General features: G+C 37.1%; 5 protein-coding genes across 9 annotated transcripts; all 5 read right to left on the bottom strand.

Annotated features, from left to right (window-relative positions):
• Positions 1–5,741: 5,741 nt before the first annotated feature.
• Positions 5,742–6,768, bottom strand: LOC148842612 (21 kDa seed protein-like). Its single transcript, XM_088959635.1, has one exon. The coding sequence runs from the start codon at positions 6,687–6,689 to the stop codon at positions 5,952–5,954; it is 738 nt and encodes a 245-aa protein (XP_088815761.1). The 5' UTR covers positions 6,690–6,768; the 3' UTR covers positions 5,742–5,951.
• A 2,513-nt stretch (positions 6,769–9,281) lies between these two features.
• Positions 9,282–20,548, bottom strand: LOC148842611 (putative E3 ubiquitin-protein ligase LIN). The gene is made up of 15 exons (XM_088958751.1): positions 17,946–20,548; positions 16,931–17,140; positions 16,718–16,803; positions 15,481–16,638; positions 15,214–15,358; positions 14,397–14,654; positions 13,885–14,191; positions 13,454–13,578; positions 13,260–13,376; positions 12,641–12,772; positions 12,440–12,562; positions 11,369–11,479; positions 11,122–11,268; positions 10,113–10,355; positions 9,282–9,528 (listed from the first exon to the last, which is right to left on the bottom strand). Exons 1-15 carry the CDS (start codon positions 18,759–18,761, stop codon positions 9,511–9,513), a joined length of 3,996 nt encoding a protein of 1,331 aa, XP_088814877.1. The 5' UTR covers positions 18,762–20,548; the 3' UTR covers positions 9,282–9,510.
• Positions 20,549–20,597: 49 nt separating this feature from the next.
• On the bottom strand, positions 20,598–24,690 carry LOC148842610 (Isochorismatase family protein). Of its 3 annotated transcripts, none has more exons than XM_088958752.1 (5): positions 24,551–24,690; positions 24,208–24,321; positions 23,674–23,908; positions 23,427–23,543; positions 20,598–21,153 (listed from the first exon to the last, which is right to left on the bottom strand). In XM_088958752.1, exons 1-5 carry the CDS (start codon positions 24,596–24,598, stop codon positions 21,080–21,082), a joined length of 588 nt encoding a protein of 195 aa, XP_088814878.1. In that variant the 5' UTR covers positions 24,599–24,690; the 3' UTR covers positions 20,598–21,079. The 3 variants fall into 3 exon arrangements, with proteins under 3 accessions (XP_088814878.1, XP_088814881.1, XP_088814880.1); XM_088958754.1 differs by lacking the exon at positions 20,598–21,153 and adding an exon at positions 21,224–21,583 and having other exon boundaries at positions 24,551–24,687; XM_088958755.1 differs by lacking the exon at positions 23,427–23,543 and having other exon boundaries at positions 24,551–24,687.
• A 3,450-nt stretch (positions 24,691–28,140) lies between these two features.
• On the bottom strand, positions 28,141–44,117 carry LOC148842609 (uncharacterized). 2 transcript variants are annotated; one of them, XM_088958044.1, is made up of 6 exons: positions 43,979–44,117; positions 41,784–41,878; positions 31,044–31,305; positions 30,759–30,958; positions 30,259–30,446; positions 28,141–28,769 (listed from the first exon to the last, which is right to left on the bottom strand). In XM_088958044.1, exons 1-6 carry the CDS (start codon positions 43,988–43,990, stop codon positions 28,483–28,485), a joined length of 1,044 nt encoding a protein of 347 aa, XP_088814170.1. In that variant the 5' UTR covers positions 43,991–44,117; the 3' UTR covers positions 28,141–28,482. The 2 variants fall into 2 exon arrangements, with proteins under 2 accessions (XP_088814170.1, XP_088814172.1); XM_088958046.1 differs by having other exon boundaries at positions 43,596–43,995.
• Positions 44,118–53,019: 8,902 nt separating this feature from the next.
• On the bottom strand, positions 53,020–56,528 carry LOC148842608 (transcription factor bHLH68-like). 2 transcript variants are annotated; one of them, XM_088957947.1, is made up of 9 exons: positions 56,011–56,528; positions 55,345–55,663; positions 54,970–55,044; positions 54,663–54,728; positions 54,372–54,437; positions 54,140–54,196; positions 53,887–53,931; positions 53,575–53,619; positions 53,020–53,433 (listed from the first exon to the last, which is right to left on the bottom strand). In XM_088957947.1, exons 1-9 carry the CDS (start codon positions 56,232–56,234, stop codon positions 53,299–53,301), a joined length of 1,032 nt encoding a protein of 343 aa, XP_088814073.1. In that variant the 5' UTR covers positions 56,235–56,528; the 3' UTR covers positions 53,020–53,298. The 2 variants fall into 2 exon arrangements, with proteins under 2 accessions (XP_088814073.1, XP_088814072.1); XM_088957946.1 differs by having other exon boundaries at positions 55,345–55,717; positions 56,011–56,449.
• Positions 56,529–71,458: the final 14,930 nt, after the last annotated feature.

Genomic DNA, 71,458 nt, shown 5'->3' with positions numbered 1-71,458 from the left:
TTAAATAGACCATGTGACGCCTTTAACATTATTTAGTTGATATTTAGATTTAATAAGAAACAAATATCAAATTTTACCGTAGTTGGGTTGTAAAACTAATTCTTATCTATCGTACTGTTTTTTTTGGTAATATGAATGGTAATATTACATTAGATATGTGCCTAACTCTTCTACAAATTTTTTTGTATTTTTATTTTTTTAAACTTAATTATTTAACTATGGCATCACAGATTGACCCATTTGAGTTGGATGATTGAACACTGACAAACTGTTTGAATGAAAAAATAGTTTTGTTTTTAAGTAAATTTAAAATCTTGCATTATATTACCCTCATTAATAAAACCATTTACACCTATTCTGAATAATATGATGTATAAATATTAGAGATGTGCTTAAACTATTATTACAAAATTTCCATATTTTTGTGTTTCTATTTTTTTGAATTTCATTATTTAATTATGACATCATGGCTTGACCCATTTGACTTGGATAGTTGAAATACTAAACTGCCATCCAAACAGAAATTAATTTCAGTTTTGATCAAATTTAAATTTTGTATTCTATTTTCATCATTGATAAAAGTAGTTCTTCTCCATCACACTTATTTTTGTTTAGTATTACAAATATATGATAGTAGCCCAAATTATATATCTATAATTTTTTGTATTTCTATCTTTTTTAAAAACTTAATTATTTAACTATGGCACTATGGATTGATCCCCTTTAGACCCAAATAGTTGATCCATTGATTCACCACCCAAACAAGAAAACAATTTCTTTCATGGTTAATTTTAGATAGTGCTCAATATATATGTATGTATATGTATTAATACTCCCAAGAGTTTTGAAAATATGATAAGATAAAGTGAGAGATAATAGGAATTGGGGGCAACGGGCCATATTCATTACATTTTTAGACCCCCATTCACACTTTTAATAATAGTATATATAAGTATATTTATTAAAAAAATAGTGTAAGTATAGATATAGATAATGCCAATATTTTCTTTGGCTTTAAATCATGACCACAATGCAAAAAAAAAAAAAAAAAAGTCCCTATCTCTTTCTCTTTCCCCTCCAGTTTATTCATCTCCCTTCTTTTGCACATATAATTAGAAACTAGAAATTAGTAAGTAGCTAGGAAACTCTTAGGTACTTTCCCATTCCTTGGATGTGTGAAACCATTTGTTGGCCAAAAGTAACTGTGAAACCATAAAAAAGACACATCATCAAGGGAAAATTTAACACCTAAGTCACACTTTGTAAACATTAGGATAGTTTTCAGAATGGTGAGACAGAATTATTGGCGTAACAGAAATCGGAATGAAAAAATAGACAATAAAAAAATAAAAATAAAAGCTAACCAGTTAGTATCACGGAAATGGTTGTGCTTCCTTTCTTGTTCTATGCAATGGTGAGACAAAGGAGATATTGGCGTAACAGAAACCAGTTCGTATTACGAAAATTGTGCTTTTCATGTGCTCTGCAATGGTGATTGGGAGGAGTAAGGTCGGTCTCACTCTTCTCTTTGCTTGAAAATAGTTGGAATTGTTCAAATTAAATCTGAGTCGTTATAGTTTCTCATTTAAACGTTGGGACAAGCAATTGTGACGTGGATTAATAGATCCAACCGGCCCAATAAAAATCTAGTAACAGCAAAAAAATGAAAAAAACATAAAAACAAAAAAAGACAAAAGGTTTTTCAGATCACACCTTTTTCCATTTCTAATGAGTGGTCTTAGAAAATATTTTTCAGAAAAATGCATAAAGCAAATATCAAACATTGTCCGAAAGAACAGATTTTAGACATGACATATCATTGTTTTTCGGAGTTCAAATCAGTCCCCACAGCACATCCCCTTCGTATATTAGAAACATTTCCTGATGATAACATCATCATTTCGGGTATTATCATGGAAGATGTTGTTGGGGGCTGATTTGGTCTCTGTGTATTGGTAAGAAACACATTGGTTCCAAATACTTACACTGTAAATTATATAAGAATATTGCTACAAGAAAGACCCATGTTAAGGGAACACGTCAATTGTAAAGAAAGCACATAATTTATGAAGAGACAACAAAATATGTTCTTAGTCTATCTGATGCCCAACTTGTATTGACTTGAGAATAATATTCTTGATCATTTTCAGAAATTAGAATACGGAGAAGATAGAGAGAGAAAGAATTAACTGCCATGAAATATGACAAAGGATGCTACAAATAATCTTATTACTAACTAAGACAAAAATGAATCAAAAGCACCAAGTTCCCTTCCCTTGACCTGTGGCAGAAACAAAAAAATAAAGTTAAAAAAAAAAAAAAAAAAAAAAGCAACAAGTTCCTCACAGCCAGCCATGCGCCTAATTGATTTGATTTGATTATTTTTCCGTAACCATTCTTAGCTTTCTATTGATCATTGGAGTGTCTTGCCCTTACAAATACGAACGGGAACTCTTCATGCTGTGACACAGAAAGCCACCTCTTTCCGTTATCTTTTGTAATCCCAACATTTCCACTTGGCCGGTTTTGTTTTTCCCCAAAACCATTGATTTTGATCAGCAAACCACTGAAATGGTAGGTTAACTGTTCGAACGGTTTTAATCATTTTTTTAATTTTTTTATTTATTTTGTCAAAATGAACTGGCCATTTGGATCAAACAGTCAGACCGTTCAAAACGGTAACCAAACCCCTGACCCGGTTGGATCATCGGGGTCATTGGTTCGGTTTTAAAAACCATGCTCCACCTTTGAATTCATAACTAGGACCACCATACCGAGGCCCATAATCTGATCAGCCACCACGGCCATACAGGCATTCATAACAAGGCACACCAAGTTTAAAATTCTGTCCGTTTCTTTCAATTTGGGCATATTCGTTGGAGAACAACCCATATACGAAATTGGGATCTGGGTCGTCTCTGAATTTTTTAACCATTGTAATGTATGTTTTTGAAAATTTGAAGAATAATCAAGGGCATTTTAATCCTTTAACCTGTTCTGTCAGTCTTTTAAGGGTGAAATTATTTTGGCAGGTATATATACATAAGTGATTGCAGAAACCACAAGGTCACTAAACTAAATTAAGCGTTTAATACAAATTAGACCTCAGAAGTAATTTAGGCTTTCTTAAAAATGTTCAAATGGCTTTGCTATCTACATTATCTATCATTATACTCCGTGGAATAAGGATATCCTGTCACACAACAGATCAACCAATGATTTGACAATAATATTTAAATAGGGAAAATATGATATGAAAAGGGTTTTTACCGATCAAAACCCACCCATAATATAATATGAAAATCCAACAATTCAACAAATGAGTCCAATGGTCTATCATTCTGGTTTCGGTCAAATTTCATCATGCATGAAATTAATGGCATTGAGAGGACCTCTTTCATAGTATAGATCGAATAATGTGGCTGCCAACCTAACAGCCATGTATATATGGCTACACTCTTCAGACGCCTAGTGGTTTTCAAATCCACCGTCGGCGTAGCTTAGTGATCACTAAGTTCATGTTAGTGGTGCTATTCGTAGTTTAATTAGGGGCAGGATAGTGATTTTGTGGTTTGCGGGAATAGGGGTTTGGAATTGAAATTAGAACGGGATATTTTGATTCCAATTGTTTGGTTGGATAGAATGGGAATCCCCATTCCTGTTGGAATGGCATTCCCCCATTTGAGGGAATGGCCATTCCCTATTCCTCTTTTGGGAATGAATTCCATTCCTGTTGACTTTCATTTCTATTCCCATTTCTGCCTGAAATGGGGATGAACAATTCCAATTCTAATTTCAAAAGATTCCAATTTCATTCAGTTCTGACTTTAAACCAAACAGACCCTTTGTTTTATTCACTAGTTTTGTGTTTTCTTTGTATCTGTACCATGGTTTTCAAAACCGGACCGGACCAGAAAAATCGGGAACCAATCAGGTGATTGGTTCCATTTTCCCCAAAAATCGGATTCCCCCCCCCCCCAAAACCGTTGATTTTGGTCAACGAACCTCTGAACCAAGCGGTTAACCATTTTGACCGTTTTTCTTTTTTTTGAATTTTTTTATTTTTTTTGTCAAAATGGGTCGAGCATTCGGTTCGAAAGTTGGACTATTCGACCCGGTAACCAGACCCTTGACCGGTTCGATCACTGGTTCGGTTTTAAAAACCATGATCTATATTGTTGCTTGTTGTTTGAATGGATTCATTTGGTGTTCAATAACATGGTTTTGTTGTTGGAAACAAAAACAATTGCCACATCAATAAAACTATATTATTTTACCAATGTGGCAGTTTTTAAGGCTCCGTTTGGTTTTTAAGACTCCTTTAATGAACGACAAATAGACCGAGCCTATCCACGTTTATTGTAGCCACACATGGAGAATATCTCGGTCTTTGCATAGTATTATCATGAGGGGGAGAGGTTTTCAATTCACAATTCACGGGGTAGTGTGTTGTGAATAGCCATGGGCAGAGATCTCGTGGGCAGAAGATCAGGAGTCGAATGGACCAGCGATGTCACATTAGTAATAGTACACAACATAAAATAAACGGCGGACAAGAACGGTTATCTTACCTCTTTGTCTTCCCCATATTCTCTTCCAAAACAAAACCCTAAAACTCTCTCCGGTATTCATTATCTTCAAATCTCTGTAAATTAATGATGGTCTTGCTCGTTGTTTTCATGTGACAGTTTTCATTAACCCTATTCATTGTTTTAATCTCTCATATGGCCAGGGGGCTGTTTGATACAAAGATTTTGACCTGACCAACCTCTCTTTGTAATAAAGAAATACAGGGAAAAAAAATTCTTCAAATCTCTGTAATGGATTCCAAGGGAACATGAGATGGAAGAAAAAAAACATCACATACAACAACGTAAGTATGTTGTTATTTGGGAAAAACGAGCAAGGTCTTATAATCAAGTAGAGAATTGGTTCAGAATCTGGTTTAATCCTGGAAAAGAAAATAAAGTAAAAAAATGATGAACAATGAAGCCTCTATCGCAATGATGGAAGAAGTAGATTGTTCAACTTATTTGCTCTCTCCTTACATACATTGTAGTGTAGTATGAGTTGTATATATATATATATATATTTTGTGTGTGCAAAAAGTATGTATTCTTCTTAACAATATACTGAAGAACACATGAAATTCTGAAGTTTAAAACAGTTATAGCAGGGATGATAAATAGTACCTACATCACATGGAAAACTTTTAGGATCCTTCATGGGTAGAAGAGTGAGGATTGAGCAACCGACCATCCCCTTCTATCTTATCTTTGGAGATTAGAAATAAGGAAGCCAGAGCTGAAGCTCATCAGTTTGCTTACTCAGCATCCTCTCTTCTCCATCTATAAATCTATAGATATTGAAGTTGTTGATAGGAGGAGACATAATGCAGCATGTGGCTCCTTCAAAAAGTAAATAAGAGGAAAGAGAGACATCGTAATGGATTTTTGGATGAGAGATTGTTGGGGTTTCTATTAAGAAACATCGCTGGTCGATCTGTTCCGATTTCATAGTTAAATTTTTCTGTTGTTCCAAATTTTTAATTCTTAATCCTAGGGCTTTGGTTTGGATAAAATATGGGGATCGAAGAAGAGATAAAAGATAACGGTTCTTATCCTTCCTTTGTGTTTTATGGAATAAACAATTAATAAGAAGGTCGTAAATTCCCTAATAACTAAATCCCGTTGTTGGATTGATTATTATTATTATTTTTATACCCGTCAATATTTCCCTGGTAGACAAAAATGAATGCTACATATATTAATACTAGATAGACAAAAATGAACCAAAAGCACAAATTTCATCGCTCCGTGATCATGATAGGAAAAAAATAAAATTAAATTAATTAATGAAAGAAATTTAAATAGAAAGCAATTAAGCTGATCAAGCTCCTAACTGATTTGATTTGATTTGATTATTATTCTCTAGCCATTTTGAGCTTTTACTCATTCTTGGAGTGCCTTGCCCGCCCTTATAAATACGAATGGAAATTCTCCATGTTGCGATACTGAAAGCCACCTCCTTTCGTTTTCTTCCGTAATCCCAACATTTCCACATTCAACATGGCAAGACTCGCATACGCTGGGACAGTAGGCGATTCGGTACTCGGGGTTTGACTTGCTAACCCTTTCTATCCTGAACCAGTTCCTCACTGTGGAGGCTCCTGGATGACCTGGTTGGCCTCTGAGGGTCACATATCTTGTTGTCTGGCTAGATGGTGACGATGATCTGCCATTATTAGCCTCCTCCACTTGCCACACTCTCTTTGATCCTGAGAACCCGATATTCAAATCAGTATGTTCCTCAATCCTATTTTCTTCTGATGATATCTCTCTGAGTCTGAGGTACTGAACTCCATCAAGTTCTTCCCAAATAAGCATCTCTTGAGAGGAATTAGATACTGGAGTGAAAGTAACAGGGCTACCCAAATTCATGTCGTAGGAGTGTTGTCTCACGGTGGGAGAGTGTGAACTTGAACCTTCTCTTCTACCAATAGTTACTCCGCCTCCACCACCTCCTCGAATGGCTGAAACGATGTAATATTCCCTTCCAGCCTGGAGCTGATTACCATCTGTGTCAAGTACTGTTTGTGCTTGGTGATGAGAACTGGACCCAACAATGGCCTCTGTATGGAAAACCGAGGCCAAAATCAATAATCCAAATATTATAGATCTACACCACATGGTTATAGAAATTGAGAGGTTGGTATTAGTGTATATTTTGTGTGGAGGCTCTACAGGTTTTGAGGGATTTAGCTTTACATGGTGTAGTAAAGTGCAGCCTGTAGCTCTCCATTTATAGAGTAAACAATTTGAAGCGATAACTGAAAACGGTTATACTTCTCCTGAAGGGATGGATATATGGTATTTGTGTTGAAGGCCACATTAAATGTCTAATAATCGGTTTTGACTATTACGAACAATCATGATCATCCATGTCTATGTAAGCCCATGAAAATTTCAGGTCAGAGATGACAAGTGGCAAATTTCGGTTTGATTGATTAGTGAATGCATGTTTGTGAAAACAGACACGTAAAAGTAAAACTGGTAGATGGACGTTATTAGGAGTCAAGTTCCGCTCGCATTTCCAGCTCAATTCGATTTTAGTCACCAATGACCAGTGTGGATTGGATGATCGATTAAATCAACTTCATATTTGAAATTTGTTTTTCATGACTCCAGCGCAGTTACTACTAATATGTAGGCATTATTAAGTTCGTGTCAATGTTTTAAAAATCGACCAAGAACCGGAAATCACTTTTCACCAAAGCACAAATGACTTAAAATTTTCTATGACACAGTTATACAACACCACGTGTACAACAGAATTCATTGTGTGAATGGATGGCCATGCTGTATCTCCATGTGTTGCCCTGCCCAAAATTAAAATCGATCTGTATGAAGTGTGAAATGTTCAAATGACTTCTCTGTTCTCCCTCTGTTAGGTAATAATATTGTCTACAATCTCTGCCATTACACACTCCCTCATTACCATTAACAACCATTCTTAACAATTTTCAATTTGCCATTAACCCGGATGGATGGACTTACGGTGTCAATGGAACGGTTTGGGTTGGACCCGTTCTAATCAAAATCAATTTGAATGGATTGGAGGGACCAAGACATATTGAATTGGACTGGGTTGGATTGAACCAATATTCCATTGGATCGACATAAGATGAGAGTATAGATGTTAATTGACCAAGTTTGGGTTGAATCTGTTCAAATCAAATCAATTTGAATGGATTGGACAGATTAATAATATATATTGAATTCCACTTGGTCCATTTGTAATGGATTTATATTGGCCAGTTCAGATTAAACCAATATCCAGTCCATTGTCATAGGATAAGAGTATAGATGTCAATTGACTAAATTTGGGTTGCACCCAACCTAAATTAAAACCAACTTGAACAGTTTGGATGGTCCAGACATTGAATTGGACTAATGGAGAATGGCTCAAAGTATTTATTGGATTGGATTGGATCTGATCCATCTATAATGGACTCATACTAGACCCAATCAGATTAGACCAATATCCAGTCCATTGACAGCCCTAGTTGGACAACTAATGTGGTCATGATTCTGGTTTTGGTCAATTTATGATCTGATATTTTACATGAAAAAAAAAAAAAGATGTTTACTAGGTCAATGAAATGATTGATCATGACCATACAATTCATTTAAAATTGTTTATATTATATTGCTGTGGCATGACCTATTAACTAAACAGTTGGCCAATGACTTTAATGCAAACACCACAATGCTAGAGAATTGTCATAGTTGTTTAGGCTCAGTTTGGAAAGAGTATAAATACATACAAAATAATATAAAGTACAAGGCTTTAAGTCTACATATTTGTATTTGCACTCCTTCCAAAACCGAACCTTTAGTGTCTATTATGTTGTTTAGTGGTGTGTGTTGGGTCTTTAGTTGCTAGTGTTGATCGATGAATTTGTTTGGCCTTGTAGTTTGTTGTCTCTTTTCTGCTAATCATCATCTAAACTTTGTCTTCATCGGTAATTTTCCATCTAATACTTCAGCCCCATTTTGAGATTTTGCATTGATGCTGCTTTTTTTTTATTAATTGAGCTTGGGTTAAGGTTTGAGAATCTTTCCATTATAATAAAAGGAAATTTCTCTGATACGTGCATGAATTATGTGGCAGTGGCAACATGAGACTTGATCAAGTTTGTTTCTTTAGTCTGTTAGTATCTTTGAATATCTTTTAGCCAGGGGTGAGCAAAAATCATCAGCATTTTCGCCGTAGAATTCTTTCTTTCTCCCTCTCTCTGGCCCTCTTCTCCTTTACTTAAATTCAGTCATATCATTTTCTCTCTCTCTCTCTCTCTCTCTCTCTCTCTCTCTCTCTCTATATATATATATATATATATATATATATATATATTTCTCTGCTTCTCTCCAAAAGGAAAATGAAAACAAAAGGAAGACCCTTTTCGATGTATAATTGCAACAATAAAATATACCAAAAAAGTAAGTCTCAATATACATTTGTTAATGGATAACCAGTCGTAGTAATCATAGTGACTTGTAGCTTTGACTTTTAGGGAAGTAGCTTGTGAACTCCTTAAATATATAAATTCCACGTTGGGTTGATTATTATACCCTTAGATATTTTAATATATGACTAGTTTGTCTATCAAAAAACAAAATAATTAAGTCATTCAGTTCAGTCACTTCAGCTGTTATCAAACAGTTCCTTTGGTCTAGACAGAGAAAAGTTACTTTTTGGCTTCACCTAACAATACAGTTCAATTCATGTCTGCATTCTGCAAATTAAATTGGCATTTCATTTCAGAAAAATCAAACATTGTTCCTGTACAAATGAATTTTAACAATATTACAGTTCAATTTCAACTATACAATTATCATCAACGGAAAGCACAAAAAGCTTCAGAAAGTGTAAAAAGAATACATGATTGAAAGAATCAACTATTCTATTTGTCATTCTAAACTACAATGTCCAAGATTTAAAGGATTCTCTTTAACAAAGCCCCCATGCCTGCATGTCCACAAAAAGAGACTATTATGAATGAGGAAAATAATCAAAACAAGAAGATAAAAAGATTCCTTTTGCTTTTTATCTTTTGGAAAGATCCTAGAGATTCCACCCTTGATTTTGGAAAACATTACTGGTATAAGATTGGTGAAAATGTTTTTTGAAATAATAACTAAAGACATGGTACTCTTTGTTATATATAAAATAGAATCAAGGGTTCTCTTTGTTATGTCAAAGCACATGGCTGAGACAAGTATGCAATATATGGTCTATGCCATAACCTTTCAAAAGTAACAAGGGCTCCCCTCTAAGATAATTCCTGAAACAAGTATCAAATATATGCTTCATGCTATAACCGTTTGAAAGTCTGGAGTCTCATGCCATGTCCTTTCGGCTCAGTTTGGAAGAAGTACAAAACCTTGTATTTTGTATTATTTTATATGTATTTGTGCTGTACATATTTGTATTTGTACTCTTTCCAAACTGAGCCTTCCGTACAAATCTTTTTGAGAATAAGGAAATTAAGTAACCTTTTTTTATTCAGTTTTATATATTTTTCTTAATTTTGAGATGAGAAAGCTATTTACCCGTATCCAGCCACCAGATGTTCCAAAAACCAAAACATCTTCCCCGTTTACAGACATGCAAAGCACCTTACCATTGCTTCCTGTCTGTAGTATTTGTACTCTACTATATTTCTCCTTGCACCAAATCTCCACAATCCCCATCTTGCATCCCAAATAAATCAGCTCTGAAGTTACAGCCATGGTCCTCACTTCCATGGTAGATTGAAGCGATCCAACCAAGCTGAAATTTGAAGTGCTCCATATCTATGACAGATCAGGACAAAACATTGTTATCTTTGATGATTTTAAACACTAAACCAAATGAAAATGAAGCACAGAAAATCATAAAATCACAAGTACATGTTACAGGTACCAAGACAAAAAGATAAACACAATTAAAAAGGATGTAACAAATATCATGATTTAGCATAGAAAAAAAGTGATATGAAGTTAAAATTTGAAAGGAGATGGGGGATTAACCAGGGCATGTTCTGATTCTCTTTTCTTTTCTTTCCTTTTATTTATTTATTTATTTATTATTATTATTTTTTTTTTGCATGGCAGAGCAGCAAATGGCAGCTTAGGTGGCAAACGAGAGGATGTGCACATGTTTGCCTCATCATCATCATCTAATCCATGCCCCAACTATATGGGTTGGCTACATAAATCCTGTTTCGCCATTCCATTCTGTTTAGATCATCATCTTGATTAACCCTATTCCTACAACAGAAACAAACTAGCCAATAACTTCCAACCTACATTACCAGTCTCATTGCCACTGATATAGAAAAGTACAGAAACGTTATATCTTCCATATTTTCTTTCCCTTTTTTTCTATACTTTGAAATATTGTCCTCTATCAGGTTGAGTCTGTTACCCTTTTTTCTAGGTTTTAGTTTAGGAATTGCAGTAGTTTACCAATTACTTCAAGTCTATCAAACATGACTACATAGTAAAACAAAGAATAAAAACAAAAATAAAAATAAAGTACTACAACAAAGTCATTTAAATTTTAAAAATTACAGGGTACCTTTACAGATGATCCATCTAAAGAGCTGCCAGCTGAGTATATAAGACCATCATGAACTTGAATTGCATAGATAGGATTTGCTTTTCCTAGTAGTTTTTTACAGCCAGTTTGGATTGTACAGAGTGTTCCAGAAGCCAAATCAATTTCCTAAAAGTTCAAGTTCAGTCAGAATCTTTAAACTTTAAGCAATAAACAATCAGCAATTACAGAAAACAAGTACAAAACCATCCCAATACAAACTCAGCACCTGAATACTATTATCGCTGCAACCACAGTATAACTTCCCATGTACAAGAGCTAAGCACTTCACATATTTGTTAGGGTTAAGCAACTTAGATCCACCATTCCACGAATGGACCTAGTGAAAGAATAAAGTCACATGTCAGTCCCATTTCAACAGAACTTCATTTTCCAATGCTATATGGTGTCAAATCTTTGAGAAACAAGAAATATGATTATCTAAAAATAGTGAACCTATTCAATGGTAAAATCCATGGAAACTTATTAACTCAAAAATAGCCCTCTTGCCTAATTGGAAGAAATTGATACTCTGCTGGGGTTCTTTCCCTTTTTTTTTTTCTTCAGGGGGAGGGGCCTAAAATAAATGAAATTTTCTTGGGCATGAACAAACATCCTTTTAAGTATTATAAAACTGAAAGAGATCTACCCGTTGACAAGGATAACCTTTTAGATGGTCCAAGTAATTGATCTAGTCTTTCAAATGACAGTCAGACAAGAGCCTCCTCTAGGGGTATAAGCAAGTCAAGCCTACTCACAAGCTACTCGGGCTTGGCTCGCTAAATACTCAAACTCGACTCGAGTCAAGAACTTGGTCAACCCGAGTTCGAGTTTTGCAATACCCGGCTCAAGTGGCTCGCAAACCTAATCGAGCCCCTAATATAATACTATTTTTTAATATATTTGTATTTATAATATAAATAAACATTAATTTTTTGACATTAACTTATCTATAATATGAGTAAATACATTTATAATTGATTTTCATAATATATTTTTATGGCATTTATAATGTTAATTTATTTATCATTTTTAATATTAATCTATGTATAATCAGATTGAGTCGAGCCAAGCTCGAGTAGCTCACAGCTATCAAGTCGAGACAAGTTTGAGTCAAATACATGAAACTCAATCAAGCTCGAGTTGAGCTTTGAGCTCTGTATTTTTGAGCCAAGCTTGAGCTCAAGCAGCCTGATACTCAGCTCAACTCGACTCAATTACACCTCTAGCCCCCTCATACCTTATAAAGTTTCATATCTGAAAATGAAGAAACTCTGAGATACACGATGCCATATAATACCTTGATACCAGCTCCCTGTGGAATGAAGCATGAAACAGTGTTGGCTACAATTAAATTATAAACTTGATCTTTCATATCGTAAACTTGTGTGCAGTGGATTGCTTCATCCTCAATAGCCCAGACCTGATCACCACAGTTAAGCAACTTCAAAAAGTGGAAAGTATGCATTACCAGTCTTATAACAATTTTACTATAGCATACCCTTGCAGTTTTATCAAGTGAACCACTGTATAGCCTATCAGCAGATTGTAATACTGTTAAACTAGTGACCGCTTTTGTATGTACTCGAGTTTCTTGGATAAGATGAAGAAGGCTACCTCGACCACTCCATACCTTCAAAATTTAGAAAAAAAAAAATCAAAACCAGAGGCAGTAAAGTAACTTATTGAACTGCAACATGGTAAACACCAGCCCACCCCTCCCCTAATAAAAGAAAAAAAAAAAAAAAAACATAAAGGTAACACAAATTTTTCAGTAAAAATGATTGATAATATTATTCCTGACTATCACTCAAATGGACAACATTTTTTGAGTAACCTCCCTAGTTCAAGGTAACACATACACATATGAATGTGTCTGTGTGTATTGGTAGATAGACAGATAGATACACTTCATTAATCTAAAATAGGTTGAACACTTGTATTAGTGTATGAATGAGAATAATTACTTATTTTTTCTCAACAAATATTTGCATCTATACTACCTGCCTAGTTGGTCACTAGGCAATCTCTGAAATGCCTACTCTGTTGCCCGGTGGACTCTTTAGATGCAATGCTTGGAACTGAGTATGTGCAATAAAAAATGATGGAATTTCATTTACCTTTATTGTTCCGTCTGAATGGCCAGAAAATATTTTGCCCTTGAAGCAAATTATAGACAGCACATCCCCATTCACACTGCAATCAACTTGAATCAACTCTTTATGCTTCCATAGATCCTGCCAAACAAGGATGAAAAATTAATTTGAGATGCTCCCTCCAGCAGAAAAATGAAGTATAGATATTAGAAACCTACAGGACCAAGGTCGTGCCATTCTGAGAAAACCCTCAGCATCTTGGATGCCAATGCAGAGGATTTCTTCAGCTCTCTCAAGCCTTTCAACATATCCTTCATGTGGAAAGTAAGATCCTGCAGTCCTTCTGGATGTCAAAGCAATACCAAATATCAAAACAATTTCCACCATTAAACCCCAGTAAAATTGAAAATGCAACTTAAAGACAATCAAGATGAAAAAATAATGGAGGGAGTAGCTAATAGAACAGACTATAAAAAGAAGACAAGAGAAATCCAATTAGGAGTCCATTAAAATGATTGACTAAAAGTAAAAGATGAACAAGAAAAAAAAAACACTTAATATCTATGTTAATATGCACTCAATACCAATGTGTAAATGTAGTTAACTGCTAACATAACAGGTATTCATTTTTAAATGGTCCAATACTAACCAGGATCATGGACAAAACTGTTAAGAGCAAGCATGGAGAGAGCTTTGTCCTCGATGTCTTTTCTGGACTTGAATATTGAAACAAACTGCTTCAGCAAGCACACTCTAGCTGCTCCTCTTATTCCTGTGTCTGGAAGAACATTGAACATGTATGTGAGCCACGTGGAAGAGACAAAGCATGCTGTGGTCAATTCTGAATGCTTGCTCTTCAGGCCTTCTGCTAAAGCCTCAAAAAGTAGGCCAAACTCATGACTGACTAGAACAAATGCTATTTTTCTTTCCCATTCATTTGCTGCTCTCTCTTCTTCCTAATGTTGCCAAATCATCAGAACATCAATGAAAAATGATTAATTTGTATGCAAAACAAATAAAATAAACAGAATAAACAAAATTTATGCAATAAGTGGTTATTTATTGCTAATTTAACAAATACACAAGGATCATACAGGTAAATCAGATAGGGAATAAAAATGTGAAATAGTAGAAAGAAAGTTTTTTTCCAAAAATACCAACCAAATTCTCCTCCGACTCTCCAAAGATGTTGCTTAGCTTCTCTGTTCTCATTAGAGTTTTGTAACCTCTGTCAAGTCCTGCACGTTTTAGAAGAGAGGTTCGAGCAAGAGGCTTCCCAGAAGAAGAGAACCTCCCTTGCAGAGCTACAATTGTCTCGGCAGCTGCTATTTGGGTGGTGGGAAATTCAGAATCTCTGAGGCATGAAATGAGGGCATCTATGGCCTCTTCACGATATATACTCATCCTTCTTGGCTCCACCTAGACAAATAAACCAGTTAGACATCAATTTACAATTATCAATTAGTTTATCAGCAGTAGGGGCCATTGCCTGGTGCAAAGGTAAAATCTTAGGCTGGAAAGCATGAGAAAACTGATTTGAGTCTAAGAGCCACTTTGCACAAAAAACGCCAAAGTTTAGGCTTGTATCCAGTCTAGCCTTCCCAAGACCCAGGTAACTGGGAGCAACAGTGGGTAACAAAAAGGGCCATCATCTAATGTTGGTCCCAGCTACATGGAGTATGGGAGGGGTAGAGTGGAGATGGACCTAACCTTTGGCTTCTTTTTTGGCAGTGTCCACTCTCAGACTTGAACCTGTGTTCTCACACTTGTTGGCCTGAGATTTTACCATTACATGGAGCAATGGCCCCAAGGACAACACTGGGTAATTACCCTAATTATTTTATCAACAGTAATTATTTTCTTACTGTCACTACTAAAATTTAGTTTGATTAAATTCATACAACTCTTTTTCAAGCTCTTGGAATATCAAAGGTTTCAGAAATGAATGAGCTATGTCAAAGTGTTTAAGATGTTGAACCAGAATATCAAGTTGGATAAGAAGACTGGCAACCACAGGGCGTTGCTCCTGGAGGGCTGTTTGTAGATAAATAAGGAGGGTATGCATCATACTAAAAGCACCTTCATCCTTCATGATACGAAGAAGCTGCTCATTGAATGTCCTCCTGGGGGAGAAGATAAACCATACAGGTTATTTAATCAAAGATTTTTATTATCTAATGTTGCATTAGTACTAGAAGTGAAAGAAAGTAGAAATCCAATTAACAGATTTCACTCAGAGTGGCACCTGTCTAGCTTAACTAATTCGTAAAGAAATTGAACAATGGTAAACCGTTCCCTATCATTTGCTCCCATCAAGCTCTCCAAAACAAGAGTCAGTTCAGCACTATTAGCAATGCAATTTCTGCATTTCCCATCCTTCTGCATGCATCTCAACAAGATTTCAACTGCTGCAATCCTCTCCGCCGTCCAATCAGCTTTTAAGCTCTCAACAATAGCTTCAATATCTTTTGCAGAAACCAAGGTCTGTGCAATTATAGACACATTACCCTCCCCTGTACTTCCTACTATTTGCCCCAACAAAAGCACTGCAGCCGTCTTTGGTCTCAGGCACATCCCAAACAAATCCTCCTCTTTCTTCTTAATAACCGTTAGGAGCGATTCAACCATGTCCATTTCAACAAGGCTTGCAGTAGAAGGCCTCAATAGATAAATTAGTACAACAGCCTCCAGAAGCCCCTTCTTGAACAGGGCAGCCACATATTGAACATTAGAGTCAACCCTGGCAAGCGTCTCAATCACGCCTTGGTCCCTTGAACCTAGCTCCGAGAGAAGAAATACCATGACCATCAGCATATGAGGATCAATGGAATTGAGAAGGACCTCGATGAACCCATTGACAACTGCAGGTTTCGAGAGCATGTTCTGAATTTCTGGCTCCATGTTGGCTTCTCGCCAGAATCTTTCAATTTGGAGGACGGCCATTTCTGACTCCGTCAGAACTTCCGACATACAAAGGTTAGTGATGGCAAGGCGTAGCTTGGTAACCATATCATCAGTGATTGCTTGGCTCATTATTACACTGGTCGGAGTAGAAGAAGGCCTCGTCGAGTTTAACAATGGGTTAGTCTTGAAATGTGGATCCTCATATTGTCCTTGGACTACCCCAGCATTTATTTCTTTCCAACTTGCAATAAGCCGTTTGAGGACATAATTTGTCTTGGGCAGTTGAGTGTTATGCAGCTTCTGGCGCGTGATGGGGCATGTAGAATTTCCTCTGTCCAGCCATTCTTGAATTGCTTTACGCTCATAGGTCTGACCCGTCTCGAGGGTCACTGGGTCTACAAAGAGGTGGGTGGTAATTGGACAGACAAAGTCCTTGGGAGGTGTATATTTCCAGCCACCATAAGGATTATCAGACTCCACCATAAGAGGATCTGAAGAACTGAAAACAAGTAGAAAATGCAAAAATATGAGGAAAAGAAGGAGACATGAAAGTGGTGGGTGCATTTTAAAATGAATACCAGCTGGAATCTGCAGACATAGGTTGCTTTTCTTTGTGAAATCGATTTTGGTTGGACTGGAACAATGCCATTCCTCTGTTATTTTCCTACAAGACAAAAGGCAACAGTATAGAAAACTGAAAATCAAGGCCTAGAAGAAAAAAGAAACGAGACATAGATTAATCGGTCAAGAAAGAGAAAACAATATTATGTTTATCGTTAGTTTCTGATAACCTCCATTTCGGCTTCCGCTTCTGAAGAAGTATAATCAGTCGACTTGTTGTCCATGGAAGATTCAAGTCGGGAATTCGAGTCTCGATCGCCTGGTTTTTGGTTTGTGATGATATGTCCGGAGTCTCGTTGAGGATATGATGGTGGATATTTGGATTTGCTACTGCTACTGGTGCAGAATTCAACTGAAATATCTCCTTCCGCCCAAATTGGCTGCCACAAATGAAATTCATATTACTGGGTCTAAGGATTAACTAACAGCTTGAAAAACATGAAACCAGATGAGGAAGAGGGAGAACAAACTGCTGATTGACTCTTTACTAACAGCCAACCCTTTCCAAACAGCCCAATTTATTAGTGGACCATTGCACAATAAATGAAACAGTGATGACCTACAACTCGATACTTGTGCTCCGAGGATATGATCGGCCGGTCGTAATCCGTCCAAGAGGTTGCTCCACCAATTGAACAGTCCCGATCAACTCAAGGTGACAAAGACCATATCAATATGCTGACAAAGTCAAATTAAGCCGCCGTAGAAGAGGACAAATTTTTGAAAGAAAAAAACGCGTTTTCTCTTTGACCCATTTTCATCCTGAGCAAGTGGACAAGAGTTTTTAGGGAAAAGAAGAAAGGTCATCGTCAACCAAACACTCAAAATACAGTGATACAAAGATATACAAATCCATCTGACTGCACACATTATGGATTTTTGTGCGGGCGCCGGGTGGGACCTACACCTACTTGTGATCCAACGTGGCCAAAGGTGTGGTTACGTGGCAGATTGAAACAGTTGGCATGAAAGATGACGCATCAAAATATCTCTTCCCCTTCCCCCCACATTTTAGGAAGTTTTGGATGATACGGATAATATATCTCCTACAACTTATTGAGCAAAAAGTTTACAGGTGTTCTGCTTTGCCACGTGGCTATATATTTGCCACGTGTTATCAATCTTATTGAGCAAAACAAGAAAACCAGATGTTTGAAAAGAGATGAATTAACCATTAAGCATTACGTTGTACCGGGCGCTGGTGGTCGATCCAAGTTCTTCCACTTTGATCTTATCCTCTACATCGTGCCGAAAATATCCACCTTGGCAGATCTTCGTCAATATCAACGGCGGTGGAGAAATCGATTCAATTGTATCCTTATACCTTAATACTTGCTTAAAATACCCCGCCAATTCCCTGCAGTTCTCGTCCACAACCCCCTCGTAGTCCCTCTCCAGCTCCCTCAGCTTTGCCGCTTGATCCAAACTCATCCTTGACAGTAATCTCGTGCATGATTTTGCCAATGCCTCGACTGATACAGACCGTTCATCAACACCATAACTGGAATCCGACGACACAGACGACAAAATTCTGGATCTCTGATCTTTGAACCATTGGAGGATCGGGAGGAGGTGAAGGAGAAAGAGCTCTTCGAATAGGGACGGAGCTATTTCTGACCTGGCAGTGGAGGGATCCAAATAGAACAGGTCGAGGAGTCGGAGAGCGGCGTCATCGGGGCGATGGCAGAGACCGTACATAAGGGACAGAAGAAAGGAAGAGAAGGCGTTGTCAGCGTAAGAGGAGAGGAGCTTTTCTACGAGGCGTAGAATGGAAGATCTGGTGGCATGGTTAGCAACTGAAATGGCTTTTTCGAGGGTTTCAACGGCTAGGTTGAGTGGGATAAGGTTCTGGTGGGAGGGAGGAAGTTTACGACGTAAGACGGAGAAGAGGTGGTGGCGGAGGTGGGACTGAGAAAGAGTTGCAATGATGAAGTTGGTAGCGTGGCGGAGAATTTGAGCTGAGGTGGTGGTGGTGGTAGTTGCCAATGCCATGGCGGTCATGGTGAAGAGGGTGGACTAGACTCCAGAGTGTGGAAATTTTGAGAAGATAAAAGAATAGGGTGGTGGGTTTTGTGGTGTCGGTAATGTAAGTAATAACAGAATTACCCGCTCCGCTGGTTCGCAGGTCGCAGCTGCTGTGTCCCGTGCCGCGTTGCCGCTGAGGTCGTCAAACGACTAAAATGCCCTCAACCTTGTCCAACGGCTATCCAACTTGGAACAGTCCACATCCATCAACAAACGAGTGCACTTGCATTATAGTAATTCCTCTGATTGAGACTTGAGAGAATCAGAGAAGAACGAAATCAAAGCTGTCGCGCTCTTGAGAATTGAGAATTGAAGCAATTCGCATATGGTACCACTACCACATACTGATACACAGAGAGGGACACAGAGACAGAGATCATCGAAACCTGATACCAGATCGGCCTCTTTCTCTCTTTATTGGATTGTTGATATTGGCAATACGCCAATACCAATGACAATGAGGGTTAATTCGGTCACTTAAGCGAGATGGAGATAAAGATCCGATGAGGGTATTCTTGTAACTCTATCTGGGCTTTCAAGGTTGCCTCAGCTCAGATGGATGGATGTACAAGAGAAGAGGACAGTGCACAGTGTATGGGACTCTTTGCCGCCTCGACCAGTTTGACCCTTCGCTTGACCGTGAAATCACGGCCTCTCAATTTATTGCTGTGGCCCACATCAATATGGAAGGCTGTGATGCACGGCCCTCGTCGTAGCAAAAGTGAACTCCTTCGTTATTGGGGGGGCCAAACCCAGACGCAGGAACGCGGCTAGAGTAGAATTGTAGAAATTAAAGAAGAGAGTCGACTCAGGAGGCAACATGCCAACATCAAACATAAGTCTGACACCCGGTGGCCTAACAAGGACAGGGGTTGCCTTGGACCTGCCTCTGGTGTGTCGTCTTGTCCTGTCAATGAACAAACCTTACCTAACCTTAACCTACATGCCTTCATCACCAAATCACCCTTCAATACCATCAGATTTGAATGTCTCATGCGTGTACACCAGCATCGGTTTGCCACGTGGAAGTGCTGATTCTTTGGCTGGCTCGTAGGATACTAGGGTAGAGTAGGCCCCTAACCCTTGAATTCTCTTGAGTCTGAGCCTAATCCCTTGAGCTTATGATGTTCTACATTTGTTCCAATGCAGAGGAGAGCTGGTGAATTGTATCAACCTGGGATATTGGAATTGGAATTGGAATTGGATGGCTTTTGAATTTCATCAGATACAACCTCGCTCTGTGGCCGATATTGGCATATTGCGAGCATTAGCATTTCTCAGCCACCCCGGTCACAACACAAAGTCATTAAGTTACTCGGGCCAATAGAGGTGGAGCTTGTGCACATAACACAGGTAATGCTGCAGTTGGAGGCACATTCCCTTCAGCACAAGCCACAAGATCAATGTTGTCTGGCTTCTGTCAAGGCAATGAGAAGAAGAGTAAATGTGATTGCACAAGTCTGAAGCCATCACAATTGGGCATTCATACCCAGACCCAGAGAGGCTATAGGCTATCCAGACCGCAAACCCATCGGCATAGAAGGGTTGTAATGATCAATCTTCAGATGACAGTTTACGTACAGAAGCATTCATGTGAATAGCCTGTAATAGAATGCCAATGACCCAGTAGTCAGAGATGGCCACTTGGCACCCCTCCAACTAGGAAGGGCGGGATCAAACCTGAGGAGCAGCAGGCTTCTCTGTGGTATGGCCAGTGGGCCTCAGCCTCACGTGCACCCTGCTCTGCCCCACCCCTGATTACCCTGTAATACATATAGTATGTAATACCAATAATAAATGAAAAAAAAAAACTACAACATAATAGGTCCTTTCCAGTACAAGACTGGAAAAGTGATTTTATTGCACAGAATTTGTGGGAAGTAAAACCTCCACAAACATAAACAAGTTGCATTAATATATCCTTTTGCTCGGTAGATTTCTTTAGCATATGCCAAACACATAGAGACGCACAGAGAACGAGATCCAAAGCAAACAAGGTTCACAATTTTGAAGGCACGGCCCAGAAATGCTTCATGTCCCACTATTGTACCCTCAAACTTATCGGTCATGGTAGCCTAACGATTGGGAATCATACATATCCTATATGGGATCATGACAAGCTGCTTCACTAATGGTACATCAGAGGCTATATATAACCATGCCAGTGGTAGAAATTTCAGCCCTTATTATCATGCCCGAGTTATTACACCAAGTTTTTACCACAAAAGGTACCCTTGTCATCTCATGGACAACTTACACAAAGCCAATTGCCTTGTTGAAGAAGGGAGGCAAAATCAAGTACTGGACCCTATCCACTCCTGTAATGTTGGTATTGCAACTCCAATATTTTTCATGTCAAAAATGTTAGCTGGATCAGGCATTTCAAATACATGATTGTTAGTTGAGGTAAATTGCCCAACAACCAATAACAGAAGTTCAATAACCATGTAAAATCACAATTCAGGGATCAACAAACTGAAAGAGAAATTAATTCAGTTTTACATGATAAAAAGTCAAATTTCTGGACAATATTTTCAATAAGCATACCAAGTACAATAAGAATTATCTATTCATCTGGTCAAAGTCATTATTGATACTGTGACTGGACTCATAGTTCTAAGTGGCAAAGTCAACCAATGGATTCTTGCAGCTTAAACTTAATTATCTCTAAATTGTACTATAAAATATGAAAAACAAGGTAATGGCTGTGTTCTACCAGAGATAATACTTAAAAGAATTAGTGCATGAAATTTCCATGTCAAGAGGTTTCCTGGTGACCATGAATCAAAATATCAAAGCTGAAATTGACCAGAAATGAGTTCTTGTTATTTCCAGGTTCGTATAAACAATAAAAGAATGAAAGATCAATTAGAGGGAAAAAAATAAATTATGACTGCAAGGCTAATATGAGGCTAGAAATTCCACAGTTACAATATATCCATTAAATCTCAAAGAAATAAAGATACTATCGTGTACAGAGAAGAATAAAATAGCAAATGCACGTTTAAAATCTACAATTACATATTTCTACGCCTACACTACTGAATCAAACCTGTACTATTGGACTTCATTCCTTTATGAATGTTATTAACTTGTATTAATCATGAGAAAAAAAAAAAAAAAAAAACTTATTATAATTAGCTTATAACTATGATGTATATTTTAGCTAACTATTATGTTTCATTTGACCTAACACAAGTTTCAACACCTAAAGAAACTTGTGTTAGTTTCATATCCTTATATGTAAGAGGGGACCTCTTTTTGCTACTTTATCTCCAATTTCCTTAGCTATATCCAATGTTTTTTTTTTTTTTGCCCTACTTGTATTATTTACCTATTGTGACATGAGTGCTTCCATTTACAAGGGGGATCTTTTAAGCACCCAACCCAAACCCCTCCCCCCAAAATTAAATATCTTCACTTAACAACAAATGTAGGTGATATTTTCTCAAAGAAGAATACTTTTAATCCCTCTTCTTATTCAGCACTTCAAATATGGGATCATGAGACTATGGTAAAAATGAAAGAATGAAAAGTCATCAGTTTCTTCTTCAATTCATCAAAGAATCTCCAAAAGGTAATATTTATGTGGATTAATTGATCCACCAGTTCAACCTTTATATGCTGCTTTACCATCTGGCTGAATTAAAACTTCGAAATGGGAAAAGTAAATGCTCAAGACATGTTTCAATATCAGGTAGAACAGAACCTTTTAGTAATTGTGGTTGCCACATAGATGTTGTTAGAAGTTATCTGATGCAAGTTGGTAGTTCTAAAAAGTCTAGGAAAGGCCAAAAAGGACTTCAGTTGATGTTGTGATAAGTGATTTGAGGGCTCAGAATTTGACAGAGGGCTGGCCCCATATAGTTGGAAAAGTAAATTGTTGACTTCAGGTGAATTGAGTTGTATGCTGTCTCCTCATAGGGCTGGTATTCAACATAAGTGCTGGTCTCCTCAGGACCCCATATAGTTGGAACAAGAAAGTGTTGTGATACTCACAAATTTGCCAACAGTTGAGCATTCTTTCCACCTCGTATTCAACAGAAGTGCTAGAAATATGCCTCAAATGTTCAAGGGAAAATGAATAAACAAGAATACCTTAATGACAAGGGATACAAGGAAATACCATCCATATAAAGTAATATCATCATCAAAAAGCCCTACTTCAGAAGATGGGTATACTTTTCATTGCTGGAACACCTATATGGTGTTATTTGATTCTAATATTCCTGGAATTTCAGATTTTTGATATGGGTATATCATGGGCCTTCTATAGGTCCTGCACTACATACAAGAGAATGGCCAACTTAACTGCTGCCAGAACCTACCATTCATTAAAACATTGGATGACAGACCTATAACGCATCATCTGATAGTATGAGATATGAGATAGTCTTCATAGCTCATGTAAAAACAAAGGTGACTAGGATCAAGGAAATCATTTAAATATCATTACTGCAGGGGAAATGAGAAATACATTATTGAAATTAAGGGATTCTTCTTAATTATGTTCTTCAGTTTCACCATTTCTACTAGAGAAGGTTGTTAGATTAATGTAGGCATGTAGGAAAACCAAATACAACAAAGATCTAACAAAATAAGTATGCAAACAACCGTTCCATATGATAGAAAAGAACATACCAAGATGCACTTCAGATGTAGCTGCAGCAGTGGCATCAACAATGACAGTAACAGTTTGGTAATCTAAAGATACTGCGTCAAATACAGTCTGCCTGATACAGTTTGGGGTCTGAACCCCTAAAGACAGATAAAGATTTTAAGTTGCAACTTTGTGCAATTTAAACCAATGTAACACGATAGAATATACATCATAAAAAGAACTAAATATATCAACAGATGTCTCTCCAAATTTAGGATTTTCTCTTACCAGTAATAACCAAGTTATTGACTCCAGCGCCTTGAAGAAATGAATGAAGGTGTGTAGCAAAGAAAGCACTGAATCTCGTCTTCACCAACTTATAATCCCCTTCTTTGATCACAAGACCGTCAACTAGTTCGGAACCCACACTTCCCTTGGTAATAGGTCCGAATTTTCCATCACCATACATGTGACGCCGGAAGAGTTCGACGTCTCTTCCCATTGGGTCATGTTCACGGACGACCTAAATTCAATTCCTCTGGTAAGACTATTATTTGATTAATGTGGAGAGCTTCAAACAACACAAATGTGTAATGATCCAAATAAGCACTATTATCTATCCTCTACTACCATTGAGAACAGCCGATGCTTAATAGAACACAGTTTTTCTTCCTCGATTAGTAAGCTCAACAAAAGTAATAAATATCTTCTACCAATCAAACTGGGGCAACTTTCTCTACAGGAACATAAAGAGAAGCTTATCTTTCACTTCCAGGAAACCAGAAAAAACGCAGAGAGAGAGAGGGGGGGGGGGGGTGTTACCCAAATTACAGGAATGTCACGCTGTCTTGCAACTTCAACGGCCTTTACAACAGAAGGGACTATGGCTTGACCCCCGGCTACTTGCATCAAACCACCTGGAAGAATAAAATCTTTCTGCAAAATAAAGAACGACAAACAGAAACCAAGCAACCAAAGATTGCCCATCAAAAAACGACGCAAAGATTGTAAGTGAACGTGAAATAGTTTACTATGAGGAGAGAATGAACAGTCAGCATACATGCACTATATTTTACTCTTCTTTATTTTTTCTTCCCCCGTTTGCTGGGAATTACCAAAAAAAATTGCAAAAACAGGACGCAAAGCAATAGAAGGGAAATCAGACCTGCATGTCTATGACCAGCAAGGCAGTCGACTTCCATTTCTCCGCCATAGCCAATTAGTCACTCAGCTTTCTCCGCTCACTCTGTTCTTATCACCTGAGTCCTGAAAATCCCTCCTGAAACAGGGGTTAGTCCACAGAATCATACATGCTTTGAGCCAATTATAAGGATTCTGCAACGAGACCGGATCTGCTCCTCACAACTGGCGCACATCATACCATGCATTAGGAACATCTTCCGCAGTTATTAATTATTATTCACGGGAAATGTTCGTAATGCACGGTGGATGTGCATGTGAAGCGCCCATTTGTGAGGAGCATACCATATCCACTCATCAGTGCCAATTTCCGAGATCGGCTTCAGTCAGTACAAAACCATTCGGACAGCCTTGGGAGATATTCCTGAGACCCGATCTGCTCCTCATACAGTGTGCGTCATATACACATCCTACCATGCATTCGGAACTTTTCTCATATTTATAAGCAATTATTCACGGAAGATGTTCCTAATGCACGGTGGATGCGCCTGTGAGAAGTCCATGTGTGTCGAGTAGATCCCGGTCTGATACTCCAAAGGCTATGATGGTTGTTGGAACGGGTTCTGCACTCAACATTCATTTGTGACAAATATCTGCTACACTTTTAAATTCCAACAAAAACCCTTTAATAAGCGTTTTTCACAAGGAAATATTTAAGCAAGTGTTTGGAACTGATGTCATTCTTAAAAAAATGGTGCCACATCAACTTCACATCTATCTGTTTTTTAGATATTGTGATGTTTGGTTATGCATTATCCAAAACCGTTTTCTAAAATTACATTTTAAAAATCATGAAAAGTAGGGTTTAAGTATATGTTTGGTTTTGTGGACATTTATTGAAAAAATAATGCCACATCAATATCACATAGGCATTGTTGTTTATTGTATATGAAACCACTATTTGATTTTACTATTTATCAAATGAATATTAAAAAACTGAAATGCTTTGATTGATGTGCATGGGGCATTTGGAGAAATGTAAAATTCATATTTCACCAAATGCCTCATCATTTCTTGAAATGAAATGCTAATGTGACACATTTTACTTGAGGTGGAAAACAACTTTATGGGGTGTTACTTGAAATGATCATAAAACATCCAATCAAATAAAAAAAGCAAAAAACGTTTAAAGTAGCGTTTTTCAAACAAGTGTATCTAAAAAAGTCTATCAAGAAACTCCCACGAAACCAAACATACGCTAAGGACATGCTAACAATGTGCTAGCATGACATTGAAAAATGCCTATGTGGTAGTGACAACAATGGTACCAAATAGAAAAAAAAAAAAAAAAAAATACTGCATGCCAATGCAGCACTCTTTTCACAAAAAGCACCTCTCATGAAAATGGCATTGGTTCCAAACACCACCTAAACTTTTTTAAATCCCTAATTTTTTTTCTAATGATTTTTAACATTTTTTCAATTTCCATTTGTTATTGATTTAGTTGATATTAATTGCATGTATGCTTGTTGCATTTCCAGGTTTTCATGATTTTTTTTGTTGTAACTTTCATTTCTTCTTGAATGGGTATTTTGGTAAATTAATTTCTTCCATCACTAAACTTATAAGAGAGGGTTCTTTGTGAGAATTTAAAAGCTCATAGAAGTCTTGTTGCAAATAAAAGTTCAAGAGGTAATTGCCACTATCTCTGAAGTATAAATAATAATCTGCAATTTACCCTTTACCAAAGGGGCTACACAAGGAGGGAGTAGCCCTATCCCCATCCCATAAACCCTCCCCAAGGTGGCAGTGGGAATAGATTCTGCATCTCCTAAATCCTAATGCCATAGCCATGGATGTACCAACTGAGCCACCACGCACCAACCAGTTGATCAATCTTAAACTATGGATGCTTATGTATTTATTTATTTATTTATTTTGCCCTTTTGATAAGTGAGAGTGCTTAAATCATTTTTTTTATTACTTATTCCCATGTCCTTTTTGATCCACCCTTAACCCTTCTAGTCCTTCAACTTGTAACAAATCACTTCTAAATAATGATGTTAGTGGTCTTCTGTGCACATGGCCAAACCATCTTAATTTATTTTCCCTCATTTTATCTGTATGGTTTTTTCACCCATCTATCTTATCATTCTTACCACACCCATATTTTGGACATGTTTTTTGATTGTCCAACACTCTTTTCATACAACATAGCTTGCCTTACAATTGTTTTAATAATCTTTCTCATCTTCTTATTCTTTTCTTTAATAAAAATACAAAAATATCAATGTTTTAAGAACTAATAGAGAAGGAGCCTAGGTCTCTTGCAAGTTTCAAGCAAAAGCTTTGTGATTTGCCATTCCATCCATATATTTGAAATATCTCTTATACATGTATGTTAAATTCATAAACAGATGTTGTGTGGCTGAAAACCCATGCCTGTAGAACATTTACACAATTTTTGCTTAGATTTCTTTACATAAAGGAGATGTTTCCAATGTGTGGGGCTGTGTTGTTTGCGAGATAGCAGTGTAGCACTTAGCACATTGTTTAGATGGCAGTAAATCCATTTTTTCCTTTTATTCGTGTATATATATTTACTTTTATGTATGGATCAGGCATTTGGATCTGCTACCCACAATAACACTATTTATGCCTACCCACGAGACACCTATAAGTGTATATCGGGAATATCTCCCATACTTGTATAATGTCATTGAGGGGGGTTGTTTCCAATGTGTATCTGTAGCACTTTATAGGGAGTTTTGATCTCTTACCAATAAAATGCATTCCAACACCCTACCAACATGATCTAATACCACACATCTCATCATGAGACTAGAGTGCATGATACAGTAGGTGAAGTTGGAAGGGTGTTGGATTGTGTTTTGTTAGCAGAATATCCACTCTCTTGTGGGTTGTGAATAGGTGAGTTAGGAGTGTTCATAAAAAAATGAACCTTGCATTTTGAATTATTTTGTATGTACAGAGCAAAACCTTGTATTTTGCATTATTTGGTATATATAATGCAAATACAGGTTTAAAAATACAATATACAAGGCTTTGCACCGTATGTATTTGTATTTGCACACTTTCCATACTGAGCCTAGTCTCTGTTTATTTGCAAAACAAAGTTCATTTGTATCTATTTCTCTGTTTGTTTGCAATGCAATTTTACTTGCGATAGTATAAATGCATAGGAGTACAGATCAGATAAACATAAATTCTGATCTACTTTTGCTTTAGCTTTTACTTTGTTTACGCTGTATTTTATCCAATTTGCATTGCAAATAAACAAAACAAAGTAAATTTTCATTCAATTCATTTGCACTTCCAAATAAACTAAGCCAAACGCATGGGAGTGTTGTTTGTTTGGGAGGAGTAAATTTGGTAGCAAAAGTATACGATCTCCAACATGGCAACATACATGGGAAAATAATAGGAACTAGGAAAGTTGTTTGTTTGCATGGAATAAAATGGGAAGAAAAACGATATATGGTTCCCACTTCCCACTTTGTATGAGAAGAAAAGTAGAGGGATGCAAAATTTGCATTGCCATTAAAGTGCAAATGAGACCAAACAAAGGTATTCAAAACCATCGTTGCAAAGACATACAAATCTGAAACTGGTGAATATTTTGAATACCTTTAGATTTGCACTTACAAACAAAGGGAGTAAAGAAAACTAATTCAACATGCATGATAATGATGTATCAGTATCCCAACACCCAAATCATCGCAATCAAAAACAATAGCCTCAATGTTCCAACTTCCAAAGCACAAAGAAATCCACACTACCAATTAAGTTGTGAGTGGTCGAGTCAACATCAGTATGATGGTATCGATATCTTGCTCTTTTGTTTTCGTTTGGAAAATATACTTTGCTTTACCTTCTTTGGCATTCCCTCTAGAAACAGTTGACCAGCAGAAACCTACAAGGCCATAACAATATTAGTTATCTTACCTTCTTGACAAGGTTCATAGTCCTAAACTTGGCGTCATCCTTGATGAAGCTCCACCACAGATTGGTAAGGGGGATGGTAGTGGCATGCCATAGAGCATGAGCATCCACAAATCCCTTGTATGGAGGAAAATCATAGATCTCCAAAAGCATAGCAAGACCACCTCCTACAACAACCACCCATAATTTCCAACGTGAAGGATGGTGAGTGAGACCAGCCCAAACAGCCCACAGGAGAAGCTGAACTACACCCATAGAAACACACACTTTCATGTTTAATCCTGCAAGATTTACTGAAAGATTAGACCCTTGAATCAAAATAACTGCAAGAGGAAACTAATATTTTCATCAGAAAGAAAAATCCAGTTCTATGTTAATATTAGAAGTTTAAGCCTGAGCATGATTCATATATGATCCCATGCCAGAATCACTTGACTGACAACTCCTATGCATACTCGCTTTGAGATGGTTATAGGCACCAACATATTAACCAACTTTCCGCATCTTCAATTTTTTATGCAATTGTTAAATCATAAAAATCTACTCCTAATTTTATGAACATTCTTCGCTTTTTCCTCAGTTTAATCCATGTTTCATTAAAGAAAATGATATCCCATGAGGTTTAAGTTTCACCTCGAGACTAATGAATTACCTAACTGGAAGTCCTGGTTCTTTGAATCATTCTCTTGGTACTTCAAAGCATTGATACATGTAAGAGAGAGGTCTAAATTTTGATATTATTTAATTAACAAAAACTTTATATGCAAGGACGGGGGATATTATCAATTTATCATCTCTTCAGAGCAAAAGTTTATAAAGAATAAACTTATGCTATTTTAAGAATCCAGGGCAGTTGGATTAGTCAGGTCTGTGTTATGGGAGAACCAGACCTAGACCCTATGTTGCATGGAGCAAAGTGTTGGGCAGTCAAGAAACACCCAGTCCAGAAAATGAGTGGCAAAAATGCATATGCTGAGATGGATGAGCGGAAAAACTAGAAAGAATAGGATCATAATGAAGTCATTTGCAGGGACTCGGGAGTAGATCCAATAGGTGATAAAATGAGAGAAAGTAGACAAAGATGGTTTGGTCATGTGCATAGAAGACCATCAGTAGCACCCATAAGAAAAAGTAATTTGTTACAAGTTGAAGGGGCTTGAAGGACAAGAGGTAGACCAAAAAGGACATGGGTGGTAGTAAGAAATTATTTAAGCGCCAATTATTTAACAACGGACATAGCATTAAATAGAACAGACTGGAAAAACAGGATTCATGTAGCCAACCCATTGTTTTGGGTTGTGTACCTATATGAACAACATTGTCATATTAGTATTACATTAAGGTGTTGCTCAAGTCTTCTTTAAGGATTCAGGTTCGAACCAGACCTAATAAAGAGCTAAGACTAGTATGCTCAATGGAAAATTCTGGGATTTCTGGAAGATTTTGAAATGGTGCAAAAAACATGTTGGTTTTTCTGCCAGAAAAACCATGATTAGTTGTTTTCTAGAGGTAGTTCCTCCACCCCACCCAATCCCCAATTTATAGAACCTCATTTGTGCACTTTGATACTCAATTTTTGCTTTGACCTATAACAATATCTGGAAAGACTGGAACCATCCAATTTTAAATGTAGAAACTAATATCCAAGCACTGGTTCAAGCAATTGGAGTATCATCTTGTGGTTTATGCACGTTTTAATAGATGGAAATCTTAACCAACGACAGAAAGACTAGCACAATAAATTGAAATCCTTGAAAGTAGAGAACCTACCATAGTCAAGCTTGTAGAAATTGAGATATAATATATGGGTTGTCACAAATGCAATCAATGGAGCAGAAACCATGACTCTAGCAGCCTCAGCCCTCACATTGAAAGTCCGTAGTATGGCCAGAATAAGAGTATATCCAAGTAATGCCACAGCAGATGAGTAGTCTAGCTTCTCTGTTAGATCTACATCACTGTAAATTTTATGGAAAAACACCATGCAACCAAAAAAGAGAAAGTTATCTGATGTGGTCCTATTAGACAAGTAAAACAGAAACATATAGTAAAGGGAAAATTATCTTACTGTGGCAATTTCTATGAAAAGAAATATATGGTTTGGCATCTAGAAAAGCTGAAAGGAAGTATTGTCAATCAGAAGGACATTGTCAGACCAAGTTGTACATAGAGAGTTTGCACTAGGACAATCTAGAATCCGGCCCTTCTTTCTCATTTGTCTTAAATAAAACTAAGAAATAACAAATAAAGGTGAAAACCAATCAACTCACCGACTATGAAATACAGCACTCCAAAACCACGAGTTCATTGCCAAGAACCCATAAATATGCCACAAGCCGGTGTACTCATAATAGGTCTTCCTACTTTGAGACCTTAGAGGCAACTTGTAGTACAGAAGGATGAGAAAGGATAGCCAGCCATGAAAATGCATAGCAAGATTGAAGAAAGAGAATACAACTGAAACAGGCTCCTGAAAAATGGGTAAGTTAATGGTTTCTATTTCTTAGGTGAGAAACACAAAATATGAAATAACTCAATGACTTATTAAACCAAACCTGAATCCCAAAAATACGCCTGAAGGGCCACTTTCCATGATATTTAACAGGTCTTGCACCAAGTACTTCTCGTTCTTTCTCTCTCTCAACCATGCAGTGATATCTACAGTCGCTTTGACAATCCCATTGTTTCCAACGCAGGTAAAGTGGTTCTTGCATGCTCCATTGGCCAGTGATGGAGATACCACCAGAAGAGGAATTACAACTTGCAAAACATGCATCTCCAATGCATCCAGACTTCTTGCACTGATCCACACAAGTCCTGGCATCACAAATAAATATAATGATATGGTAGTGCACAAAACATGAAGTTACAAACCCAAAAGTAATATAAAGATCCTAAAGAAATTAGCTGGTATGAGCATCAAAGTGTTCCTTAAGTTTTGAGCCTATGAATCTTCCGTTTTTTCTGATTTCTTTTTCTAATTTAAGTCATAGGGGTAAAAACCAAGTTTTTTCCTTTCCTTTTACAGTTTTACTATATTTATTCTTCAATCTAGGACAAAACAAGGGCTCAGTCCTTATCTTTTCTGAATTTTCTGTTCTTTCTTCTTTTCTTCTTATGAATATGTTAATTTTCTATGTTTTGATATGAGGTTTTCATTTATTTGGTGAAACATATTTCTAATTATTAGTGAAAGATGATTGCTGGTTGATATGAAACTTGGGAAATTACCCTAGGAATCTTTGTTGTTTCAAAAAAACCCATCACCTAGGTGACAAGACACCCCCCTCTTGCCTAGCTGCACCTTGGCACCTTGACAACTATGATTAGGCCAACAGGCTAGAAGTTGAAGTATTTTTCAGTTAATTGGTGTGGAGTGACAATTTCATAATTATGGTGAAACAGTAACCAGAGCCACCCTAATTACCTCTTCTTGACAGTGTAGCCGGCCAGAGATAGGTGGAAGAGGAGAGGAGAGAAGAGAAGAGAAGAGAAGAGAGGAGAGAAGAGAGAAGATTTGCAATGTAACACTACTGGCGGCGCCAGTGTTTATTTTACTATATATAGGGCGACAGAAATAACAAGGGAAAAACCCTTGTGCCCCCAAGTACAATAACAGACATAACAGAAATAAAAAACACTTTAATTAGACAAACAGGCCCTAACAACTGCAACTATGTTATTTAAAAATTATTCCAACACTCCCCCTCAAGTTGGAGCATAGATGTCAATCATGCCCAACTTGTCACACAAATCTTTGTGCCGTACATGATGAAGACCTTTGGTGAAGATATCTGCAAGTTGCTCTTCCGAGTTGACATACGGTGTGCACACTTCTCCACTTTTAAGTTTCTCTCTGATAAAATGCTTGTCCACTTCAATGTGTTTCATCCTATCATGCAGAACTGGATTAGCAGCAATATTGATGGCTGCTTTATTGTCATAGTAGAGTGACGTAGGATTGCTTACTGCGAAACCCAGTTCACCTAACAGATTTCTTATCCACATGATTTCCGCAACCCCATGAGCCATCGCTCTATACTCTGCTTCAGCACTGGATCTAGCCACCACACTTTGTTTTTTGCTTCTCCATGTGACAAGGTTTCCTCCCAGAAAGGCATAATAACCACTGGTAGACTTTCGGTCATTGACTACTGCCCAATCTGCATCAGTATATACTTCCACTTTTAAGTGACTGTGTTTCTGGAACAACAAACCAGCTCCAGGAAACTTCTTGAGATATCTCAAGATCCTCTCTGCAGCCTCAAAGTGAGTTGTCATCGGGTTGTGCATGAATTGACTAAGGACACCCACTACATAGGCAATATCAGGCCTGGTCATAGACAAATACAGAAGTCTCCCCACGAGTCTCTGGAACATCTTTACATCTTTCAAAAACTCTCCCTGACTGTCTCCCAGATGGTGATTAGGTTCAATAGGTGAATCAGATGGTTTTGCCCCCAACATGCCTGTATCTTCTAGTAGATCTAGTACATACTTCCATTGGGAAATAAAGATGCCCTTGTGAGAGCGGGCAACTTCAATTCCAAGAAAGTATCGTAAGGGGCCTAGATCCTTCACCTCAAATTTAGTGGCTAAGAATTTTTTTAGGCTCTAGATTTCAGCCTCCCAATCTCCTGTGATCACTATGTCATCCACATACACAATAAGAGTTGCAATTTTACCTTCACCTCTTTTTACAAACAAGGTATGATCTGACTGGCATTGTTTGAATCCCATTTGTTGGACTGCTACATGGAACTTACTAAACCAAGCCCAAGGTGATTGTTTCAATCCATATAGGGACTTTTTCAACCTACACACCTTTTGTTCACTGCCTTTGGCACAGAACCCTGGGGGTTGGGTCATGTACACCTCCTCTTCCAAGTCACCATTCAAGAAGGCATTCTTGATGTCCAATTGGTGAAGATCCCAGTCAAGATTTGCTGCCAAGGAAGGGAGAATCCGGATGGAGTTCATCTTCGCTACAAGAGCGAAAGTCTCTGCATAGTCCACTCCATATACCTGTGTGAAGCCTCTTGCTACCAGTCTAGCCTTGTACCTTTCAACAGTTCTATCAGCTTTGTGTTTCACTGTGAACACCCACTTGCACCCCACTGGTTCCTTCCCCTCGGGAAGATCTACCAACTCCCATGTACCATTTTTGTGTAAGGCATCAATTTCTTCCTGCATTGCATCTGTCCATTCAGGTTTTGACAAAGCTTCTGCCACGGTCTTAGGGATGGGAACACTATCCACAGAGGAGAGGAAGACATGGTATGAAGGTGCTCATAGGACACAAAGTTAGAGATAGGATGATCAGTGATACAAGATCTAACACCCTTTCTCTTAGAAATAGGAATATTAAGATCATTGGGGACATGTGAATCAACATTTAAAGGAGCAATGGGAGCAAGTGTACCTGGCTGATGAGACGGATCTGCCTCGGGTGAATCCGATGATGTTGGTTGCATAGTGTCCGGCTCCACAGCTCTTGAACTCTACTGGCTCTTATGGCGACGATGGAAAACCCGGAACGGAGGAGGATCGGGTAAAGGAGGTAGTTGAATCTAAATCGTCGCCTGTTTCTCCTCAACCCTACTCTCCCCTTAAGGAGAAACCGAGAAGAACAGTTGACTCTCAAAGAATGAGACATCAATGGAAACATAGTACTTGCGGGCAATGGGATCATAGCATACCCCTTTTGAGATGAGGGGTAACCAAGAAAAACACAAGGAATAGCCCGATGGTCAAGTTTACCACGAGTAGGTGATAGGTTGTGGGCAAAACAACGACACCCAAAAACACGCATCGGAATGGTGGACAACGGGGCTGTAGGGAACAGGAGCTGATGTGGGGCCTTATACTCTAGTAGCCGAGAGAGCATGCGAGTGATGATATATGTCGCACACAGTACTGCATCCATCCAGAACTGTTTTGGCACATTCATATGAATCAGCAAGCCACGAGAAACTTCGAGAAGGTAACGATTTTTTCGTTCAGCCACACCATTTTGTTGGGGTGTCCTGGCACAACAGCTTCGCTGAAGTGACCCACTCGAAGCAAAGAATTTCGTGAGATCACTATGGAAATATTCCTTTGCATTGTCCGACTGGAAAATATGAATTTTCGTTTGGAACTGAGTGAGCACCATGCGTTGAAAATCTTTCACAATTTGTGGCACTTCATCTCGAGATCGCATAGGGTAAACCCAAGTGTATCGAGAATAATCATCAATCAAAGTAACAAAATACTTATAGCCAACCGCAGTAGGTAGAGTAACAGGGCCCCAAACATCAGAATAAACAATATGAAATGGAAATTCAGATCTTTTATTTCATAAAGGTAAAGAACTTCTACAATGCTTACTCAACTGACAAGTTTGACACTGTAACTGACTCACTGACAATGACTCAAACAACTTTGGGAACATAACTTTTAACGACTCAAAAGAAATGTGACCTAAACGACTATGCCATAAATAGGCTTGACTCTCACTTGACGAACTCGTGGACTCTGCCGCCACTACACCAGCATTATTCTCCAACACGTAGAGACCATCCACCATGCTTCCTCTACCAGTTGTCTTCCTCGATGTCAAATCCTGAAACACACATGAAGACGGAAAATATGTGACTGAGCAATTCAAAGAGTGAGTAATACTACTAATGGACAACAAATTAATAGGTAATTTCGGAACATGCAGGACATTAGGAAGAGTAAGGCCAAGTGGGAGAGATATGGTGCCTCGGCCAGCTATGGTAGAAAAAGAACCATCAGCCAGTCTTACCTTATCTCTCCCAGAGAGAAGGTTATATGTTTGGAACAAATTTGACTTATCGGTCATGTGATTTGAGGCTCCGGAGTCAATAATCCAAGGTGAATCAGTAGTATCAGATGACACATGGAAGGTTGTGGCATTACCTAATGTAGACGCAAATGAGGTAGGAGTAGGCCCAGAATCCACCTGGCGGAGAGTCCTACCATACAATTCCAAATGTTCACGGAAGGAGTTGATAATATCTTCCTTAGGGTCAGAACCGGGATGTCTCTCCTGAGTTACGGAAGGACTAGTCTCTGTCGATGCCAAATTAGCTGAGTTATACCTTTTTTGATTCTGCTGGCCTGGTTTCTTGCCCTAATCCGGTGCTGACTTCTTACCCAAATCCTGTGCCCATTTAGGTTTTCCATGGAGATACCAGCATGTATCTTTAGTGTGTCGTGTCTTCTGGCAGTGAGTGCATCAAAGCTTGCTTTTATCTTCTGTTTTTTTTCTGAGTGTCACCCCTTTTAAAGCCACCTCCGACATTTGTATCTGAATTTCCCCGGACCGCTAAGGCAACTGACTCCCCTTCTACACCATTCATCACATTTCTTCTGCTTTCTTCTGACTGCACCAAGGCATACACCTCCTGGACTGATGGCAAGTCTTTACTACCCAAGATTTATACCCTGATGGACTCATGACTGATTCAGCCCTAGGAGAAAAGCGAACACGCGTTGCTGTGATACAAGTGACTTATAAGCCTTTACATCTTCATCACACTTCCAATTCACATTCTGATAGTGATCAAGTTCTTTCCATATTGATGTCAAATCAGAATAGTACATCGAGAGACTCCTCTCCCCCTGCTTGCAAGTAGAAGATTCAGCTTGTAGTTGATATATCTTGGCATAATGTCTCTGTTCTGAATAAGTGGACTTCGCTTGTTCCCATATCTCACAAGCAGTTTTAGCCCACATAAAGGTCTTCCTTACTTGTGGCAGCATTGAAACCAAGAGCCAAGACATCACCATACTGTTCTCTTGGTTCCACCTATCATGCTCAACACTTCCATACTTCGGTTCCTTTACACTCCCATTGATGTATCCTATTCGCCCCCTAGCAGTGATGTAGAGTTTTATCCCCCTAGACCACTCAAGGTAATTCAGACCATCAAAGGAAATGACAGCCATGGGAAAGCTCATATCCATTCCCCCACTCACTCCATTGTGGCTCCCTGAGATCTCTGAAGTAGCAAAATTCTCAATCGACATGGTCAAGCAGTTAATCAGTCCCCCACACCGGACTTAGGACCCCTCCTTACCCACAAAGCAATGCTCCACTCAGTTCACACCCACACACTCGGGTTTACCAACCAGATTGAGCACAAACAGTACCAAATTCTGGACAAAACTGAGGTAATATTCGGCAGTTTCAGACCTGTATAGTTTTATCAGTCCCCACCTACCAGAATTCCAGAATGGCTAACAGCCACTAATCAGCAGGAGAGATCCTTCTTGCTTATAGTCAACTCAAACCATTGAGAAGACAGGTCAGCATTGACCTACAGTTGTCTTAACACATGAACAGGATCACACAATCCAAGAAAACTAGGGTTACATAGGTTCGACAGCATTCAGCCACCCTAGATTCATAGGGTTTTCACTCGGCACATGACCAAGGAAAGTGAAGAAGAGAAAAAATAGGGAGAATTGTACCAGTCGTAGCTATTCTGTAGTCCAGAATCAGATTTCCTTTCTGCTAGTCTGTTCGATCTATTCTTTGGGTTGATCGATCTTCTCTTGACAGTAGGGTTGATCGACCTGCTCTCTTTTAATCAGCATTCCCACTCTGATACCATCTTGATAGTGTAGCCGGCCAGAGATAGGTGGAAGAGGAGAGAAGAGAAGAGAAGAGAAGAGAGGAGAGAAGAGAGATGGGAAAAGACCCTTGTGCCCCTGAGTACAATAACAGACATAACAAAAATAAAAAAACGAAATAAAAAAACACTTTAATTAGACAAACATGCCCTAACAACTGCAACTAAGTTACTTTAACATTATTCCAACACCTCTCTCTCTCTCTCTCTCTCTCTCTCTCTCTCTCTCTCTATATATATATATATATATATTCTTCTAAGCAGCTTGAAATGATCTTCCTTAATCTCCATGGAGGGGTTCTAAATATTGATTGAAGCACTAATTCCATTGATTAGACATCAATTTCTTTAATCATATATGTCTTCAACCTCCAAGCAAGTTTCTTCTACCATACAACCTTTACTCAATTTCTAAAAAAACCTAGACTAGAAATTCTCTCTCTAGAAAATGGAAATCATCAACTCAAAAACCCTAGAAAAACCCATCAAAGTGCCTCTTTATACCATCCTTCCCTATATCTCACCCAAGGTTCAAAATATCGATACAGACTGATACGCCGATAGGGGCATATTGGCTTGTATCGAGGCTCGTTTCTCTATTTTTTTAGGGTTTTTTTTTCAATCAGGTTCAGAAGGGTCGGTTTAAGGCTTGTCTACCCCCTGAACCATGGTCTGACCCGAAACACCCACTATAGGGGCATATTGCATTCATCCTTGCCCTTAACTTGTCATGAAGACAGCAAGTCAAATTATAAGTCTCAGTTTAGATTTGAAAGAAGGTGTGGAGGTCCTACCCCCTTTAGATTTGAAAATATGTGGTTACTGCATCCGGGGTTGACTAACAAAGTGAGGAAGTGGTGGCATGAGTTTAACCAGTCAGTGGAGTGGGAGGGGATAAAATTCCATAGGAAACTACAATTCTTGAAAACAAGAATTAAGGAGTGGAACTTGATGGAGTTCGGGAGGACAGAAGAAAGAAAGGGAGAATTGATGAAGAAGATTGAAAGCCTTGACCTTAAAGAGGAAAGGGGAGAATATGGAGAGGAAGACAATGATCTCAGGAGAGAATTGAGAAGACAGTTAGAGGATTGCTTGCACAAGGAGGAAATTAGCTGGAGGCAAAAATCTTGGGGTAAATGACTGCAAGAGGGAGATAGAAACACTAGGTATTTCCACTCTCTAGCAGATGGCAGGAGAAGGAAGAACTTTATCTCCAAATTGGTAGTAGATGGAGTTGAGTTAGTACAGCAAGAAGAGACTGCTAGGGCCTGTGTGGAGCATTTCAAATCTATTCTAAGAAGGCCTGTGAGTAGAAGAGTGTGGGTAGAAGGATTGGATTGGCCAGATGTAGGGGTGGAGAATAGGAGAATGATGGAAAGAAGATTTAATATAGAAGAGATCAAGGAGGCTGTATTTTCTATGGATAGAACAAAAGCTCCAGGGTCGGATGGGTTTACAATGGCTTTTTATCAGGATTGTTGGGATATTTTGAAAGATGATCTCTTGCGGGTGTTTAAGGAGTTTTTCAGGAGAGGAATTGTCAATCCGGGTGTGAACTCTACATTTATAGCCTTAATTCCAAAAAAGAAAGATGCATCCCACCTGAAGGATTTTAGGCCAATTAGCTTGGTTAATAGCTTGTATAAGATCATTGCAAAAGTGTTGTCTTTGAGGCCGAAAAAGGTATTGCCAGATATCATTGCACACTATCAAGGAGCTTTTGTGAGTGGAAGACAAATTACTGATCAGATTTTAATTGCTAATGAGAGTGTGGAGAACTTTAAGAGGGATAAGAAGAAGGGAGTGGTCTGTAAGTTGGACTTGGAAAAGGATTATGACTTGGTGGACTGGGATTTCTTGAGGAAAGTTTTGACTAAATTTGGGTTTGGGGCTAGATGGTGTAAGTGGATCATGGGTTGTGTTCGGAATTGTCATTATTCAGTGCTAGTGAATGGGACAATGGTAGATTTTTTTCCAGCCAGTAGGGGTATAAGACAAGGAGACCCCCTTTCTCCTTTCTTGTTCATTCTAATTGCGAAGGTTTTGGGGAAACTGATTCATAGAGCAGATTCTAGGGGGCTCATTAAAGGCTGGAGAGTTGGGAGGGTGGAAACCCCCCTCACTCACTTACAGTTTGCTGATGACACGATTCTGTTTTGTAAAGGCGGTAATGTGAGCTTTATCATGAACTTGAAGTCAATGATACAACTGTTTGAGCAAATGTCCAACTTGAAGGTTGACCTTGGGAAAAGCTGTGTAGTGGGGGTGAATTTGGAGGAGGGAGAGTGTGAAGTTTCGGGGTGGCCTTTGAACTACTTAGGGTTGCATTAGGTGATAATCCTATGAGAGAGAGCTTTTGGAACCCGATGGTGGAAAGGTTTAAAAAAAGACTGGTATCCTGGAAAAAAGAACTACCTCTCTCTTGGTGGGAGAATTACACTAATTAAGGCCACGTTTGCTAACTTACCCATCTTTTTCCAGTCGGTGTTTAAAATCCCAATGAAGGTTGCTAACAGATTGGAGAAGCTAATGAGAGATTTCCTGTGGGAGCCGGGAGAGGAGAAGAGGGATCATAGAGTTAGTTGGAAGATAGTGTGTAGGAGTAAGACTTGTGGTGGTTTGGGGCTTGGGAGTATTAAGAAAAGGAATATGATTCTATTGGGAAAGTGGTTGTGGAGGTTCCCTATGGAGAAGGAGAAGCTATGGACTAGAATAGTGGCAAGTATACATGGGCTGGAGCACAATGGATGGGACGCTAAAATCAGAGCTAGGACCACAAGCAATTCTCCTTGAAAAGCCATTCATGACTTGCTACCAGTTTTCTCCCCTAAATATCAAGTATGATTTGAATTCCGATAACTCCATAAAATTTTGGGAACAAACCTGGGTGGGGAGTGCCCCTCTAAAGGATCAGTTTCCTTCTTTGTATGCTCTTTCTGATTTGAAAAATGAGCCAATCTAGTTTTTCACCACCCCGTCCTCTTCCACTTCTGGGATTGGGTGGACCTTGGGTCTAAGAAGGGATTTGAGGGACTCAGACTTCGACGGTATTTCGAGCCTTATTGCACTTCTTGATAATGTTGTCTTAGACCCCACTAGGGCGGATTCTAGAATTTGGACACCTACCCCCAATGGCATCTTTTCTTGTGCTTCTTTCTTCAAAGTCTTAAGTCAGTCCACCAGTCTTACTTTCCCCCTTTCCCTATTGATGAGGTTTGGTGCAGAGCAATACCTCCTAGGGTTGGTAGTTTTTGTTGGGAAGCCTATCTGGAAAGAATCAACACTGGTGATCTACTCCAAAATAAGAGACACAATACTTTCTTGTCACCCCAGTGGTGTGTTCTTTGTAAAGCGGATGGGGAGACTGGTTTTCACCTACTGATGTCTTGCCATTTTGTGAGGTCAATTTGGGATTGGGCTTTCTCCCTATTTGGATGTAGTTGGAATCCTCCATCAAACTTGCAGGGCCTTTTTTCCCCTTCTTTTTTCAGGTGGCGGATAAAAAGGGGAAGGACTATGTGGAGGGGACTAAGGGCTGCAGTATGTTGGACACTTTGGGAAGAAAGAAACTCCAGGATATTCTCAGAAACTGAAAGAGGAGCAACAGATCTGAGGGCTATCATACATATTAGGGCGATACAGTGGCTGAAATCTTTGGAGCAATTCACAGATTACACTGTGGATGACATGTTGAGGAAGTGGGGTGAAATTGCAAATTGCACACAGACCAAGTCAGTAATGAGTGTGGCTTGGACCCCTCCACATGGTGGATTCTTGAAATCAAACTTTGATGGGTGTAGTAGGGGAAATCCGGGACAATCGGGGATTGAGGGTGTTTTTGGGGATGAAAATGGGGTGATTTCTGCCATTTTCTCAGGCCCAATTGGAGTGGGTGACTCCCTTAGAGCTGAGATCTTTGCAGTTATGGAAGGAGTCCGGAAAGCTAAGGAGTTGAACATCAGGAAACTCATAATTGAAGGGGATTCAGAGGTGGTGATAGGGTGGCTGATTAAAGATCACAATGGCTTATGGAAGTACAACAATGAGAGGAGGAAATTCAAGTGGCTGGTGCGGGAGATGGAAGTCAAGACATGTTGGGTTAAAAGATCGGCTAATTCCCTAGCTGACGGTTTAGCTAAACAAGGGGTAGGAAGGGATTCACTGTTCTGGGCTAAGCTGTAACTTTAGTGTTTTTTTTTCGTTTTTTTTCCTTTTCTTGAGGTTCTTTATTGCTCTTGAAAGATAAGTGTGTTTGTCTTCCTCTTGTAAATCTTCTATTGATGATTTAATGAAAGTGTTATTGATAAAAAATAATAATAATAAGTCTCAGTTTAACTTTAAATTTGACGCATTAGATTATTTTTGAAGGCTATAAAGACATGTACTCCCAAGAGAGAAGAGTTGATCAGTCAGTGCAAATCCCTAGTTCATGATTTTTTTTTCAGATAAAAGAATTCCTTTTTAACATTTTCCAGTTTTCTGAACTATAAGTACCCAATCCCATTCCTCTACCAACCAGAAAGTCCAAAGTTTTCCAGTAAAAACTATTAAAACTACAATGATATCATTTATGAAATTCATATAATGAAAAAAAAAAACTGACATATCAAAAATTATTATTGGAATGATCATAAGAAGAGCACTGAAGCTGACCTGTATTGTGGATCAACATCACCAGCACTAGCATTGAGTACTCCAAGGAAACAAGAAAGCGCCACAAGAAAGGCAACCAAATGGTAATATGCCATCTAATTCACAAATAAAATCTTCTAGTGAGAATTAAAAAGTAAAAAAGCCATGTGAATTTTAGTAGGATCCATGTGAGCTGACATGAACAGATCTTTCTCCATTCCCTTCTTTAATTTCTTTCTATCTGCTTAAGAGACACCCTAAACCTGAGTCTTTTTTGTGTGTGAGACCACAAAGGCCTGTTGTGACACATGGTCGTGTTATGCATATGCTCAAAAAGACAGGCTTCTCTGTAAGTTCAAGGGTTTGGACTTTTATTTTTATTGATTTTCATCAGTAATCAAAAACCTATATTAAGAAGAAAAGGAAAAGAACAAAGTTATGCTAACCAAGCAATTGAAGTATCCAAAAGAAAACCTTAAAATAGGCATACCCATGCAACCATAGTAGGAGAAAAAAGATAATTAGAAAGAAACTACTCTAAAAGAGAAGTTCCTTAAAATAATTAACTCCCCCCAATCCCTAGCAAAATTATCAGCTAATAGATTTTGAACCTAGTGTGCCATCTGAACAAGATGTTCAATCTAGAACTAGAAATCAACGATATCACCTTCCTGATGTGATATCTCAAACACCAAGAACCATCTGAACTGTCCCATATCCAATCAGTGATAAACCTGGGAATTGTCCCTTCACCCCCACATACTAAAACCTTAATGACAAATTAGCCTAAGCCCTTGTAAAAATCCAAACTTCACAAGTCAAAAAAAAAAAGTCAAGAAGACTCCAGCTCCAATTCAACTGGAGCAAGTAATGATAACCTTCCCAACCTGATCTCTAGGTTAGCAACTCCAGAAGGCCCTAGGTTCTCTGACAGACCATAACCAATGTTCTTTTCCTTCCCTTTTCTTTTGGGTTTTACTTTTTTATTGTGAAGAGATCCAATCCTGAACTGCAGCCAACTGAAATCCAATGAGAACAATATAGTTCTCCATCCTCTGGTTACGAAGTCTGTGGAAATACTTCTTAACTCATCCCTAACCAAGATATAACGAACTCCTCTTCTGATAGTAAATCCAAGCACAATTTCAAAAGTGTGAGAGTAAAATTCTCACCCCAACTCCATGAGTTATATCATGATGCACAATATTCAATTAATATCCTGCTAAAGTTGTCTAAAAGAAAGTTGGATGCCCAACAATTTCCATACCCTTAACAATAAGCCATTATAGATTATTAGGTTAGAAACACAAGATCAAGAAAGATGCTGAAGTTTTAAGTCAGTAGTCTATCGCTCAAGGATGTTTCATGGATAAGATTTCAGAAACTTAATACAGTTCCAGGTTTCAACTGTCAGCAATGTTGGAATTTGCGGGTGAGATATAACATCCCATAGAATTGGATTTAACTGATGCTATAATCCCCCAAGATCAAAACTAAAAACAAAATACAGAAAATGGTCGGAACGGTCTGCTTCAAAGGGGTATGCATCTTCGAGGGGGAAAATCCTCCAGCAGTGCAACTGCTCCTAAAACAATTCTTCTCTCTATTCCCAAAAACCATACTACATCTATAATATACAAGAGAAATGGTAAAGTACAAACTGAAATCTAAGTTGCCTAATAAAATTGTATATTCTTACTCTAATCTTTTCAGGAACTATGAGCGTGACCTGCTCTAGGAGTCTCAACATCTACTTTGTCCTAAATCAAATCAATCTCGCATATAAACTTCGGTAAGAAACAAAAGGCAAATAAATCTATGAGCAAAATGCACCTTAAAATGTTTGGAAACCAGTCAAACGTTGAAGTCAGACTGTCAGAGTGATATTCCAGAGGTTATGAACACAAAGAAGATCGATACCACGAGAAAAGGGAAACGAACCAGAACCTCTAATTCACCCACGAGATATCGACACAGAGACCTCACTTAAAAGAAGCATTCATCGAAGTGATCCAAGAAAGACTTAGGATTTTGCATTTGTGAAATTATTAGAGGAAAACCAAATAGATCTCATGTAGAAAATGAAAACAATAACCAAAAAAAATCCCCTCGAACTGCACTCGATTTTCTGAAAACATCCAGTCTAGTCCAGAATCTGAATCCTAACAATGAAATTAAAATGTATTAAAAGAAGCCGAAGTGATTGGAGTTCTCACCTTAGCTCTCATCTCCGGTCTCCAAGCGGGCGAGCATGCTGATGCTGTGTACACTTCGCAATTTCTTTCGCGGTTTTGCAACGTTACAGTGGGAGTTGTCCCATCGTAATTGTGATGAAACGCCCTCTTCAACCGCCAAGTGTCTAAGTAGAGAGGATCTTTGGTTTGAGTGGTCCCATCTTGAAAATCAGCCACATCGGCATGGTTTGTTGGATAAAACAAGTTCGGATCTGCCGTACATTAGGAACATTGGTTGTATTTTAAGATAGACTAGCGGAGGGGCCCTTGCTCATAAATGTTCAATGTGACTTTCTCTTAACCAATACCCACACCTTTAGAAACTATTTAAAGAGTACGAATCAATCTTTAAATACACAATATTTTTGAAAATCACTCACTCTTTCTCTTTCTTTTAATCTAGTCTTTTACAGTTTCACAAAAAGGTTCTTTGGAGACTCTTGAACTTTATTGATTGTAAATTCTCATCCAATGCTTTATTGTATGTTGAGAATGAATTTGTTTATAATCCAAAAACAAATTTAATAAAACTGAGTAGGAACAAATAATATTCTAAAGATCAAAACTTTTCCTCCAAATTTCAGTGACCCCATTTATTAAATAAGATAAGGGGTTATAATGATTAAACCTAGAGTGTCCCTAAATCTCTTTAAATGGCATTTTGATAAGTTAAAATATTTATACATACCATATAATAAGGATATTCTAAATCTTATTTGGACTTAAAAAATTATACAAAACTCCTTGTACGAATGATCCAAACATCTGTTAGACGGTAAAAATAACTTTCCATGTATTTATGACAACAATTTCTAACTACCGGTCAGTACCTACGTGACGTGTGGGCTTTATTAAGAATAATTAAAATAGAAAACCAATTGTGATATTCCTAATTACCGGTCAGTAGATGCTAACTTTCCTCGGCCCGCTCTTAGTGGGGTTGCTCACTAAATTCTCTCGCCTCTCGCCAACTAACTACATCAAAATTAATATTGAGGGTTCTTCAAAGTTCAAACCCTTATGGGGCAGGTGCTAGTATTGTCATAAAAAAATGAGAAAGGGGATTTATTTATGGTCGAGCAATTAGATCATAGGTGGTGGTGGTCTTTGTAGAAGATGTCGAGGCTTTTGCTTTATTTCATGATCTAAAGTTTGTCTTGGAACTTGGCCTAATTTAATTCAGATCGAAAGTGATTGTTTTTCACTTAACAAACTTCTATTGGTGAATTCCTCGCTGCCTTGGTGACTCACCCAATTAATCAAGGATTGCAAAAGTTTATTAGTCTTTGGCCGTGTTTGGGAGTGCTTATTTAAATAAGCATTTATTTGGATTATTAAGCAATTATTGGTATTTGGAAAATAAACATGAAATAAGTGTTTATTTTAAAAATAAGGGTTTATTTTTTAAGCCCAAATTTCCAACTTTTTTTAAGTGTTCATACAAGAAGTATTTATTCAAAAATTTTCTCCCATAATATTGTCCTTGGTAATTGTTTAAAATACCAATTGTACTCTTTTATGAAAACACTTTTATAAAAGCATTTTTGTGAAAACACTTTTATAAAAGCACTTCTACAAATTCGCTTTTATAAAAGCACTTCTGTCAGTATTTTTATTCATTCACTTTGGATTGGATATTTTGAAAAATTGAAAAAAAATGAAGGACAAAAGAGTCGCAATTGCTTATTGTAGAAAAAGACCATGAAATGCCCAATATAGAAAAATAAGCACTTGAAAAGACTGGGTACCAAATATAAATAAGTACTTATTTGAATAAACACTTATTTTTAAGCACTTATTTTGAACATATGAACTCCCAAACATGGCATTTTCCTTTGCTATGTATAGTTTCCATAGCATAGGATGAAACCTTAACCTTTAACCGAGTGGCCCACAGCATTGCGAAGTTTGCTTGCTCAATCCAAGGCATCTATACTTGGTCTTTTCTTTTCGAAAAAAGAAAGCATTATTGATACAAAACAAGGGGCGGGGAAAGGTGATTTGACCCTCAGGGCTACATCAAGGGCAAAATTGCTCCAAATACCAACCAAAAATTAAGAAAAACAAAAGCCAAGTATACTGGGGTTGAAAGCCTTGTATTTCCTTGTCGGCCTTGGAACCTGGATTGTCTCCTGGACCTTCTTAAATTCATGCTTCTTTTTATTTTTCTCCATTATCACCTACTCTATATCTGGGTCATTGTTTTCCTTTGGAACGTATACCATTCTCAACTGGATCCTCACCATTGTGGTTATAATGATCTTCGCATGAGTGCCTTTTAACTACTGTATTCAATGTCTCACTCACTTTGGGGGAACTCTACAATCAAGACATCTTGCAGTTATTCGTTAATTCCAATATCCATATCATAAATAGGAATTGCATAGAAATTAAACACCACACAAAAGACTGAGGTTACACATTTTGGAACATTTTCATGATGCTCTCTCGAACTAATATTTACGTTACATTAATGGTTCAATTCTCTCCTGAGTCCTGCAGATCAACCAGAGTTTGTTGCAACCAAATAACTCGAAATGATAAAAGAAATGTAGTGCACACATTTTTGTCGATACCTCATGGATCTCCTGTTTGAAGTTCCAACAATAAAACACTATATATAAATCATAAAGCTTTGTGATTCACTATGTAATATTTCTTGGGGTATTTGGTATTATATCAGAAGATATATATGGATTTTATCAAAGTGCCTCCACTTTTTTTTTTGTTCCAAGGACTACACAAGAGGCGGGGGTTGGGGGTAATCCATCCCCAAACCCATTATTTTTTTTTTTGTTCCTAGAAAACATTTACCCGAATAAGTGTATTTACCTAAGTAATTTATCAAAAAGCGAAAAAAACCTTAACATAAATTCCAAAAAAAAATCTTCAAGTTATCTTAACATTTTGCCAACCTAACTGGATGAGTTTCTTGTTGAAAAGAAACAAAAAAATAATAATTTCTTGCCTGCTTTCTTGACTAAATTCCTTGTAAAGAGTACATGACAAAAGCCTGATATTACTTAAAAAATATCAGCCCAAGATGCTGGGCCTGGCCCTATCTTGGACCGCTGTCCATTTTCCTAAGAAACTCAAATGGTACAGCCCATCTATTTGCACAAATACTCTGGGCCAAGCAAGCCTTAGGCCCGGCTGGGCTGCTAAGGCGAAGCAAAGAAGTGAAACATGAAGGACAAATAGAAAAATTAATTTCTGTCTTCTGGGTTTTGTTTGGACCCATTACTGCAAACTGTAGAAGGTAGAGGATATCCGAATTCCTTTTCCACTCCACACTTCCATTTTTGCCCCATTCCAGTTTTCAACCAAAGCCATAGGCATACTATTCTTTCTTATTCATCTTGCTGTGAGAGATAATGAGATTAAAGGGATCTCAGTGGGGTAAGCCCCCTATAGTTTCTGTTATTGGTTGAAAAATTTTAGAGAAAATTCCATTTTAGTACCCTGAAGTTTGGGGATAGTGTCAAGTTAGTGCCTGAATTTTTAAATGTGTTATTGCAGTATTAAACTTTCAAAAACTGTCAAATTGGTCCTTGCCGTTAATCGATTGTCAGTTATCTATTGAAAATGTCAAAACTACCCTTCAAAAGAAGATATTGTTCATTGTCTTCTCTTTTCTATTAATAAATAATTTTTATGGGAAAAGCATGTAGGAAAAAGTTTCTCCATGGCACTAATGAGAACATGCTTTAGAAATATATATATATGTATATATTATCCCAGGTTTTCTCATTAGATGTGTCCTCCCATCATAACTCTTTATTAAAGAAAATGAAAAACATATTAGGCATTTTGTGCACTTACAATTATTATTTTAAATTCTGAAAATTTAAGACATGTTTTATTAATTTTATTACTTTTATTATTAAATTCAAATTTTCGAGTGATAAGTGGCTAAAATCACAAAAAGTTTGTCCAAAATTTTGGGTGATAATGGTTCATAGTTGGAATTGGAATGGGAACCAAAATCCGCCAAAACCAAAATTGAAATGGTCTATTCTGATAGTCTATTTGATTCAGATAAGAATTGAAATGGAAATTGGAATCACTTGGAATGGGATATTGTTCCACCAAGAATGGGAATAAGATTCCAATTCCACCCAACCAAACGATTAAAATTTTAATTATCCATATCCGATTCCGATTCCAAACCCTTGTTCCATGAACTAAATGTGCCATAAAATAGGAAAATGAAGAGTCAAAAAATTTAAGGGAAAATTCTCGATAGGTACCCTATACTTTAGGTCGAGTGCCAATTTAGTACTCAAACTTTAAAACGCAACAATCTAGTACCCGAACTTTTGAAATGTGACAATCTAGTACCTACCATTAATGGCACGTGACCTCATGTGTGATTTAAGACTTTTGAAAACATCAAAATTACCCTTGGAAATAAAACACACTGCTCATCATCTTATTGAAACAGAGCCCAAGCTCTCAATAGTCCAGACCATCACTACGACCATCTACACAACTTGCTCTTATGTCTCATCTTCAACAAAATCCAAGACGCCAAGACGCTCGGTTGCTGCCTCCCCGTCTACAAGCGCTTCAGCTCCCTTGTAGTCGACTCGCTTCAGCTCCCTTCGGGTACAACTCCTTGATGACTCCGGCCGTTCAATGGCTATGGTGGTGGCAGTGGTGGGTTGTTGCTGAAATGGAGGGCTCAGTTCAGCACCTCGCTACAAAGTTGTGTTACTGGGAGCCACTTCTTTTCAGAAAATGAAGCTTACATGTATTGAGAAAGGAGATAGGAATGATTGCTTGATGTCTTCGGCATTGGTGGGAGGTGAAGAGACCTCCCTGGCTTGTTTTGTATGAACGGTAAACTGAAACTAAGGATTGTTTGGACGATTGCATGTTTGATTGCTGCCTTTGCAAGGCACCACCTATTGCAACAGATAATCGCCGACCATGCGACGCTTCGGAGTGTTGTTATCACAGATGCTTGTAGTCAAGGGACTGTGCATGGGCAATACTCGTTCAGTTGAACCAGCTTGGACAGCCTCCGAACCAATGACCTACACCACTTTGCCTATTAATGGTGGGACCCCAGTTTTCCCTTCGAATATTGATGAGTGCTGAGATGCGTTTAACTTGAAGGGTATTTGTTACATAGTTATTGCTTTATCAACTAGTAATGTAACACCTGGGGTCACCACTTTGAAGGGCATTTGTATCTTTTCCCATAACACTTAATGAATGATTAACAGTAGGTATTAGATTATCACATTTCAAAAATTCGGGTACTAGATAATCACATTTTAAAATTCGGATACTAAATTAACACTTTGAATGATCCTAATGCCCAAGTCTTGATTCAACAGTTCTCTCTCTCTCAAATGGATTATAAGATGGACAGCCATCATTCTATGGGCTGTTATATGGACCACCATTTGGCGGCACATTCCATAGGCGATGTGACTGCATCAAGCTTAAGCCTTAAGGCTTGGTTTTATAAACTACTATTACTCTTTTGTTCCTTTTCATTCAAATTTAGTTCGTTCCATGATTTCAGCTTGCTTAATTAAGAATAATACATAACCTATCATGGCTATCTGTGATTAACTTATTAGTATTTCTGACCTCTGTTTTGTATTTTGGTTTTTATTAAATTAAAATAAAAATTAGGTGGAAACGGTGCATCACATCCAAAAACCAAACTTACGAACTCTCGCTCCACATAATCGACCCTCTTGGCTTCTACAGTGGATACATCATCAATACATGTGAAGTGATGCTAAACCCATGTGCTCTTATCAAATATGATTCAGCCACCAATGAAAATTTAAAAAAAAAACATCATATGATTAGGGGTATAAATAGATCGAATTCGAATCAGATCAAATAATATCTGAATCTGAATTTAATTAGAAAAGCTGATATCCAAATTCAAAATCGATTAAATATTTAAATATTCCACTCAATTCGAATTTGATTAATTAATTATTTTAGATAATTAATGAATATATAAAATAAATATTTTGTTGATATAAAGTATATAAATATATAAATTTTTTTTATATAACTTAATTATTATATATAAATTATATAAAATATTTTATATTATATATAAGAATTAAATAATTGATCGAATTTGGATATTTATCGAATCGAATCGAATCAGTTCATATCCAAATTTGAATCCAATTGTTTATTCGATAAAAATAGGATATCTGAATTTGACCGATTAAATATTCAAATTATCCGAATTCGATTCGATTATATCGAATATCGAATTTGAAATTGAATTTTCAAATAACGTTGACACCCTACATATGATGTTTTGAATTTTAAGAAAGGGATCATGTGTTCATTGAAAAAAAAAATTAAAGATGTTACACTGTATCGGCCTATTCAAATTTTGATAAAATCCCAACCTAACAAGTTACACCTCCGCCATTATGGGCAAGATAGATGTGATGATATTTGAGAGATGCAATTTGGGTGGGAATGACTGAGGACTCGGGACCTTGTTAAATGTTTCAATGGACTTAAACCCTACGTACCCCGAGACCAATTTAATGGGTTTGGATCTGCTCCTCACAGAACGCACATCTTTTCATGAATGATAACATCGTGTATGGCTGCGATGTGCTGTGACATTAGTATGAGGCGCTCACAAATCCAATCTCCAATTTAATCTTCAAATGGGGTAACCTAACTTACAAATTTCCTAGTTTAAACCCATTTTTATACATGTACGTACAAGATGAATTCATGTGGCTCAAACTCTTAAACATATATGCAGTTTTATATTCTGCAAGCAGTCACTTCCATGAGCCAAACTGCTGGGTCCTGGTTCATGAGCATACTAGGTTTATCCATGAACGACACTAAACTGAATGAAATGTACCTTGAGCAAACGACACACTAAGGCTAGTAAACGTACATAGGAATACTACTGAGAATTCTGCATCGTCTTCTTTTATTCTGCATCGATCGATAGATGGTGGGTTGTTAGAACTTAGAAAGAAGGAACCCCACATGTTATGGTCCACCCTCTAATTCCCTCTTCCTCTTGGACGGACTTCATTGCATGCTTCAGGACAATGTGGGTACGACAAAATTACATTGCAGGCTAACGGCAAGTTGTTGGAGATTGCCATGTGTCAAGTAGAGTAGGACAATTGGTATGCGACATGTGTCAAACAGCTGATCTGCATTATAATGATTGTAGGTAGCTGTGACATAGCAGAGAGGAACATACAGGAATCGCATATTGTCACTCACTCACTTGAGGACAACTTCAAAAGTACAATAGAAACACCAAAAATTGAGGTCACATGTCTGGATGTTAGTTCTAGGAATTGGACATCATATATATATGTAGTTGTTTGGCGTGGCTCCATTAGGAATCAAATCGGTTGTTAGTTTTTTTTTTTAAAATCTTTTAATTTTCTTAAGGGAGAAGATAAAAGATAGAATATTCTGTAAATTATTTCTTCAAGAATCATTGGCCTTAGGAGAAAGAATTTGCCTTCAGTGTCTTAAAACTGAAAGCTTGATTCACGTGGACTTTTGTCAACTCGAATAATCACAAGCTGCCGCTGGAGAAGTTATTTGCAAATAAATAATAATATGGCCTGATTAATAAGAAATAAAATAGAAAACTAAATAGAAAACTAAATAGGGCTTATTTGGGAGGGGGGAAGGTTTGATGGATCGAGTTGCTTTCACTAAGCATTTATCTTGTGGAACACCCTTTGAAAGAAACTTCAGCACAAAGCCATATTTAATAATTTATTGTTGAAAGACAGCTAATATGGGCATGGATTTTCACCAACCATAGCTTATGGATGGGTGGGGCCCATCTCATAAACCCAGAAGGCGTTATCTGAAACTGAAAGTTAGCACAAATGGGCACCAAATTTGTCGAGTAACTCTCTGTTGAGTGTTTTTAGTTAAAAATTATGAGTTAAAAGGAACCCATTTGGCTGCATGAAGCACCATCTGATCAAAAAGCATGAATGAAAATTCCATTATCTTTTATCCGAATCCAACAGTCTTTTATATATTAAGCATATATACAAATGCAATTCTTCCATGTCTTAGAATTAAGCTTACCTAATCAACTTTGGGAGTTGGGAGGAGGATCCGAAATATGAGTTCCTTCCAACATTACTTGGAGTGATTATACGTAACCATGTTTAAGAATTATTTGTTTTTCAAAGCTTAATAGAAAACTCCACCTAGACTTGAAAAGAGAACTTGTGTTCATATCATATATATTGACATAATTAGTAGTATCAGCCCACATCAAACCACCTAGCTAATAGGGGCCTAAACTTTTCTTTTCTAGCTTCCATTAACGTAAGAGTTCATAACGCTTAATACCTGTGCTGGCAACCTTCACAGCTCTGGTATATATATTCACTACCCTTGCTTTTCAATTTTCAGGTATTTATATAATTTGATGCCCTAAAATATATCTTTACCAAAGGTTTTTAGTCTTCATTATCAACTGAGCCGATTTTCTACCCTGAAACTCTCTCTTTCTCTCTCTCTCTCTCTCTCTCTCTCTCTCTCTCTCTCTCTATCTATCTATCTATTACTTCTCTTCTTACTTTTGTTTTTGCTACGTTCTTGCTGTTTTTTCAGTTCTATTTAAGGGAGGGGGCGTTTGTATTTTGTTTCATTTTTTCAAAGTTTACATCACATTATGCATCATGTAACACGCTTCATGAGGTTAAAAAAATGTATACTTTGGCAACCTCAAGTAATTTGGCACATGAAAAATTTCAAATCGATGTTATCTCGTGAGCTACTCAACGGTTGAATGGCATGCTTGATAAGGTACTATACCCGTAAGAGACAATGCAACAAGTCAATCAGTTCAGCCACTTCGGCTGATATGAAAGAGCCCCATAGAAATGAAGTTCCATGATCCCACACATTAGAAGGCATTAATTAAAGTGAAATATATATAAAATCACCCACCTCCTTTCCTCCCTTTTGGCCCACGGCGATTTTTTTTTTTTTTTCAAAGAAAATGGACCCAAAACTTAAAATAGACGATAGCCATACTACTATAGCTAGAATTGCATATACAGAAAAGCACAGAAGGAGAAGATTAAGAACAGAAAAGAACAAAGCTAAGCTAGCTTATCTCATATAATGAGTATAGGGAAAAGCTATGGAGACCCTATTAGATATAACACACTCATTTCCAATCTAGAATGCATAGCATCATGAGCAATCAGCCTTAATTTTAGCAGAGTGACTGCTCATGATGTTATATCATTTCATGAATCTTTAGTGTGTTGAGAACCAACACTTCCTATCTATCGGAATCCCCCGCCAAGAGATGGAGCCCAGTAATCCGCTCCATTGTCACTCCCAACATGCACTGTGAAAGAAATTGGAACCAGGCACAACCCTCTACTCCTCAGGTCTTTCTTGGGCTCATCTTCAGAATCCTAACATTTCCATCAACGCAATTAATATTTAGTTTTCAATCAATCCCCAGTTCAAAGAAACAAATTCTCTGAAGATGAGTTTGTATTAAAAAAAAAAAAAAAAACAAAACAAAACAGTTTCAGTGAAATGGGAGGGAAGACCTGCTCAGGAGCTCCTCTTCTTTTTATGCAGTTATCGTTCAACAACTGCACGAAAGAAAATAAATAATAGCAAAATACCATTAGTGTACCATCATGGTGTGACTTCTTTTCATTCACTGTTTATCGTTCTAATACTCGATCAACCTTTTTTCTTTCTCATTTATATAATACAAAATTAAAGTGTATAAAGCTGAGCTTAGAACTTTATTCTTTGGATACCCTTTTTGTTGAAGAGAACAATAAAAACTTAGCTTTTCAATTTGAAGCATGTATAGTTGCTTTTAAGGAAGTAATGGATCCAATAAAGCATACCTGACCAGGGTCTTCAGGAAATATACAATTCCTCTCCCCTTGAACCTAAAAGGAAAACGTCCTAAATGATCATTACTGTAAAAACACATACACATACACACACAGAGAATGAAACCAGAAAACATGCAAACCCAGAATGCACATACCTACGAACCACACACAATGTTACACGAGAGAGAGAGAGAGAGAGAGAGAGAGAGAGAAGAAAGGAGGGGGTCTCGCATTGGGAAATGTGGTTTATACAGTTACTTACAGACTGTTGTTGCCCCTTGTTTCCTGATCCAGTACCCAAGTACGGGGAGCTGAGAGCCTGCATTCAAGGAATCAAGAGAGAAACTCAGGGATTTAAAAGCAAAGAAAATAAAAAAACCTGAGAATACAAACTTCGATAACTAAAGATGTTAAAGAAGATGCAGAAATGAAGCTTTAACTGCGTGCCATACTGATTCATGGTTGTTTGCAAATTTAAAGGAGGAAAATATCACCTCAATTTGACTCTGAAGGAATCTAATGTACCCAATAGCTTCTAACAGGACAGAAGCCGTGTCAGTCTGCAAAAAGAAAATACCCACCACAACCCGAGTTACAATCAGGTCATTCTTTAATGCTAAAGGAGAACAAGAAGAAAAAAAAAATAGAGAGAAAGAGAGACTTCACCTGTGTAAAGAACTTCTCTTTATGGGTTTCATCATAAATAAAACTATAGCTTTATTATTCTCTCTTTGTATACATTCTAAACTTAGAGAGTCCAGTAGTGCAGAGAGTTTATACCATACCTTCCCAAATGGGGAAACTAGCTGGTGGAGGGCTGTTATTCTGTCACCTAGTTTCTCCTTCCTCACCTGGTAAAAACAAAAAGGAAAGAGAAAATACATAAAGATGAAGCCACTCCATAACTTGTCTGCAAAATTTTCGAATTTATGTTTAATTTATCTTTTTTTTTTCTCCTCTGTATGGTTGAGGTGAAAGCAGCTAAAGAATGACGCTTATATGAGAAATGGACAATTAAGAAAGACCAATCACAAAAACACACAGACATAGACAAGCAGTCGCCAGAGAGAGAGAGAGCTCTATGTCAATTACCTTAAAAGTAGGTTGGGTTGAAGGAGGTTGAACTCTAGCCTTCTTAAATACACCCCCGGTGGCCGTGCTGTTACACTGCAAAAAGTATTTAAGAAAAGGAATCGGAAAATAAGAACCCAAGAAAAAGTTGGGCACTTACTAAAACAATTAATTCAAATCTAGTACATGATAATTTGGGTTTCACATGCCTCTTCCTTCACAGCAAAGGCTGAAAACAACGAATAATGAATTCGAAGTTTAGGAGGCCTTCAGTGCTAGAAATTCTTTTGGTTTGTACTTTGAAATATTTATATAATTAACAGACTTCAACCTTAAGATTGATTTCTCCATAGATCCTGGTGCTGAAGAGGACTTAGGATCATTAAACTGTCTCACCTCAGACGAGTGATCTGGTTTTTGATGCCTTCCATCTGACTTGCTGTTAGAGAAATCCAACATGTTACTGCTGAAACTAGTGATGCACGACCTCGGAGAGGAAGCTGGCATGATTTGAGACCAAGAAGAAGATCTCGCTGCCTGAAATTCTTCATTTCCATGACCATAAACGTAACCATTTTCCGAGACCTCTTGTTTAACATCAACAATAGGAACGTTTTGTGATGTATACAATAATTGGTCCTCCCAATTTTCCATCTTCTTAGCCTGATGAAAATGATTCAGACCAGCCCTATCTTCTTCGCCTACCAATCCACCCCTGAAAGGCAATGATCGAACAACCTCAAAATCTTCACCTTCTTGACCATAAACCCTTGACAAGAAAAATAAAAACAAAGAAAGAATACGATAACCAATAAGAAGTTAAGATCAATAGACGGTAGAGAATGAGTTGACCGGAAACAAACAGAAAAAAAATTCTAGATCAAACCATGCAAATTAAGATGGTTAAAAGGGTAAAAAATTGTTAGGTAAAAAAAGATATATATGGATCAAATTCCATGTAAAACGATAGGAGAAGATAGCCAGAACTAAGAAAGAAAAATACGTAGACAGAAATAAACATAGAGAGAGAGAGAGAGAGAGAGAGAGAGAAGAGAGATTTACAGTAGCAGTTGGCTCCAAGACTCTGGAAGATCTTGGTTATCATTCCAAGATGTTACAGGAAGTGAGGAAGGTGGAGGTGTATACTGAGGAAAGAAAGAGGAAGGAGAAGGCAGGAGAGGAGAGGGTTGTTGAGGTGGTGGGCGCATGTTATTAATGCTCCACCAGTTAGGGCTTCCGGCCATCATTTGTTGCACCGGTGAACTCTGCAAAACACCCCGATTCATGCCTCAATTCCCTTCCCTTTTCTTTCACTCTATCTTTGTTCGTGTTGTTTCCTCGTTGGAGCTCTCGAACAGTCCTTTCACAAGCTTTGAGAGTTATGGGTTTACTCCTACGGGTGAGGGTGAGCAAGCACAAGTCCTTTTTTGAAGAATTTGATACATAGGCTGAGAAAACTTTGATTTCTGTTTCTTCTCTGTCTTCTCTTTCTTTATTGATTTTTTTCTTTGTTTCTTTCTTTTATGTTTTTCTTTTCTTTCTTGCTTTTTTCTGCTTTTGCTTTTTTCACAAAGTGGGGCAGAAAAGGTGGTGACAGTGTTTTCAGACCAAAAGGAGTGGTTTTAGGAGCTTAATTCTTTAATTTGAGTTAGCATTAGGGTTAGGGTTAGAGTATATAGTATATATAATGCTAATAGAAACCTGTAGCTCTCCTTCTCTTAATCAATTCGATAATTCAATTGAATACTATAACCTGACTGACTTATTCCAGAAAATTAATAGATTAATTTATTTTAAGATTATTTTTATAATAACTTCAATATACCATGCATCTGTTTTTCTAAGCCAATAAGAAGAATTCGTTCATCAATAACAAGCATTAGAAATCACCCAGTAAAGAGCTTGAGAGGAAATCGGGTGCAATAACCCAAACATGATGACCCACACGTGAGATGGAGACTGATGAGCTAAGATGTGAGCCACTGCATTATAACTCCTGGGTGTGAAACGTAGGAAGCAATTAGGGATTGTGGATTTCAACCTCCGGCAGTCAGCTACTCGCCTACTAGTGTGTGGATGCGTCATCGTATATGCTCTGCACAACCTAATGTAAATCAAAATCAGATGCAAATTAATTTGCATTTAGTTCACATTTATTTGCACTATATATGGTTTATAGATGCAAAATTTGCTTTTTCTTTACTTGTCTCATTTACATTCATTGGTAATATAAATTTTGAATTCCAAAAACTGGCGCAAATTTTGTACCAATTCTCTCCTCTTTATCTTCTCTCTCATGTAAGTGTGTGGACCACATAATTTTATTTTGCATGATACTCATTCCAAACAAACAACCTTCCATAATTCCTTCATATATAAAGTGGAGACCACATCACTTTACTTCCAATTTCACCACTCCTAAACAAACAAAATAAAATAAAATCTGAGACAAACGTAAACCAAATTTGCACTGTTTGGTTTGCACAACCATGCACTGCAAGTGAAATTTGCACTATAAACAAATATATATATATATATATCCCAATTGCCAACCCAAATATTTCTAATGGTGGACCACGGCCTCAGTGTGCCAGTTACAGACCAAAGGGTACACGGTAACAATAACTGATGGATCTTATCGGCCTGATTCCTGGGCTCCCACCACGTTAATAGTTAGGATGCATGTGTCATGACATGAGTTAGGACATGTAGGTCAAAGATATTGACATATAATGTACAAAAAAAAAATTGCTACAAATAATTAAGACAGAAGATGACATGCGAAGGGAAATCAGGCAGATGGTATCGAGACATTAATTTCAGGAAAAAAAAGGATATACGGCATCACTGTCAACATATCCATGGTTTGGATTTCCCATCTACGGCTACTACGTACCATAAATCCAAATCTATCATAAAACCGATTTTATATCTCTAGGTTGTGGAGGATGGACATTTATCTAGTATATGCAGCTTGGCCCTCCTTTTCTACATGGAAGGAACATAATTTAAGTGTTTGGTTTGATTGAAAGCAAGAGGGACATAGAAATTTGAGGGAAACTTCTTATCAGAATATGTGAAGTTACTTAGGAATTTTCCTCACATTTATGTTTCTTTCTTACTTTATGTGAAACCAAATACAACACTAATGTCTAATTCGTCAGAGAAATGAGATATTCAAAAATAAACTTTGCCCAAAAAAATACCAACAACAAATTCATAAGGAATTTAAGCTTTTTTTTCTGTTTGAAAGAAAATAAGAGGGAAACATAAAGTTGAGGGAAAACTCTAAAAAAAATTTGAGAAATTCCTTATGAATTTTCCCTTAGCTTTAATGTCTTAATGTCTAAGGCTTCATTTGGCATTCCTTATTTTAAGGACTTATCTCTTTTTTTGTAATTAAAATGCCCCTTTGAACAATGAATTTTTAACTACAAAAAGGAGATAAGTCCTTAAAATAAGGAATGACAAATGCAGCCTAATTGGTCAGAGAAATGAGATAATCAAAAATAAACTTTGCCCAAAAAATTACCAACAACAAATAGAAACTTAAGCTATCTTTTGTTTGATAGAAAATAAAAGAGAAACATTGAGTTGAGGGAACACTCTTAAAAATTTTGTGAAATTCCTTATGAATTTTCCCTTAGCCTTTTATTTCTCTTATCTTTCTATCAAATAAAACACAGCCTTAGAGTTTGCCTTTTTTTATTATTGGAAGAAAGAACAACTCAAAAACTACAAATAATCCTCTCAAAGATGGTGAAAGACCCCATCAGCAATGCAATAAAAATCTCCATTACCTAGACATGAGCCAAGGGCAGTTTGAAGTATTTAAATCTATAACCAATAATAAAAGAGACAATTTCACTCCCTCTTTTTCTGTTCATGATCAAACTTTCAAGTTCTAGTAATATCCTTATTTATTTGTCATTTTCCTACCTTTGCCCTTGTTTTTTTTTCTCTTTTTTATTAAGCCAAAACATAGGAGCAGTACTTGGCAATGACGTACTGTACCCTCTATCGATCCTACTTTTTCGCCAGCCTAATAAACATGTCTTAGGTGGCATTTGATAACACATTTCAGACATCTAACATATGAAAACACAACTTTTTCAGATGTACAACCCATTTGTATTTAGGTCCAAACACACACTAATCAAATATAAAATAGATCTGAAATAGTAAGACATGGTGGCCGAGTTGCTTAATGCAATTAGATGTTCAAAGCCTGACCAAAATCCTAAATACACCTAAAACTTTTCAAAATGACAAGTGATACCTGTTTTAAACCCAATTCAATCCCTAATTCAAGTTCTTTCCTCTCAAACAATAGAAAAGAACATCTTTTCTAACAGGCACTGTAAGCATCAATGGTGAATGGTGGTGTTCTGTAATGTTTGGAGGTTGAAGAGGAACGATAGTTTTGCTATATTTTTGTCAAGTGAGGAGATCAAGGAAGAGTTATAGGAAGGAGAGAGAAGAACAATGAGAAAATGGAGGAGAGAGAAAGAGGGAAGTTATTACTACCATTAGTTCGGTGTTCATGGCTACGACAAATGGAGGAGGAGGAGGAGAGTGAGTGAGTAAGTAATTTAATAGCATTGTCTTTTGTCTCAGTCTAAGCCAGCGGTCATTATAGAACCTTCGGAGCTAGGCCGGCAATGCCTAAAAAATTGGTTGCAATACCGCTGGAAAATGTCTAAGACGGCGGTTTAAAAGGCTAAGCCGGTGGTTTTACAACTATCAACCTAGCCCATTTTACTTGTAGTGTCCCTTTGTTGTAAGAAATGATTCTTAGCCCCTTGAAATGGATGGAAAGCACCAGTTTATAGTTTTTGGGTGCACATTCCAAAAGTTTCTTGAGTCTATGTTTTTCCTATTTTACCCTTGTATTCTAGAATTTTAAATGTGGCTAAATATCTTTCTAAAATTATCTTATTAATCACATGCCTATTTACTTGCTTAGCTATATTTATTTCTAAAAATTCATGTTTATTCTTATTCAATAATGTTTTCTTGGTTTCTAAAATATTCATTAATTGTGCTAAAAAATTCAGCACTTATATATTTAATCAGTAAAATGAGCCAAATTGACCCGAGAGTTTGGTTAGTCGGACCTGGTTGGTCTTGTCGCGATTGTTAATCTGCAATGCTACTTAGAATGATCCCCTTACAAGAAGAAAATATCAAAATCATGAAAATAGGCGTGTAACAACATGGCATCTTTGGTTGTATCTTCAGTTTTTTTTTTTTGTAATTTTATTGTTTTTTCTTGTTTATCTTTTCCTTTTTCTTCTTTGTTGTTTTTTATGTAGTTTCTATTTTTCTATATATACTTTGTTATATTTTCCTCTTTTCCTTCATTTTTTTTGTACTTCATGTTTTTTCTACAACTTCTTATTTTTCTTATTTTTTGTTGTATTTTATCAAATTCCTATAAAATGGTCTCATGAAATGATACAAGGACAACTTAGAGTTTTTGAATTGTTTTAAAAACATAAATGATAATTACATGAGCATGAGAATCTTTTCTACAATGTTTTAAAAAATGACCTAGAACCGGAACCATTCTGGTCACCGGTTTTTGGGTCAACGGTTTGACCGTCAGATTTGAACGAACGACCTATTTTGCAATAAAATAAAAAATAATTACAATAAAAAAAGGTCAAAAACCATTGAACAGGTCGACGGTTTGACCACCTGGGTTGCGTCATTGACCAATTCAACAGTTTCTTTGCCAAGGATTAGGTTTGAGGTAAAATGAAACCAGTTGCCTAAATGGTTCTCGGGCCGAACGGTCCAACCATCTGTGTCAACTGTGGTTTGAAAACATTGCTTTTCTAAAGTTAAGTAACATAATGCTAACGAAGTACTGAAATGTTAAAATTCAAGATGGGTCTTTATGACAAATAAAAGTTGGGTGGGTATTAATTATCCTAAAATTTTCCCAAATATATATACATATATATATGAGGTATTAATTTACCCATTTGTCTATCTCCACTTTATAACATAAACTAACCAGCTAGACCCTCTAGCTAGTTGATGGATGTCATGGAGAAATGTCAAAAACAACTGCACTATATACCTTCAATAACAGACCAAATGTAATTAATTTAGTTCTCTCATATACTCAAATGAAAAAAAAAGCATATATACAATCCTTTTCAAGATGTTAAACTGGTTTGAGTCTCGTTTTTCCAAATGAAATGGATCGTTTGCCATTAAAATCTAATTTAATATCCTAAATCATAAAAAAAATACCAGTTTAATTATATATATACTTCTCAAAACTTAAAAAAAAAAGTATTTCTGCCAAAAGAAGCTTAAAATAAGTACGTATAGTTTTCCCATACTAAATACATACAACACATGCAATGCTAAAAAGAACTGATAAATGATAATATATAAGCGTGACCCATGAAGGTATAACAGCTCAAGAACCCGAGGCAACGCGGACTTCGAGAGGTCAAAATCTAGGGTTTACAAACCCTAACCTCAGGTAACTGATGGAATCGTTACGAGAAGGAATGTTATATTCCACAAAATCCCATTATTATTAGATAAAAAGTAATAGGAAGAAAAAAGTATATTGAGCATTTAATATAACTATATTCCTCCTCGTATACAGTTAATCTTATAGTTTATTGTTTTCCTCCATAACATAACATGAACATATTCTCTCAAGGCACTTCTAACAAACCCTAAAACTTTTATTTTTTTTGAAGCATACAAACCCTAGAACTTTGGTTTGATCTGATTTAGCAAATATTTAATTGAGGAGAGATAGGAGAGGTAGAGACTCTGGTCCGTACTTCTAAAAAACCTTTGTCCGGAGGTGCCATGTCTTTTCCTACGCACCCCTCACGACCCTCTATAGTCTCTCCCTCCTTTTCAATTTAACATCTTCATGCCTCAATCCTTTCATCATTCCTTTTGGTTCTCTTTTATCTCCTTCTAGGAAAAAACAGCAGGCTCACTTTGTCCACACCTTCCATCTCCATATTCCTTTTCTCTCTCTCTCTCCTGTCAAATTATTTGGAGAAGAGAAACAAAATAACAAAATCTCTGGTTGGAATGAAGTGTTGTATTTTGTACATAGTTTTTTATACGTATTTATGCTAAATAGTGAATCAAGGAATTTTAAACATGTATGGTATGCATCAAAAAACCATATGGGAGTGGGAATATTACCATCCTATGACAATGTATGTTGACTTGTCATCTCTGGATCGTATGGCTTTATATTACTAACTTTCTGTACCACAGTTACAATCTCTGATGTCCTTTGGAGACACAAGATCGTGACTTGATATATGCAAGAGTCTAAAATCAAATTCTAGTGGAGTACCTTTTAACTAAACTGCAGTAGCTCTCCTAATTAATTATGTGGGTTTTTGGTATGTAGCTATAAGATCACAACTGTACATACTCTCATTAATTATAGACCATCAACAAATGTGTAAAAATCCCTTTTTTAGAGCTGTTAGGTTTAGTGCATCGTGCCGCAAATTACTCTGTTTTTAAAGGTGATCGACATACATTTGAAGGTTGGGATCAAGGGCATGTGCCTAAAACTAAGGCTCCATTTGGATAAACTTCTGATTTTGAGCTTTGGGTTGTAGACAGTAATATTGAACCAAGAAATATTTTTGGGGTTTGATAAGAGTTGCTTTTAATAAAAACATTATATTTTGAAGCCAAAACACTTCTAAACCCCAAAGCATAAAGCCTGGAATTATGATGCATTCGGAAATAGTGTAAAAAGTGAATGCACTGACATGAATTCAAATTGGTTGAAATTGAAGGACGCAAACCCGGTTCAGTTTTATATGAAAAATCTTACAGTGTTTTGTTTGGTTGTGATGGGTGCAAACATATTACGTTTACCAAAAGAGCGAAGTTTGCTTCTATTTTTCTCACATTTTAAATGCAAAAACGGTTGAGAAAAAAAAAAAACAAACAAATTTACTGTTGTTTTCAGTACAAAAATGCATCCTTACAAAAGACATGCAAAATCAAACCGAAGTACAAATTCACTTCGGTTCTGCATTTACACTCTTACAAAATGCATCTAGAAGCACAAATTGTGGTGCATGATAGTTTAATCTCCCATCGATTGTCTTTTCCATGGTTTTTGTAGTCTTATTGCAACTGAATCAGTAGGTACTTATTTTAGATTTTACTTCACAGCTATTTACCTGCAGAAAAAAATGGAGGAAACTTTTCTTACCATTATTATTAAAAGACAAAATCCATGTAAAGTCTCTGCTTAGCTAGGGCCCTCCAGCTCCAGGGTGGGTTTCACCCAGCTCATCAGGACAATTAGCCCTCCCTACCCACCCTGCACTTCAGTCTGGATGGCTGGAGTGGGTTTCACTCAGAGACCTTGCTACCGCTGAGAGTCCTGTAATGGTAAAAAAAAGAACAAAAAATGTACTGAATTAATGGAGGAGACTTGATTGACATATATATAACCCTCTCAGGCTCTATTTCGATCCATTTGTTTAGTATTTTCTTTCTTTTCATTGTTCTCTATACCGAAAACAAAGAGACTGGAAGCCTGCTTCATTTTCCTTTTCTTTACTTTTGTTTTGCTTTCTCTCTTATTGTCCTGAAAGTTGTAGTGGTGGGGTTGCATGGTTTCTCTTTTCTGGAAACTTTCTTTTGTTCTGTGATCCTGAAAAAAAAAACAGTTCATCGAGCGTGAAGTGTGTGACAATTAAATTCCCCCCTCCCCAAAAGTTTAAACCCTAAGAGGTCTTGATATATATCTCAACGGGAAATGATCTCCTGAAAAATCTATAATTTGAATTCTGAAATTGCATGTGTACAGAAACTTTTCTGTCGCTCCCATGAATAGTTTTTTTTCCCTACAATCCAATAGATGCAGGTTCATATATGATTTCTCAACTCTCATGGTACAGAGAGAGCACTACTTCAGGTGGTCACCACGGTGCAGTTAATGATATTTCTGGAAATCACTGCAATTCCCAGTTATAATGAATTAAACAGAAATTTTGAAGTTTGGCATGTGGCTTCTTTTTTTCTACTCTTTCTACATTTATTTACTTCTAATCCAAATTTAAGTATATCTTTAGACACAGGAGGCGTTTTTGAAATTTGGCATATCGCTTCCTTAAGGTGGAATGTAACCATCAAAGGCTACGTATTTTTGGCATATCGCTTCCTTAACGATCACTTCGACCACCCTTAAACCCTAACCCTACACTCGAGATGATATCCCCTCAACCTCTCATCTTAAAGCCTTAAACCCTAGTACATGCAGTTACAGTCTCAAGCAAGACAAGAACCTAAGAAATCTCGGGATCATGACGTCTTCCTCTTCCCACTAGCTTCTAGCTGTGTCTCCACTGTGAACACCCCACGCTTTCTTCAATCTGGAAGGCTTCTAGCATTCTAAGCTAGACACCACCTATAGTAATGACTAATGAATATGTCACCCTGTAAATCCATCAGTTCCCCTTAAATTCTGGTATGGATGGATCAGGATGTACTCGTAGACCCACCTGATTAAACAATTCTCGAATCATTTAAACAAAGCAAATTTAGGGTGAGAGTTGGATGCAAGCAAAGATCTCTCTCCAAATATAGCAAAATCCTAGCAAATTATCCTTCATTAGATGCATCAACGATTTCTACATACCTGATCAAAATAATCTCTTTCATTGTTTTTATACTATAAACTATATATAAGAAGGGAAGACTGGTAGTGGAAATTGACCCACCGTTCAGGGAGACTTTAATAAAGTCTGTCAAGCTGCTAAAGAAAATTACCCAAGTTGAATATTGGATTTGTGGGTGGAGACTGGAGAAGAATTCTGCAAATTAGGAACTGAATTCTCAGCTGGGTTTAATCACCAGCTCCAGCTGCAACCATGGCACATGTTTCTCTCTGATGTCAAATATTTGTATCAGAGAAACCAAATCATGAGTCTCAACCACAGGCAAGAGAGTCATGATCACGGATCCAATTACCCAATTCAAAGTCCATGGGCCACTGCTTTAATTGGATGCACTCTGGAAATCGTACCTGTTACCCCGTCCCCAACTGTCTGATCCAATCGTGCCTACTTCAACTGAGCCTAGCAGCAAATAAAATATATATATAAGAAAGAAAGATAGGGTCTTAGGTCATCTGATTGATGTGATGATTTGTGGAAACACAGAGACCCAGGTACTGCCTTATCAAGCAAATTCATGGTTAGGATATGCATGAGCATGTGCACCTTGTGTTGAATGGTAGGTTGTGGGTCATTGTAGCATAAAAGCTTCATGCTTTTATTAATTAAAAAAAAATGCTTAAATTTTGGAAAGACATTCCTCCAATTCATGGTCACAAGTCACAACACAAAGGAAAAGATAATATTTAATGTATTTCTTGATGTAGATCAGCACTTTCATCTAAATTCATGAATAAAGAAGTTCATTATTTCTTTAATGGGAATTTTCTTAATTAAACAATTCAAAGGAGAAGAGTAATGTAAATGCTTGGCAAGAAATCTAATGGCCAGTAATTATTACTTTTTTTTTCAATATCAAATAGTAGGATAAAACCCCATTAATTAATTGCCTTTCTTTCCATTAAAAACAGCTAAATATATAACTGATCCCAATGTCCCTGATCATCATGCTTCCCTATTTTAATCACATTATTTCTTTGTCTTGTTTTAGATATGATGATAAGAGGAACTCTCCACTTAACTTTCCAATTTTCCACAACTATAATAATTAATAAAATATTTTTTTAATTCCCGACAACCATTTTGATTATGTTAATATCATATTATAAATATAATTATGACAATAAGGACTATCACTTTCTGCTTGAGTACAAGATTAATAAATTCCTAACCATAATTATTATTCATAAAAGCATGGTTTTTTTTTTGGATAAGTTCTTGAAAAATTAAAGCATTCAAGCTCTTTAATTAAGCTCTTCTTCTTCCAGAGAAGAAAATTGCCCAGAATTGACCCCGGAGCTGCCTAGACAATGTCTCTGTAATTAACACAACCTTCTCTTGTTTGCTTTTGGAGCAGCTATAGAATGGTAAGAGTAGAGCTATACCTAGCGACGCATTATCAAGACAAATTTGTCTATGATGAAGATAGCAACCTTCTGTGATTACATTGCAAATTGTGGAAATGCATCAATCATCAATCTATATATATATATATATATATATATTAATCTTATGGTGGAAAATTTCATCTAATATATTGAGAAGTTATGGGCCCATTGTATTCAACTACAATGAAATCATCCACTGTATATATAATATTAGCTAGAAGATAGAATTTCATGGGCAAAAAACTAAAATAAAAAAGAAGTACTGAAAGATCTTCTTTAAACGATCAAATCTACTAAGACAAAGCTTCTAGGATTTTTCTTCAACTTTTGCACAATCTGTTTCTTTACGTTTCGAGGTTGAATTCATTGATTGGTGATTATATTGAAAACCCGCATGTTTTGTTGATTCTCTCCCGAATCTAAGTTGGTTTCGATTTAAAAATAAATAAGCTTTATCAAAAGCAAGAGTGTCAATTACTGATTCACTTGAAACTCCTTGATTCATTTCAACCACATCTACATCTGTCAACTTTGTTTTTTTAGTTTGAGGCATTTAAAAAGGAAGCGACTCTTTATTTTGAATGTGTCTGTGATAAGAATGGCAGTCCTGCCTCTACTTCTACATTCATGTGCTGGGTAGACGTTAGTCTATGTTTAAGGATTACTTGGATTGGATCGGTGAATAGGCCGGTCCGGTCTAATCTCGGAGTGCTGGACCGGTAGAGCCAAGAAGAAAGCCCGATACAATATGTTTTGGTATCAATGCCATTTCACATTTGTTCGAGGTGTTTTCTCCTCTCCTCTACTTTTTCTTATTTGGTTGAATATTTTTTCAAACAAAAATGATGTTTCTTGTAATGAAGAAAACATTTTCTCCTTGTTAATTGCCTATGTGGTGCCATTACGCCTAATGATGCCTGATTGACACCAAATAACATGAAGAATTTTTCGAATTCTAAGATATTGATGTTTCATGAAAAAACTGCATTGATACCAAACATGGCCACGTTTAACTTGGGTGATTTAATTTGACATAACCAGATCCAACCGGGCCCAAATGGCCGGTTTTGCCAGCTCAATGGAGTTAGGTCTACCCGGCAGGAGTTATCACCAGGTCAGTGTCCCTGTTTTCACTGAATCATCAGCTAATGGGTTCATACTTATTCCCCCAACGGCCCAACCCTAGGGTCCCCGAGTGTTTCCTTGTCCGGTACATCTAACTACCGAAGGAACTTCCTCACGTGCTATTGCACGTGACTAACAGCAAGCTAAACGACTTTACGCTCATGGTCGAATCCAAGGCGCTAGAAGACGACGACGAACTGACCACTGAGTACTGAGGCTAGGGTCAGCGACTCACATGGTACCACACGTGTAAAAGTCCGCGTGGGAAAAGAAAAGCTTTTTCTTTTTTCTGAGAAAAGAAAAACAAAAAAAAAAAAAGTGAGAGAGAAAAATTTGGAAAAAAAAAGGGGGAGTGCTTGACTCAGTCGGAGTGTCTGGCGATGAGAAAGAAAGTGGTGGGCCCGGGTTGCTGGACACCGTCTGGTAGGTGTATACAAACAGAACTCTTTCTCTTCTTTTTCATTGTGGTTTTTGGGTCTGTGAAGGAGACAAGAGTTTCGGACTGGAATGAGAGTGGGCCCCCGCTTTCGGCCCACCTTGCTCTTGGATAAAAGCACTCTTGTCCTTGGACACCGACACCTAACAACCTCTCCTATTTTTTTTTGTTTTCTCCAGGAAATCAACGCTGGGTCCACATTCAAATTATTTCTCTTTCTCTTCTTTCTTTTCTTCTTTTTCCTTTCTCTTCCCTCCATCATCTGTTTTCTTGTTTTTCTTATTTTTAAATTAGCAAAACTTATACGTCATCTTTACATCATGCATATATCATCAATTATTTTACATGTAACCCCCCAAGTGAACGTTTTTTACCCATGAACACCCCCCCCAATTCACAGTACTTTATATATAGTGTACATACAGTTTGAAATGGTTTGAAAAGGAGAATGTATATATAGTTTTTTTTTTTCCCCTTTTTGTTTGAAGTCCAAATCTAATACAAATATTGCACCTGGGTCAATTTTGCATTTATTTGTTTATAATATATGATTTAAACTCTTACCTGATACAAAAATTGTTTTTTTTTTTTTTTGTCTCATTTTCACTCATTAACAATGCAAGTTTTGCATTTCAAAAAATATGCAAAATTTGCACCGCTTTCCTCATACCTCAATTCTCTCCCAGAGATCACATAATCTTGCTTCCTACAACACTCCCAAACAAATTACTCTCCTGTCATCTCCGCCTCTTTCATATCAAGTGAGGATTACTTCATTTTACTTTGTATTTTATGTTAAATAGAAAGCAAAAAGTAAATCAAAATTTACACTCAATTTATTTGCACTCACATGCATTTACACCGATTCAAATAAAATCTGCATTACAAACAAACCGAGCCTAACACGTATTTCCCCAATGTGTATAATTTTGTTTTCTAAAACAAAAACAATTGCTATATGGACACATCCCATTTTCATAGATTACATATTTCCCACACACATACATCTTTAGCTATTGAATTTTAACAATACAAGGGGTTTTACCAAGATTGGGGTAGGTTTATCAAAAATTAGATGTGCCCAAATTGCTTCCTTGTACTATTATGTATGTTACTTCTGATTTATCTTTTTATCTTGTAAGCATGACAAGAGACTAATCCTCCATCTAAGGCTATAATCCTAACCAGCCACTTAAGAAGACACAATAAAAGACAAATTTTCCACGTTTTTTTTTTCAAGCATAGAATGGACTACCTTGTATATTACTAATATCCTCCTTATATGCAGAAACTCCATAATTTTTTACATTTTTTTATAGAAAAAATATCTTCTCCTAAAAAGACATAATACTGGAAGGGTCTTAATTAATCACCCCGTGAATTTTAATAAATAATTAAATACCACCTGATTGATTACCACTTTTATGGTGCGGGTTCTTTGATTACAAGTTTTTCTAATATCATAATCATAACACTTTTTTTTTATATTTAATAATACACATTGCAACAGAGTTCAGGAGTGGAGACAGAGCAGGGTGCACATGAAATCTACTGACCTTATCACAGAAAGCGTATACTACAGGTTTGATCCCACACCTTTAATTTTTTGAGGGACACCGAGTGGCCACCTCAACTACATATTCGTAAAAAGGGAAATCAAAGAACCCATGCCTTAGCTAAGCGTGGGTTGCCCTTGTCGAAATATTTTCAGTAGAATGGAAGACCACCAGATGTATTGCTTCTCTATGGGATAATTAAACAAAATAGAGAAATTTCCCATAAATAACCCACTGAAACATGGGAAAACATTGGCTGTTCGGTGCTTCATGCACATATACATTACCATGGGTCTGGGGTAAAATAGTATTTACAATAATATTCCTTTAACCAAATAAAAAAAAAAAAAAAGACCAATAAGGAACTTGAATGGGGTATATGCACATGAAGCTCTCAAACAACCAAAGTTTTTCCCTGAAACATTGAGAGCGAAAATGAGGAAATAAGATATTCACATTCAACTCCACTTCCAACTATTACTATTAGGCAAGAAGTCCTCTCTTCAGCTGCAAGGAACTTAGTCTTAACATGCCATGTCAAAAATCAAGATCATCTCTGTCTTCATTGCCGCCATCCTGAGGATATGATCACTGTAGGTCCCAAAAGAATAATGTCGGATTGCTTCATGACTAAGCATAAACCCTAATATTAGCTTTTTTTATTAATTCGTTAATTAATAGAGATACATGAATATATTGCAGTTATACAAAAGGTTTGAAAATAGCCCATGATACTTTTGAATTCGAGGTTCAAAATATCGATCCACCCCGATCCACTGGAAAGGGTGTATTGATACTTTGAAGTTTAAACCTTATGCTTTTTATTTTTATTTTAGTTTTTTTAATTTCACAGTGGAGCCATTTTTATGTTATTTAATTATTAAAATAAAGAATTTCTTCAAATGGCTTCAAATGGGTGTACCGCCAAATAAATGATACAATACTATACACTCAAAACTTTAAACCTTGGGAATGCAAATTTGTAACTTGGGTAATATGTTTTGATTTTCTCCTTGTTTTTGTTATGTGCTTGGGTGTTACCTTAACACCGGACAGATTGTATGGCTCCTTTCTTTTAATCAAATTATCATAAGTTCATATATAACAATATCGATACTTTAAACCTTGGTTACATTATTAATATTATTTCTAATTCTACTTTCAATTAATTCCACCATTTATGTTCCGGGTATCTTTGACGTCAATGAGGTCTTCTTCTGGCCTAACTGAGAGATCTTGTTTGGCAATTGGTTCCCCCAAGGAAAATGGTATATGAATCCTGAGATTGAGAAATTAGAGAGAGAGAGAGAGTATCTAACACTATATTATTATAATAAGAGTTTCAATTAATATAGATCATTCTCTGGTAGTTGAAATGTATCAAAAGATTTTACCTTTATATCCTAAACCCATTGATAGAAAGATGAAATGAAGTTCTAACATTATTCGATTTCCGCTAACTATAAAATCATTTATCCTCTTTATCACTTTGACAGATGACTGTCATTTCAGCTTGTTCCTCTTAAGTACCGCCAAAGATGGTTTCTTCTTCTATTGGTGAAACCAGGCAAAACCGTGTAAATTTACAATAGTGTTATTTCATCTTCTATTGATGCTCTCTCATGACAGATGGTTTTAAAACCCGGATGGAGGTTGAATCAATCTTTTCTCTGGGTGAACATGTCAGCGGTTCAACTCTCTAATCAATAGGTTTTTTCTTTTTCGATATTTGATACCACGCACCATTCATAATCCTCTTTTCCCCAAATCAATGGTTGCGGGAATTGATTCTATATCAATGCTGAAGTAAACCAGTTAGCATACCAACGAGTCACCCCTCTATTAGTAAAACAATAGGTTGAAACAGTGACAAAAATACATTACCTTATTTTCATATTCAAATGCTAAAACTTTCTGAAATTAGCCAATAACGGTGAGATAAAAGGAGTTCTGAAAAGAAGTAAGGGCACCCCATCCCCTCCCTCCTTGCCAAGAGAAAAATCTTTGGCCTTCTTTAATATATAATCCCAAAAAAACAAGGAATGTTTGTTAAAACCTTGAAGCTGTACAAGAGGAAGTCATGAGTTTTGTTACAGAAGAGGCTGGAAAATCTTGCACTTGAAGGCTGCATTGACTAAAAATGCTATCACTTTAGAAATCAACTCCTGTTAGTCTACCGCCCTGTATATTCAATTTTTGTTTTGTCCAAGGGAAGGAAGATGCTTGCATAGTTTGGACATATTTGTGAATTGTGAATTACAAAATCCAATCCAAAGGGTTGACTTCGTTGACCATCGAAGA

The sequence above is a fragment of the Nelumbo lutea genome, chromosome 8 (genome assembly GCF_056320005.1).
Source record: "Nelumbo lutea isolate HS-2025 chromosome 8, American lotus-T2T, whole genome shotgun sequence".
In the NCBI taxonomy this organism is placed as follows: Eukaryota; Viridiplantae; Streptophyta; class Magnoliopsida; order Proteales; family Nelumbonaceae; genus Nelumbo; species Nelumbo lutea.
This window is presented reverse-complemented; position numbering and strand designations above follow the sequence as displayed.

What these genes read in the sequence shown, in the direction of transcription:
- LOC148842612 (XM_088959635.1), bottom strand. Translation starts at nt 6,689, where the DNA reads ATGTGGTGTAGATCTATAATATTTGGATTATTGATTTTGGCCTCGGTT.
- LOC148842611 (XM_088958751.1), bottom strand. Translation starts at nt 18,761, where the DNA reads ATGACCGCCATGGCATTGGCAACTACCACCACCACCACCTCAGCTCAA. An exon ending in GAGAGTCGGAGGAGAATTTG is followed by an intron (nt 14,192 to 14,396) that starts GTTGGTATTTTT and finishes TGGCAACATTAG; the next exon opens with GAAGAAGAGAGAGCAGCAAA. An exon ending in GCAGCGATAATAGTATTCAG is followed by an intron (nt 11,269 to 11,368) that starts GTGCTGAGTTTG and finishes TTGAACTTTTAG; the next exon opens with GAAATTGATTTGGCTTCTGG.
- LOC148842610 (XM_088958752.1), bottom strand. Translation starts at nt 24,598, where the DNA reads ATGGCGGAGAAATGGAAGTCGACTGCCTTGCTGGTCATAGACATGCAG. An exon ending in TGCTGGTCATAGACATGCAG is followed by an intron (nt 24,322 to 24,550) that starts GTCTGATTTCCC and finishes TTTATTTTGCAG; the next exon opens with AAAGATTTTATTCTTCCAGG. An exon ending in CAATAACTTGGTTATTACTG is followed by an intron (nt 23,544 to 23,673) that starts GTAAGAGAAAAT and finishes ATCTGTCTTTAG; the next exon opens with GGGTTCAGACCCCAAACTGT.
- LOC148842609 (XM_088958044.1), bottom strand. An exon ending in GATGTTGATCCACAATACAG is followed by an intron (nt 31,306 to 41,783) that starts GTCAGCTTCAGT and finishes TTGTGATGCCAG; the next exon opens with GACTTGTGTGGATCAGTGCA. An exon ending in TTTCTACAAGCTTGACTATG is followed by an intron (nt 28,770 to 30,258) that starts GTAGGTTCTCTA and finishes TAAATCTTGCAG; the next exon opens with GATTAAACATGAAAGTGTGT.
- LOC148842608 (XM_088957946.1), bottom strand. Translation starts at nt 56,234, where the DNA reads ATGAATCGGGGTGTTTTGCAGAGTTCACCGGTGCAACAAATGATGGCC. An exon ending in TCTTGGAGCCAACTGCTACT is followed by an intron (nt 55,718 to 56,010) that starts GTAAATCTCTCT and finishes TTTCTTGTCAAG; the next exon opens with GGTTTATGGTCAAGAAGGTG. An exon ending in ACAAGGGGCAACAACAGTCT is followed by an intron (nt 53,932 to 54,139) that starts GTAAGTAACTGT and finishes TTTTCCTTTTAG; the next exon opens with GTTCAAGGGGAGAGGAATTG.